The following is a 52,572-nucleotide window of genomic DNA, read 5'->3' on the forward strand; positions in this document are numbered from 1 at the left end:
CCTCAGTCAGTGGGGCGTTTAATTTTTTTTGCGCATGAGCAGCAACAGTCAATCCGGCCATCAAACTCAATTAGCAGAGACTTCCTGTCCTCTTCCTCAACCCCCCTCCGCCAGATTAAATCCATTGCATCGTACCTAAGGACTGCACACTTTGCCCTCCTTAAGGACGACACACATTTTCACCAGTGTAGTTGACTTACTGAAAAGCGGAGTTGAGGTAGTCTGTCAATGAGTTTTTAATGGGTGGAGATGAGTGCCACCAGTAGCACCAGACTGAGCCCCAGTCCGAATTTACTGCAGGTGAACGAGCCAAAGCGATATGGCTCTACGTTGTCACTGGAGGAGAAATGTGAACAGTCTTTCTTCCTCTTTTACTACTACAGGATGGAGGACGAGGCGGTCCTGGACCGGGGGGCGTCCTTACTAAAGCACATGTGTGATGAGGAGGAGGTAGAAGGTAAGGTCACCTGTTTCTGTACCCTTCTGCTTGTGTTATAGAAAACATATTTTTACTTTTTTTTACAATGCGCTCAAATATTCTGAGCTGACCTTTTTTTGTTTTTCCTTAACAACCTTTTTCTTAATTGTTGAAGTTCAAAGTGAGGCCGCTCATGAGAGAAACAGGAAGGGCAAGATTAAGCTTTTTCGAGGCTGCCAAATTTCACTCACTTCCTGCACATAGACTGACGGCTCACCTGTTTTTTTTTTGCGAGCTGGCTCGGGAAAGATGTAGAACGCTAAGCATGTGATCCTGTGTTTACCTCACTAATCCCTACAAAGACCAACATGAAAACAAAAGAGAAAGGACAACAACCAACCAGTATTCTTAAATATCTTTTTATTCTATTAGTTTTAATCTTGTTTTTGAGTGTGTATTTGTATGTTTTATTGACTTACCATTTCCTTAAACTATATCATAAATGTTCTAATAAAAGATTTTTAAAATCGCACTCCCCATGCTGCTTGTGGTACATAGGCTACTTTAAGTAGCTGAGGGACAAGGTTAGGTTTAAATGGCGATGACATCAGTGTGCACCACACATCGCAAGTTTCTTGGTTTATGTCCAGTAGATTAAAGAGGCAGGCATCAGGCCAGTTTAACCATCCAAGAGTCTGATGTTTGCTTTCATTGTTTTGGCCAATAAATCCAAAGTGCTCCAAAAACCCAGACCCCTTTTTTATCTGACTGAACCTAAAACTGATTTTGAACCTTGCAAATTGGACATTACAAATTCCCTGTTTCCAAAAATATCTATAAAGGTGCTTGCCTAAAAGTCATTACTACTCCATTAAGAAATTTGAACTTTGTGAACTTTGTGAACAAGAGATCATGTTTTATGGCAAGCAACTACTGTTTTTTCACATTTCTGTACAACAAATATCCATTACACTCTTGAAACATGAGTTAGGTTATTATAGCAGTCAAAATGAAGTCAGCATTATTTACTTTAGAAATTAGTGACCAGTTATAAGGAGCAAACTTTCTTAAATCTTAATCAACATGTTAAGTGTTAATCAGACAAAAACAAAAATGCATTGTATGTATTTTGATAAACTTTTTAAACAACCTTCAGAAGTCAACCAATTAATTTTATTCTAACATTACTGAAGTAAATAAGGATATCCAAGGCTAATAATTTTAAATCTCTAAAGTTAAGAGATTTAGCCAGATTTAGGTTTGCTGAATGTGGCTAACATTAGCTGCGCTAACATTGCCAGCTAAGGTAAATATCCATCAGTCTGTGCTGGATATATATTGATCCGGCTGGTGTTTTCACGCCAGTTATGTACAACCTGATACAGCTTACCTACAACTTATCTCCATTTTCTAGATCTAAATAGGCTGCTCTGAAGAGATGCCATTCATCCACTGTGCCTGTTTACATCAGGGTAGTAGAACGTTAAGGCACTATCACAGTTGCCATTGAATCTAGCTGTAGTGCTGGCCAGTTGCAGCTGATAATAAGACATACATTTAGTAACTAGGTTGTACACATGATTACTCAACAGTGGAATTTGCCCAGCAGCTTCCCTCATGCTGGAGAGGTCAACATTTTGTCAGGTGTCACCTCAGCTTGAACCCTGCTTCAACCTCTTTAACTTCCTGTGCACAACCAGCATCTCAGCTGTGTCTGCGTGTGTCCTTGTCTGCTCGCTAAATCTCTTTTTTGAGTCCCCACTGAGGTCACAATCCTCCCCGCTGCTTGCTCACTGCCAACAGCTTGATTTAAAGACAGTCTGAAGTCTCACTGATAAAAGAGCAACAAGGGATGTGTCGGCTTGACATTTCTCACACTGTTCAAGATAAAAGTCAAGGATCTGTTGTCCGAATGCCAATTAATCTTTCTCTGACACGGATTAGTCTTTGGCTTCTTCCTGAGCAAAACATTTGCAAAACTCTATAAAACTAAAAGTTGAATTACCAGACCCCCTGGTTTCAATTAACTATACATTTTTAAAGCAGTGTTTTATTAGCATGCCGTCAGCACTGTGTGGCGTTTTGCCACTCTCCCCACTGTTCTGGGCAGGTCCCAGCGGCCACAGTTACTGGGGAAACTGGCGGTGGCGTTGCCTCTCCTCAGAAATCTTGCGAGCTAAACAAATCGCCAGGCAAACACAAGAATTGCATGTCATTCAGAGTGTGCTTGCAAGCAGCTCCAAAAGAACTTCTTCTTCTTCCAAAAAAAGGAGAGGAAGTCGTTGTACAATGCTGCTCGGGCAGCGTGCAAATCTTCCTTTCCAGTTCCTTGACTTGACCATTTTTTATTCCTTCACCTTCATCACTCTCTTCTCATTCTCTCGTCTTTTGGCTGTTTGTCGTTCAACTTGTGCAAACGTCTTCACACTCTGTTTTATTGCTCATCTATCACCTCTAATAGCTTTGTGGTCCTTATTTCTACTGTCTGTACTCTTTGTTTTCGCTATCCAGCCATCTGCTTCTTGGTCCTGTGATACCCACATGCTGCATTGCAAACCCTACTGCTTTCAATGGTCAACTCCTCTCATAAATTCACTCCATTTATTTGGGTTTTGTCCTGTAACTAGGAGGACTTTGTTACAGATAAAGGGAGCGAAACTATTCATATTACAAAATAAGTGTTTTAGCGTTAAAATTCACAAAACACGAACACTAATAGTCAGATAGTATATGTAGTAGAGAATAGTAGATTCTGTGCCTGTTAATTACAAAACCTGTGTGGTTGCACAGGACCTTTTGCTACAATGAGAGGCGAAGTTGGCTCATTCTGTTATAAGGATTACTTAGTTTCCTTGATCTGTTTCTTGCAGAGCAGATAAATTCTGTTTTTATTGTTCTCTGTTCTGGCTTGCAATGCAGGCAAGGTTAAAGCTGTATATGATTGATGTTGTGTTTTTATATTTGACTGTAAACAGGGACCAGGTACCTTCTTTGTTGAACCTAAAAGCCTTGCGAGCAGCAGCTCTGCTGTGGGCAATGTGGGTCTGTCTCTTCTCATGCAGAGTTTCTCCTCTTTTGAAAGAGTTGTGTCGTGTGGAGAGTTAACCTGTCAGACTAACTGAATGAAGGAATGAAGAGAATTTGATCTGACAGGATAAACTCATGTAGAGATAAGGCGATCTATCTATGTAATATAGTCCTGGCGCATTTTAAGCAAATAAAAAGTTCTGTCTTATATGTTATTTGTATTTTAAGAGAGCTGTTTTGTAGTTTTGGTAGAGAGTTCGATCAATTAAACAACAGGCTAATATCTGTTATCCTGTTTTGAACAACATGTTTGTGGGATGTATAGGATTAACCTCGTTCTGTAAAAAAGCATCAGTGTTTTCACAGAATGACACTATACCTGGGCGGTGGAGTTGGCTGTGGCAGGCTGTGGGGGGAGGGGAGTACAAGCTTAAGTAGCATTTAAATATCAGTTAGTATAATATATTTGTATTAGAACCTTTTAAATGTGCTCTATTCCCAAATTACACTTTGTCCATTTGAGTTTTAGTCACAAACAACTTCAGTCTGCTCATTTGACTTCCTTTCCCCTTATTCTTTAACCTCATACACACACACACACACCTACAATTTTCTTACAACAAGCATCATGTCCTGCTTTGCTATATTTTGTAGCTTTGCTTGTTTGTGTGTGCATCTGCACTTTTGACATCGTTCATAAGCAGAAAGCTTATAGACGCGTCAATGATTACTTGCCATTTGGAGTGTTCCACTCGATATTCTGTTATCACATCAGATGATCCTCATACGATGAGGCTTATTGATGATGAGGCGTATCACAACAATAATCCTAAACTAAGACTGCATGACAGAATGGGAAGCAAGCAGCTGCATTAAAATATTTAAACAAAGGCATCAGAAGCTCTAGTTTGACATGAGCGTTGCACATCAATTGGTGTCTTAGTGGGAGGGACTGATGTACAGTGTACCCCTCCCTCTCTGTTTTGAGATGACTCTTCTGGCAATTTAAAAATACACAAAAAAAGTTAATATGTTCGGGTGGCCGTAAATATAGGCTCCTTGGGCGGCCTGCCCAGGTGTCATCTATGTGTTGGAAACATTAAATGGAGAATTTTTCAGAGAGAGGTACAAAGTAAAATCTTCCTTCTAATCTGAAGTTTTCCATATGATGCTCCAAGTTAGCATGGTGTGCTGAACCGTTGGTGTCAGTGAATTTAGATGAACCCTTAAAGAACAAGGCATTGTGGTACAAGTGAATAATGAATGCTGTTGTGCTTCAAGAGAGATCATTGTTTCAGACATTTCCTTCGAGTCATGCGCAGTGCTTGGCTCAGCGTTACCCGTCGTCTTTCAAAGGCAACGTTTCAACTGATTGTATGGAGTCTTTTGTTTCAGATGGACTTTTGATGTTAACTGTGAAAGGTTGCAATTATTTGTCCCAGGAAAGACAAACTGTTGGTATTTTCAACACCAATTAATTACATAAGTATCCCTGTATCAGCAGGTTTCAGGAGAGTACATTTTAAAAATATACTTTCTTTTCCAACAATATCAACACAACACCAAAGAATATGTGAATACATTCCCCCTAGGATCAAACAAGTACCATACCCTCCTTTGAAATGAATCAAGTATCAACATAGAAATGCAGATGTAAAATGCAATATCCTCAACAAAATTGCCACTACATATTCCTTACTAAAGTAAAGACATTATATTACAAGTTTTTTTAGGCCATTATAGCTTAGTCTTGTGGCCGGTTAAAAATATTTTGCCTAGTAAAATGTGTTGGCCTGCCAGCCATAGGTAGGGCCATAGACTAGTTTTATATCCTGTCTGCTTGTCATTATTGACCCTAAACTATCCGCGGCTACATGTTAAACTGCACGTCCTGTTGGTATTGTGCCATCATCATAACAGAGATATACAGTCATGCAAGCAGTCACGATTTCTTCTCGGCTATGGCCTACTTCTTTTTCTGTCCAAATATTTGTTTTGACAGTGAACTGCAACCTCAAGATTTCTACTCTGTTCCAGTGCCTTGAGAACTCTTAGAATGTTCCTTGTTTAAGTGAATGACATGGGGCCAAGATGAGGCTATTTTGAGTATAAATAATAAACTTTCAATTGTGCACTTCCTGATAGGGATTTTGTGTTTTGATTGCTAGTTTTTAGAAGTCCTCTGCATCATGGCAGCCTGAAATTTTAGGACGTTTAAAAAGACAAAAGGAGAATTCACCCACTGTTTGTTTTTGCTTTCACAGGCCATCACACCGTCTACATCGGTGTCCATGTGCCCAAGAGCTATCGGCGTCGGAGGCGTCACCGTCGGAGAACCGGCCACAAGGACAGAAAAGAGAAGTTGACAGAGAACACTTCTGACAAGTCGGACGCGGAAAACAACGATGAGGCCAGCAACAGCATCCTCAAACCTCTCAGTAAGCTCTGATGGACTCCTTGTCAAGGCTGATTAGTGGTCATGTCTGTCTTTGCTGAAGGCTGCTCTCTTTTTCTGAAAAAAATAGTCCCAGTTACTCCCTGTGACCCCAAAGATTTGCTGATTCTACTTAGTGGCCAGAAATAACCATACTTGATTGAGTCTGTTTGGACAGAGCAGGGTGAATTTTCATTGGAAGTACATGCTACTCAGATATAATTGTACCAGTGCTGATATGAGCCTCTTGGGTTCAGAGTGTAAGTGCATGCCTTCCTGTGCCTTTGTCCTTGGATGTAGACATAAGTGTATCTCTCTTTGTGTGCCTGTAGATGTGTGAGCATTTATGTTCTTGGTTTGCCGAAAGCTTCTTCAATCCCCTGACGTGCAAAGAACCATTTGCCCTCAGGCAATGCCGCTGCAGTATGCCAGAGCTCGGACAAAGATCTGTAGTCGGTTAAAGAGAACTGCAGAATGAAACCGAGGAGGGATAGGTTAAACTGGACGACTGGAACTTAGAATGTTTGTCATAATCAAGTTAAAGTTTTAATTTGAAGAGCACTGTAAAATTATTATAATGTCGTGATTTGTTTTACATTAATATAACCTCTAGATTGTCTGTGGTGTTAAATATCACACAGCTTGTGGAGATTTATACATTGCATGAATTTTCCACTCTTTTTAATAAAATAATTATTAAGGTTTGGGCTCCTCCAAGGGCCCTCAAGAGATAAAGTTAAGTTGCTCAAATATTAGCATTTACCACATACCACTACTCTCTGCTGCTAAAGCAGTGCAAATGTCAAAGCGATGCCCCTTACTAATGCTATCACAAGGAAATCAAATGAGGTATTTGACATGCCCATACTTAAAAACAAGTAAAGGGTGACAAGCCTTACAATAAAACGTTTTAAGTCTTGAGGAAAAGAAGAACACATAGGGCAGACTCCTGATATCCTGAGCACAAAGGTCTACATGTGACATAGTCTCTGTTACAAGAGCTTATAATGTCATTCCCTCCTCTAATGAGCTTTCACCCCTGATATTCGAGAGAATTATGTCATTTTACACACACCATCTTGCACATGAAGTGACAAAAAGCCCCGAAATACACCAGAGCTGGATCTTACAATCTGAACACATCACTAGATGTAGGATTTTCTTGAGGACATAAATCCAATCAGCGAATAGATTACAGCCAGCCCATCTGGTAGTAGCTGCTGACTGTGATGATGCATACAGTATTTAGTAAAAATTATGTTGTATGTTTCCTGATTGCAGTCAGAAGTATTGAGTCAGCCTAAGGTTTGAATGTGCGTATTAACCTTTCAAAGTGGTTAAATGTTGATACTGAGTCAGACATTTTTTTTGTAGTCTGAGAGAGGAAAAACAGTGGATTCTTAACAATGTATGTTCAGTTGTCAGAAGTTAATAATTCCCCTAAAATGTGAACTTTTCTATCATAGCCGTATTCCACTTTCAATTTGTTTCAAGTTATTTAAGAGGCCAAAAGTAGGGCTTCATTGTATTAAGCAGAAACATCTCTTTGATTTATAATGTGCTATATTCAGAGGTTCTTTTTAAATGTTTACGTAAAACATTTATCCAGGACACCAACTGAATATGAAGGAAATACAAGACACAACATTAAAAAAATAGGAACATTTCAAAAGTACAATATGTCATCTACCACATTTTGCCAACCTCTTCTTATGCATCAAGCAACCTTTTTCAGATTAATTTTAAAGCCCCTTTGTGGATCCTGTCTAGATGTGTAACAGACATGAGGAAACATTACATAACTCTGTTGTTAACAACAGCATTTCTTATTCTCAATTCACAGAAAATCTGACTTTGTTACCAGAAGAACTCCAGTACTGACGTTTATAAAGTCAATACTGTTGTATTTGCAGGGTCATATGGGTGAAAAACCTAAGTGCTGTTTGTGTTATGTAAAAATCTGTCATGGACTTGACAATTGGCAATGGCATAACACAGACACAACACTGTAGATTTGGTATTGCAGTCCATGCTTCATTTACATTATTTTATATAAACAAACATTAGTACATTCTGTTTTCCATTTGATTAGAACCATTAAGCAACCGTTTTGTTCATGTGTTAAACGATTCAAGGAGATTATGTTTGTAATTGAGAGGCTTTTACTCTTTGCAATCATGATTAATGTGCACTCAGCAACAACCTTGACAAGAAAACAGAAAGCATCACTTAACTCTTAATGAATGTTCATGTACAAAACAAGTCTTAATGAACAGCAACAAGACTACTGCACTAGTATGAGTTATTTGTTTATTAGGATTTGTATTGGAATGATGTCATACAAAGCTTTTGATCCATCTAAGTTTTAATTGTGATCCATTTTAGCTGTTTCCATTGTAGTGACTTTTTAGAACAATACTACTCAAATCTGCAGGCATTCGTCAGGCATGCAAAAAGTGACAGGCATGCAGTATACCTAATGTCCCACTGTTATCCACTGACCTCTTCTGTGTCACCCTCTGTGGGAGACATGGACGCCTCCCAGGGAAAGGCCTATGTCTGTAGTCTGACTGAAATCATCTTGTTTGGTCAGATGGACACTGCAGGAAAGACAAGTCCATCCTCCTCGCTACACGTGTGTCCACTGCTATGGCCATTTGACCTCGGCTCATTTTGATGAGAATGTTTTTCTTCCAAACAATCCACATTTTAGCTGGCTCAAATGTCTTCTCAAAGTGGATTATAAGGATTACTTAGAAACTTGGTTCAAATACAAATGGGATTGATTACTCAAAGTCAGATGGGTGAACTGAAAGTGCTATTGTGTTTTTTATTTTATGATTTGTTTGAACAACTAAATGTCTCTTCTTCAATCATTAATACCCACTTTTTGCTAAATTTAAAGTACAGTATTACTAAACATGACTTTTTTCAATTGCTTCCTGATTATGCGATATTTTGCAGAAAATCAGCGACATGAAAACATTAACATTTTAGGAAAATAGCTAGTCATAACAGCCTTTTTTATTTTTATGAAGATTTTAACACACTGGTATTTTTAACAGTTTTTGTTTTAAATTCCCCATGTAAAAGAACTTTTACTGTATTTAACTGCTGTGTTGTGATATATATCTAACTAAAACAGGAAAGAAGCAATCACAAGGTAGAAGGCAGGACAGAATGTTGGGATGAATTTGATTGGCTTGTTAACTTGAACTGAGCTCTGAATTTGATTACTAAATGCCCCTGAGTGAATGATGAGTTTTTAAACATTTGAAACGAAAATGCAGTTATTAAGGTTTGGTTTTCACAGCAATAATGCATGCAATGCTTAACAGAGAAACAAAACTGATTGCTGTCATATGGGGCCCCCTGCGGGAGGTATCCTACTGTCAATGCAAAATTTGCACATTTTAGTCTACTGCTTTGGTTTAAGTTTGTGAGCCCTAAGGGGCCCCCTTCCCAAGCAGTCACCTGTCTTGCTTCTTGACAAGCAGCACCTCTGATTGGGTCATATACCCTGTCATTAAAATCTTACCCTACAACATGTTCCTTAGGGAACATGTAAAGGCAAGCTTCAATCTTTAAAGTAATGTTTTACCTACTTTCTTTGTATCTACATCAGTTTGGTAAAGGATAACTTTTACTGGGACTTTATGACTTCAGTGGACATGAGTTTGTTGCCATCATCGCTTTTGACTACTATGTACAGTGCTGTACTCTGTAAAATGTACAGCATGTGTGGGTAGTTAATATTTACTTTGCCCTGTGTCGCATGACAACTTTAAATACTCGATGTAAATATCCTTATTTGAAGAAATTGAAGTGTCCACCTTCCTGTGATTCTCGATCTGGTTGAGTATAATGTTTGTCATTGGTGTTTAAGGAGGGGTTTCTCTTTGAAGAATGGATAAAAGATTAAAAACTGCTTAAACGTTTTGTTACCTGAACAGAGACTGTTTCTTACATCTTTTTGTCACCTTGTCACCCAGTTTGCAATCAAGTCAATACTGACCTCACCTCAGTGTGTCTGTGCTTTAATTTTTTATCAGATCCACTGATTAGGGTTACATCACTGCAGTGGAGATTTCTACTGATTCTGACACAAACGTCTTATGTACCCCTCAATCTAAAATCTTTAATCCCTGATTGATATATCTAACTTTAATCAATGAACACATTCTTTCTAGATTTTGATCTTAAAACATCTGTCACTACTCAACCCTGTTCCTCACCTTTGGTTGATCTTAAGCTGAGAATAAATAAAAAGACTTTGAAAACTTGAAATACTCGCACCTTTCAAATCCATTAAAAGATGAGGGGAAATGTGATCAGTTGGCGGTAATTAAAATGATTTAAAACGTCCCCTTTTTTCATTAGATTTAGATTTGCCCTCTTGTGATGGTTTGCAGTGGAGTAAATGCTATATAGCACAGACAACATGCACATCAACACACCTGCAGAAAGCAATCAACTTCAGGTCCTATCCCCTCAGCAGGTATTTGTTCGATTCTCTTCAAAACCCTCCTTGGCTATCACAACAAAATACCAGAGCTAGATGTCCTGGGTATAAACACTGCTTTGAATGAATCCCCCTCTGGGTGTTACTCTGCATTCAGCCAGGCCCCTGTTCTCTGCTTGTGTGCTCGCTGCCCTGCATACTGAATGTCCGACTTAGTGGCATGGAAAACATTTCCTGTATTCCTCGGTGATCCCTTCTTTTTTTTGAATGAGGTGACGGGGGGGGGGCACATTATCATTGCACGTACAGTCACAAACAATGACAATGCTATTAGATCCCATGTAGCCTTTTACTGTACACAGCTCTTCAAAAAGGTCAGGGGAGAGTGAAGGTATTTGTGTAGGATGCATGTCAAGAGTGGGACTAAACAGGCCTTTAGTAGCAGCCACACTAAGCTTTCTGCCGGGCAGTGGGCATTCTTCCTCCATCCCCTATCCCATGAGCCTCTGCTGCTGGGACAAAGTCTTCTTTGTATGCCCATGGCTCTTGGCTAGAGCACACAGAGCTTTGAAATTGTGTTTGAACGATGGGATTTTCATTTCTATCCCTCCTTTTCGTGCCTGCTCTCACCCCTCTTTGCTTTCACTCTGCACTGAGTCTCGACCCTCAACACCCTTCTCACCCTTCTCACCCCCCAGATTTATCTTAGCAACTACTCAAATGGGACAGTATTGCATTGACACCAACACTGCTTGTTACCAGCTTCAGTTTTATTTGATAACATGGGTAGGAATAATTAATTTATTATGCAGACTTTGAAAACACCTTCAGATAAAGACTTTACAGTTTTAAATAGGAGTGAATCATTTGTCAGTACATTTTCCTTTTTTAAATTTTAAATCTGAAAGGGTGACTTAAATACTGTCAAGGTCAACATATTTTTAATGTCTCATGTCCAAATGTACATGTTTTACCATACCTTACAATAAGCGCTAGGCTATCCAGCACACCATGATCACAAATCTAAAGTGTTCAATACCAATGATGCTGCCAAAGAGCAGGTAAGTGATGTGAAACAGACGATGGATCCTGTTTTTTTAATGTCAATTCAGAATTAGTTGCAGTTCGGGAAAGTGATGCTGTATGTGTCAATCAGTAGTTGTAGGCCGTTGTTGCACTTATTTTAACACTGGGTGGTGTAATGTGGGGTCGGTCATTTATCTTGGCTGCATCCTGAATACATCAGATGAAGCTTTCCCTTACCTGGTGGATTGTATAATCCACAGTACCCTGTAACGCTTGCCTTTAATGAACATGGGACGGGCTTAATGTCTTGCTCCTCCATATTTAGTACAGGCAACACATAATGAGAGCTTGATAATGTTAGCAGCACGATAGAGGATTCAGGACCGAAACGTCACGAAACATACAGTACGTAAGAAAGTATGATTTGAAAATTTGTTTTTGGAAGTTTTAAATCAATTCAGAATCTTAGACCTGAAAATAAATGAATGCAAAGCAGTTTTGAACCTAAGTCTTTCCATACCTCTACTACTTTAACAATAAAGTATAATCAGGAATAGATCTTTTTTAGTACTGCATTACTGAATAGTCAAGCACAGGTGATGGTAAATTACAATTCACTGTTTGTGTATTGAATGTTGAACACTTACTTAAGAAACTACAAGATAGTGCAAGGGTTGTCGCCATATTTTTAAAGACAATTAGATCAATATCAATTATTTATGTCAGAATTATAAAACGGGAACAGCATCAAAGGGCTTTCCTTTACCTTTGCTGTCATCCAGTTGTGAAAATGCAACTGCACTCCCAATTCGCCAAGTTTTCTCATTGCACACTCAACAGATCGCTGGCTAAAACAATTGGGCGAGGTCCCAATTATATATGAAAGTTCTAGGCACTAAAATAATGACAAAAAAGTACTTACAGCTTAGCTTATTTTAAAGGGAAAATTACGATGACAAAATATTTCATGAACGCATAAAATGTCATAGTGTCTCTGCACGTTTAAGGCTTTGACACTCACTTTGCATTGTTTGCACATGATTTAGCCAATATTGCTATTTCAAGCTTGTTTTAAGTGTTTACTGTAATCATAGTGGATCTCAGTGTATGCGTGTCAGCTAAATGTGTGAAATGCACATGTAAATTATTTCACCTGAGGTGTTATTAAACAGGCTGCTGTGACTTAAGCTAGTTGCAGCTTGTGTTAACCTGAGAGTGTGTATGTGTGAGTGCCAGCAGACAGTTTATCGGGGGGATAAACTGTCTGCTGGCACTCAGTAATCTTACAGCTGCTTGTCTGGCTAGTACCGGCTGTTTTTTTTTATTGTCCTGAAGAACACGCAAAGACGACAAACGGCCCGTCTCCAGCTTATGTACTGTTTAGTCACTTTCATCTGACTGACTAAAATACTGAATCATTCAGTGTGGCGCGGTGGTATTATACTTAGTTTTGTGTGGATGTACATGTATATGTCATATATAGAGGCCAGTAAAAGACCTCTAAGGCTAGCTTAGGAAAAGTGCATTCCTCTGTGATGCAGCGATATTATTAGGCCCTTTATTTGAGAACAGAATAAAGCTTCTTGGTTACCTTTTCACCAGTTGGGAACCAATGAGAAAAAGGCCAGCGACGAACAGAACATTAGGGACTTTGTTGTCATCCTTTGTGCCATTGCTACCCAGTGCGAATTGACTGACTTCCACTAATGCAGACGCAAACTCACACAAACAGATGTATGCTAATAAAAAGGTGGATGGACAGACACTGCTGTTAACTTTGCTTCACCTATTTGGGAGGACAAAATCCCACCTTTGAAATTCCAATTTATGCATACAATTACAAATACAAAACGTTCATTGCTTTTCCAAACTGTAATCCTAAACAGAGGTGTTCTCTTTTAACAATAATCACTTTAGGGCACTGGAATCTAACTGCACAAGCTGTCCTTCATTTCTATCTTAACATAATATTGTTACCATGTACAGTAAGTGTTTACTAAATTAAGTTTGAAGAAACAATATGTAACTTTTCCGCCTATAAATAGTAGTTTTAAAAGTTCATTTAGTTGTACAATAACTTTTGACATGGAGAATTCTGTCTTTCCCTTTTCCACAGAGCAGCATGACTGCCCTATGTTATTTTTGCAGTTCATCTCACAGTAAATGCAATGCCTTTGAGGCAATAGTTTACACAGAAGCCTTCAGTTATTAAAAGAAGCCAGTTTGCCTGTCCCAGTACTGTGTGATGCAATGGCTGAGACCGAAAGGATGAAAAGGGTGACAGATGAAGCTAAGAAGAGAAGGAGGGAGAGTGACAGAGTGTGAATAAGAAACAGAGTGTACATTTCTGCAGATTGCGATGTAAGCTTAGGCTGTATTGTTATTGGCATCGAGATTGTCTCATGTTAGGAGCTTTAACAGGTACAGAGAATCCTCTAACCCAAGTTATGTCTCAGGTTTACGTTCAGATAAATCAATAAATACAGCCATTGGAGGTTTTAATTACTTGAGATGCTATGGTGACTTGGTTGACATTGTTCATTACTTTTGATTTGACAGCACCAAAGGTATTTCCCAGTAGTAGATTTACTTTACATATTATTTAAGACATTTACAAACATCCTTCTATATGTTTAACTTGTTTTATTAAATCACTAGGTTAGACTTAGCTTATATTGGGAAGGAGTTTACGTTCCAACAGGTGTAGTTTCCTGCCTTTAAATGTAGATGTACCTTCATAAAGTCCTGAATCACACTATACTTTTCCAGCTATTATTAGTCAAGGTGTCTGCTGTAAAAGGGTCTGCTTGCATAATTGTAATTAAGCAGTATTTGCTTTTCAGAAAAATGTTATCAAATTTGAAATTAAGTGGAGTCACGTTGACAAGGTAAACAACTCTAGCTCTTACCTATGCTCTTTAAAAGAACATACATTTAATTCAGCATGTACAAAAGAGTTGAGCTGCATGCAAATATTACAACGTTGTGGATTAATAGATTGAGCCAACGTGATCATTTCATTCATTTTTGCACTTTCAAGGAACACGCAGTAGCTCTATTGTTGCACCATGTAATGGTCTTGTGTGGTCATTTGCTGATGACATAATTATCTTTGTTTACCGTTTTCTACACGCATGAGCCTGCTCTCATGAAAGGAGGCAGTGATTGTGGGCTATCATGCAGAGTTCAAACGTTGTATCCACTCGTTGGAACTAGCTTTATTACCAGCATGTTTGAAAAACATTGAAAATATTAATGCATGTATCTGTCCTGTTGAGATTCTGTTTGTGTTGCTCTCTAAATATTCAAACGAGAAGACAAGGGGAAGGAAAGCCAAGCCTTGCCTGGAGAATAGGCCAGTTTGTGAACCATTTCCTAATTGTTAATGAGGGCCTCCAGGGCAGCTTGCCAAACCAAGAGGGCCAATGGCAAGGGCCTGTTTGAACAGGGGGGCAGAGAGGGAAAAGGGGCTAGCTGTGGGGACACTGTCACTGAGGGGGACCCCTAAACCCCATTAGCCCCCTCCTACCTGGTTCACAAAGTGCTGGAGCAAGCAGCTGAGTGTGACTGTCACTTCTACCCGAGACCTTAATGAGGGTCTAGCAGCGTCTTTGGGATACTGGTGAGCTTCTGTCACTTACGACTGCTATCCAAGGAGCAAAACCCGGGACAGCTGATTGTGAGGGGGCTCACTTAGTTGGTAAAGATGTCAAACAATAACAATAACCAAGAGGAGAAGGAGGAAAAGGAAGAAGACACGGAGGAGAACGAAGAGGAGGTCATAGTGAAAATACCTCCGCCTCCCCCTCCTCCTGAGTTCAACGAAAAGGGTTCACCTGAGGAGAGGACGCCGGTGCCCAGACCCTTGCCCAACGGGCACAATTTTCAGCTTGTGAACCAAAGTATTTTTACTCTCTCCTCAGTCTCACCGGCAGCTGAGAGGATCCGCTTCATCCTTGGGGAGGAAGATGATGGCCCGGCACCCCCACAACTCTTCACTGAGTTGGATGAGCTCCTTTCGGTGGACGGACAGGAGATGGAGTGGAAAGAAACAGCCAGGTAAGGGCTTAGTCTAATTCTTTTGGATCACTCTCAGCAGGAGTCCTGTATATATATCTTTCGGTTTTAAAGTAGTTGATTTCTAAACCTCCTCCCTTAACTTTCACTCAGTAAGTTAGTAAAATGTTATACATGTTGACTTTTAGAAATCCTCTACACTGCAAAAATCTTTGAGTCAATTTTACTTTTTAGGATAGAATAAACTTGTTTTGATGCTTTAGATAACTGAAAACCATAAAGTCAAAGTGAAAGTCAAATAATTGTACAGACATTTGTAAGTCTCAATTAACATGAGAAAGCTTGCTGTGTGCTTTGAATTTAGAGAAGCACAAAGGCAAGCACACGTCTTGTATGGCCCACTAGTGGGTTTGGACGGGATAGCGACGGGATGATTGTTTATGCATCATTTGCGTGGATCAGTGAAGCTCTCTTGAGTAGGAAGCTGGTTGTCTGGGCCGCTGTTTGAGGCACCAAATGAGTTGATTGTTTATCTTAACCTCTGACAAACTGTACTTCCGATAGACGTTACATTTTTTCAGAACCTTTACTTAAGAATGCTTTCATTTCTGTCTCTCTGTATGCTCTAAAACTAATGTTACGTTTGTTTAAATTCCATGTTAAAATGATTTAGCAATTGTGTGCAATATTATTCACAAATAATACATCTTTCTAGATTGAGAAGTTGAAGGGTCAGCTCTAGCATGAGGCTTTTATTGAATCACTTATTCAAAATATCGCTTTCATCACATATCAGTCAAAAATCAGATTATTTTAGGAGAGGATTGTGTTGTTTTACACGGTGGATTGGGGAATTATGTTTCTGATCTTGTCAGGTTTACTGGGAAAAAAGCACCTTCTGTATAACAAAGAAAAAAACCGCCACTCTATGGGATGGTTTTTAAGGTACAGAATTTATTGTCCCTACTCCAGATTATTATAGCCAGCATACAGGGAAATACTAAGACGATTTGTTCACTAAATTGGATCGATTTGTGATCAGATTTCCATGACATCAAAAGTTTCAACCCCTAAGGAAAGAATGCATAAAGTAGCACTTGACAATTAAAACAACAAAGAATTTTTAAATGTGCATACCAACGGTTAAAGTCTAAAAGACAACTTCAGTTTCAACCCATATCATAGTGTTTAAATACTTATTATTTGCTGACATAAGTGAAATTAAATTAATCTTGCATCTTTGATCCTCAAAATCATAACTCTTCAAATAGCTGCAGACATTCAGATATTGTCCGATTTGTTTTACCAAGTGCACTCAGGGACTCCCGATGAAAAAAATAAAAAAAGATCTTAGAGGTGCTGGATAGTACTGGCTGATGGCCAAGTACAATGCTGGCAGCCAAACTGGCCAAAAAACCCCAACAAAAACTGCTGCTATTGAATCAACTCAGTACTAGTTGAGTTCCTCATGTCTATGGCTCTGAGGGAGGGAGGAGGGTAAGTGATTAAAAGAATACATTAATGAAAAGAGGAAAGTCATCAGGGTGTCAGAGTACACTTTATTTTGGGTTGTGTATCATACAGTTGCCAAGTGAACTGCTAGAGTTTTGATGGAACTGCAAACATTACATTTATTTTGTTCTTTTTAAAATCAGACCCTAAAATAGGGTCTCTGCTTTAAGAACCCATTTATGAATATATTTGCCAAGACAGTTGCACCTGACTGCTTCAGACAGAAAATGCAACATTTCGTATTTTGAAACAAACAAAATAACAAGGAGAATGTACTTGCATCAAAGTCACTGAGAGATATTTATATTGTGTCAACTGAGACCAGCTCTTTAAAATTAAAATAAAAGTGAATATTTTAACTGAACACGATGCATACATTATGTGCACTGAAATCATCCAGGCATATTTCCTTTGGAAGGATGGAGAGTTTTCGTGGAGGGTTGGAGCTGGCATAAAATCTGCCAAAATATTAAAATGTTTTATTATTGCCCGTAACATTTCTTTTTTCATCCTCCCAGATGGATCAAGTTTGAGGAGAAGGTGGAGAAAGGAGGTGAACGCTGGAGTAAACCCCACGTGGCCACACTGTCCTTACATAGCCTTTTTGAACTGCGCACGTGCATTGAGAAAGGCACCATCATGCTAGACATGGAGGCGTCCACTCTGCCTCAGGTTGTTGGTAAGTCGGCATGTCACTTACCAACTTATTTCTGGAACAAAATACATTGCATTACTGTTTCAACTGATTTGGATTTCCTAGTTTGTTATTAGAGAAACAAATGCACTTCAATACACGCTCACATTGCAATCAGAAAGTCCTTAGAAAGTGTACCGTGCAGTGAAAAGACATGCTTTTTTAATTGGTTTTTCCCTACACCATAAATATTTCAACTAAGCAAGTCAATTTTGTTGTGTTTGTTTAATACAATGACATTGATAAAGGTCAGCATCTTCCTGCCTGTACAAAAACCTCTTATGTCAGTTTTGGATGTGTTATGTGATGTACAGTGTACAAAGGGGCTAGTCTGTGGTGTTGCGTGCAGGTTACTGTACTCATACTCATCACACAAAGGGGTCAAAGGCTTTTGTTTTAAGAGGAATAAAAGGCCACTGCTTTACGAGGTCCACCCTGAACTGTACTTTATAAGAGAGTGAGGGATGCAAATAATAGTTTGTAAATGGTCCTACAAAAACTTCCTAATTTGAGGCCAGCCAAACATCGTTTCTGTTTGTATGAGGGAGACTCACCACTCCGAGTGACTAATGTGAAGTAATTGACTGTGCTGCATGGAGCGTACAGGAGGAACGGAGCTGGGCCTCTTGCTTTGAGGCTTGGTGACTTGATGGATAGGACATTAACAGCACTAACCCCCCACAAGCGGAGGAACTCCCTCAGGGCCGCTATCTATCAGCATTCAGTCTTCTGACCTTCTTTTTAGTGATAGTCAAGACCTTTTTGATTGAGCTGTTTAATGATGCCAGTTTCGTGCTCTTTATTACACCCTGGGAAGAGCGAATTAAGTCCTAACAAGAATCAAGAGGCAAGTTTTGTGTATATTCACTCTTCCAGTGTTTTCTGTGTTGACGAGCTAATTTCTTCTTCTGTTAAGTCTAGCTTCTATCCGTTGAGGCTTAAAGCTAAAGTAAAAGTCTATCTCCCGCCGAAAGATTTAGAGAGGTTGATCCATGCTTTTATAGTGTCTCGACTTGATTACTGTAATTCTTTGTACATGGGCTTGGATAAGTCATCAGTCCAGTATCTGTTATAGTAAGCAGTACCCCTCGCTTCCTGACTGGAAAGAAAAAAAGAGACCACATAACACCTGTGTTGTTCTCCCTCCACTAGCTTCCTGTTTGTTCCTGGATTGATTAAAACATTTTGTTGTTGACTTTTAAACCTCTTAAGGGATTGGCACCGCCTTAGTTGGCGGAACCTCGCCATGTTCATACTTCAGCTAGAATTCTTAGGTCAACCAATCAGCAGCTCCTGGATGTGACTAAAACTACTAGTCTCATAACCAGGGGCTACGAGCCTTCATGTGGCTGTGTCGAAACGGGAACATGGAACCACTTCAAGTCTTATCTGACATTTCTGGTACCTTTTGTCATCTTGAGTTTTTATTTTTTATTTTTAGTGCTGTTAAAGACTCTTTTTTGTGGTCTTCCTTGAGATGAGAAAATGATTAACAGATGTGACCATTGTTATGGTGAAGGTTGTTTGTTGTTACTCTGAAAAGCACTTTGGTCAACTTTGATTGTTGTTAACTAAAGCTTATTTTGATTTTTTTTTAAAAAGGAAAATGTATTCAACAATAGACTAAAACAGATTAAATAATACTAACATTTTTAACTTTTAATCTAAACAAATGTATTATTAAATTCAAAAACTCTAATATAATCTATAAAACATCAGTTTTACACACAAAAGTGTTGTTAACTGGGACCGTTAATCAAATGCATGTCCAGTTTAATTAGTAAAACTAGAAAATAAAAACAATTTTTGAGACTTTCTTTGGATACATTTCTGGATGATTAATGACTGAAATAATTTATCCTCATCCTGTCCTCTCCTTCTCTGCATCTTCAGAGTTGATCACTGACAACCAGATTGAGATTGGCCAGCTGAAACCAGAGCTGAAGGACAAAGTAATGTACACGTTGCTCCGGAAACATCGTCATCAGACCAAGAAGTCGAACCTGCGCTCTCTGGCGGACATTGGCAAGACGGTCTCCAGTGCAAGTAGGCTGTTTTCCAACCAGGAAAACGGTAATACTGATGCCAGTTTGGTGCAGTCTCTTCTTTTTTTTTAACACTTTGTGAAGAAAAAAAATCAGCTCTTTAACTTCATAAGAAATGTACGTCTCTTCACTTGAAATTCTGGATCAAATATACAGTAGATTTTCTTTATAACTTCAACATGAGGCCTAGGGTTTATCATGAGTCCTGACGCCTTTGAAAGAAAGTCTAAGTGTGCGATAAAGTATGCACTGCTGCTGTCCTCTCCATGTAACCATTAATGTAGCACACACAAGCCCTAAATAAGTATTTTATTGTGATTAACAGACTCCAAAAACATCTTTCTAACTGGAGACTTAACAAAAGCCCCTTATACTGAATTATGAAGCCTTCATGTTAATCCTACTAAACCTGTTATTGAAGTAGTAAACTAAAGCTTTTAGATGTTTTATGCTAATTCATTAAAAAAATATGGTATGCTCACTCTAACAACACTTTGTATGCATTCACTGCTGGCAACTGGCCTAACTACACAGCTGAGATACTTTTCAAAATGGTCCTCTTCTAAACATTTTAAAACAAAACATGATGTCATGTCCTTGGCCATTGGAATTAATACAAACACTTCCAAGAATTGTAATACTGAAAGATTAAGATTAGTACTTACACACATGGTGTGCTGTCACTTTGCTGCAACAAGAGTTATCTCAGACAAGAAAAATGCAGAATACTGAACATACACCATGTTTATACAACATCATGTCTGTAGTAACCTTTCAAACATTTAGTTTCCAACATGAGCAAAGTGACAGCCCTAACACAGACTGATATCTATACCTAACTGATAGTTACACATTGGAGTTGTGTTGAATATGTTATTCATCTGTTAAGAGCCATGAGTCATTGGACAGTGAATTTTGTATTACTTAATACAGATTTTATGAAACTGGGTCTATGGCTATCAAAATAAAAGCTCTTGATGTTTATGATCTGCAGTCTTGTAGTGTTAAAAAAAATCCTGTTCCAATTATAAGTCTGAGCCTCTTGTCAGGATAAAGAAGCTTAATTAATTATCTTCATAAAGATAAAGTACACAAACTAGTGTATTACTATGTATTTTGACTCCTGCCAGCACGTCCCTGTTCAATGACTCATGGTTTTCTGATTTAACAATGCCATTTCTCATACCTCACATTTTCTCTGTTTAGCTTTTAAGAATACTGATCATCTCTCACAAAACCCTTGACTGTGTTCTACTAACAATTCTATTCCTTTGGATCAGTAGGCTTATCTTCATACTCTCCTGTCAACTCTCTCTTCTGCTTCTTTTCCCTGCTTTTTTCGTGCTTCTCTGGATTGGATCTGATTGAACCTTCTGCTGCTACTAAAAGCTCGCAGTCCCCTTGACAACTCAGTGACCTGCCTGTCAGGTCGTATGTCAATGGAGGACTTGCAAAGTCAAAGGAGTACCAGCATGGACTGGCTTAGTAAGTTCACTGGACCCAGTTCATGTACAAACTGCAGACTAAGGATCAGTAGAAATTCACTGCTTGTGTTCGTCCTAAAAACACGGTTTTATATGTTCTTTTGTTATTGACTTAACTAAGGCATATAAGTACCAAGAAGGTGGTGTTTTTGAGCTTTTAAAACCCATGCTCTGCAAAATGTACCAAGACATCAAAATGATTTTTCAAATTGAATTCTTAATTTCCCTCAGATGCTTCCGTTACTTTTTGGCACATATCCAATACAAATGCTACTTGTGTTTGGTCCAACGATTAGACAACTTCTGACTGGAACTTGAAAACTGCAGTTTGAACAAGAAACTATAAAAACATTGTTTTAGCATTTGAACACATCAGTCTGTCAGACTAAATGTATCAAGTAGAGTAGAACAAATGTGTGTGCATCTTTTGTCGCAAATAGCTTGTTCATTCCTTTTTTTGAGCTCAAAACCTTGAAACTTGATTTGGTGTATACTTTCAACCTGAAAACTCTTTAGAATAATGTATCTACTGCATAGACGTTCCACAACTTTATTATTTTCCACTGGCTGCATCATACTGACATGCATGTTATTACCCAGAATGCTCAGGGTGTAGCTGTATGAACCCGAACCACAGCGGCATCAGAATTTGCTCCCATTGAGATTTGCATCTCTCTGGACACAGCCTCTTATCTCGGACAGCTGCAGCACTAAAGTAAGGTCACGTTCTTGCTGTCATCTCTCTGCTGCTGAAGTTGACGAAGTGGAACTAGACGTCAGCAAAGTGTCAATCAGAGTGTGCCGTCCACCTGCTTCACATGAGGAAAGCACTTAGAGAAAGAGTCAGATGGGAAAGATGGACACTTATGATCAGGCATTCTCAATGGTGAAGCTTTTTAATGTATATTTTAATGACTAAGAATTGACACTCAAAATTGATATAGTTTTTTGTAATGTAAGTCAGTACAAGCGAAACAATATAAGAGAGTAATGTGTAATGAAAGATAATGTAACTAGTCCAATCAGTAACCGCCCTGTCATTTTTGGTCAATATGTGGAGTTTGTAAAGCTCTACCAGAAATGTTTTGCCCTAAATATTTAGTATACACTTTAATTGTACTGAGAGATGCTGTAGTTCTGTATCTGCAATATTGTTTTACATTTGAGGATAGCTGTTCCTTATATTAGCTTCAGAAAACAGGGCTGCTTTAAATTATAATTACTGTTTTTAGACTGGCTGGTTTGGTTGAATGAAGCAGCAACAGACTTAAGGTTTTAAGCTTCCAACACATTGTTTGTAGATGCAATATCTGTATCTTTTAACCAGCATAAACTGATTGAAAGATCATTTTAAATTCACTTAAAATAATAGTGTAGTGGTGTGACATTTTTCCTCTTGTGCAGTCCTGTGTCGACGGTGAGCAATCTCTGCTGGTGATTGTCTTTTGGATCACATGAATGATTTGCTTGATAATTCTTTTGGGTGCTGCATGTGGAGCAAACTGTCTGGGCCACTGTCTTTCCTTGGGTCTCTGCCATCCCCTGTTTTTCATCCAGTTCTTAGTTTTTGGTGTTAAGGTGACGCTGCTCTAACTTTTCAGAGTTGATGTGTTTGAACAGATAGTCCTACCACAACTCACAAGAACCTGACCTCTAGCAGCATGAACGACATTTCTGATAAACCAGAAAAAGACCAGGTAAGTTAAATTGAATACTTCTATGATTTTGTTGTCTTGCTGTTGTTGTATTTTTTTTCCCATATTTACAGCAATATTAAAAAATGCATTTTCCCTGTCTTAACATCCAATTTATAATGAGAGTGGGAAATCAGAGTGGGAAAAAAACAAACCAAAACCAAAGCTTTTGAGAATTGTGACAATTGTGGTTGTTATAGACATTAATTACACAGCTGGTTTAAATACTTGTTTCCAATTGGTCAGTTACTTATAGTAACAGTCTGCATTCCCTTGATAGATCACCGTTGTTCAGAAGAACACACTGATACTAAGAAAAGCAGGCGGTTACTTGGGACACAGATTTTAAAGAAGTCCAGTTAATTTGACGTCAGTGTGTTTACTGTGGGAAAGGAGAAAGGATCGGATAGATGTAAAAACTATACGCTATGAGAGAGAAACACAAACTAAAAATGGCACATTGAAGTTAACACAAAACGTAATGTGCTATGGGATATGGTGGATTTAATGGACTGGTAAATAGAAAAAAAGTCAACAAAATTGCTGAAGTAAAGTGAGCCTACAGTACTTATGCAAAACATTGGTCAGGCCAGTCGCTGCATGCTGGAATATAATGTCAATTCAGGGATTTATGGTACAGGTGCTTTGAGTGCCAAAGAAGGGAGAATACAAGCCCTATATTTTAGAAACTGTCTATTAGATATAAAAAAAATAATTTAAAAAAACAGTGATGAATGGGAAACAAGACACTGTAATGCACATTATATGATATCCATGATTGCCTTTGCTCTCTTGTATTTGTAAAAATCACACCTATCCATAATGCTTCTATAGTAGGTAAGAATGTTTCAGAAAGTATATCACAGCTTAGCTTTATGCCCAGCTGAATGACAGTGGAGCAGATAAAATATTGTCATTTCTTCAGTTTATCACATAGCATAATGTTTTATAGATTTTAGTAGTTACTGTACTATTAAAACACCTGTGCTGTGGTAAGAACTTCAAAATGTTCAGCTTTGATTGTGATTTCTTCACTTGTCAATTCCTAAAATCGCATTTCATTTTAGGCTCTGAGTGGATTTGTGACTTTAGAAAAATTGGATCAGCAGTAAATGAAATGAGTTTTTGAGATCACGTTCTTCTGCAGGAAGTTGAAATGTCTGCATGTGACAAGAAAAGGATGTTTCCCCTTATTGATATTTAGATGAGTTGCTATTTGTTGTCAAAGTAAAGGATTCATATTGTTTAAGTAGATATTTAGATTACCACTGTTCATAGAAGCTTCTTATTAATTGAGTTTCATGCCAGACTGGGCCTCTGGCAGAAGAGAATTAGGTCAGACTGACCCAGTAAGACTTCCTGTGGGACAAACAGAGTAAAGAGGTAACTGGACAGGAAACAAATCTCCTAAACTAAAAGTCTTTTACACCCACTCAGCCTATAAATACCATTTATAAGTTCCCTGCGTGGGCCTGCATGCAGTGATCATCTCCACGTCTGTAGTAGCACAGTAATAGTTTCCAGTACATTTTAGTTCCAATGCTTCAAGTTTTTCAACATTCATTTTTTAAAATTATTTCACCCTCTTTTAATTAGTGAAGTAAATGTAATTTGATTTATATTGCTGAAAGTGTTTTACTTAAAACAAAATCAACAGAAAACAATCAGAACAGACAAGGACCAGTTGTCAGTAAAACTATACTTTACCTTATTGGTCCTGATGAAGCTGCTAATAACAGATTGGAGTTACAGTATCTCAGCTCTTCTAAAACATAGTCTTAAGATTGACATGAAAGTAGGGCTGCACAATAAATAGCAACTATATCGTTATCACAACATCTACAAGTATAACTCATCGCAAAAGTCTCAATTGATTGCAATAAATCTTTTAAATCATTTAATGGAAACCCTTTTACCTATTGGATGGAGGCCTGACAATAATAGCCCCATTTTTACAGCTTTTTGAAACAGTCGTATTAGGCTCAGACCAGCTATCAACTGCTCTGATAGCTGAGAAAGACACAGTACAAGCCTGTATTGATCAATAGAACCACGTTTGATCAGCAACCTCCTCTTCCTCGACAGCGTTCAATCAGTCAAGTGCTTTAAGTTCAGGTTTGTTGTCTCAACCACAAGGTGCCAGATTCATTCAATGAGTGACATAAATGAGTTTCTGTCTCATAGTTCACAACCAAACTGGACAGGTTCGATTGTCTTCCAGTTTAAGGGGGCAGTCTAGTCTAGTGTGGATTAGCAGTAAACAGTCATGGTTTGCATTTTAAACCCAGCTTTAACCTCACCACTTAATCATTTACAGACAAACCAAATGCTAACATGGCTTAACAGCCTTTGATTGGATCTGTATGAATCTTGCCAGCTGAAGGTCACCAGTTTATAGGATTTCAGTCTTTAAAGGTTGAGGGCAGGGATCTTGCCATTGCATGATCTGGGGATGTCAACATGACAAGTGATCCACAGACGGTCTGTCTGCATTTTGCTCTTTCTTTCCCTCACTCGCTGTCGGTCCTAAAGTAGAAGGATAAAAAAGACAATAACAAAAAGTAGGGCAACTTTATGTTTTAATCATTTAATTTGTGCTTATTTGTATTAAATGATTTTAATGTATTGAATCAAAGTTACAAAACTGCTCTCACATCATGTATTTTTAAGAAATCTATTTTACAGAACATGTTGTTTAGTAACGGCCTCACTCAGACCTGGGGAAATGTCAGTGCCTAATCAATTTAAATCCTGATTGATAATGCCAGATTTAACCTCATCCAATCTCCTTTCTTTTGACTTGTTGCCCAGTTTAGTTTCTATTTCTTCATTTGATCATCAGGAGATTTATCTTTTGCAGTTTCTGTAGTTTATGGATCTTATTAATTAACTGTGTCAGACAGGGTTTCACATTTCTCTACAAACAAATGTCCTTAAAAAAACAGTGTTTCTTGATCTCCCTTAATTATTAACCGTATTTCAGTGAACACCCCCTGATAACAAATGGCAGTAATAATCACATTTACCTGGTCAAATGATAAAAATGTTGAAGCGCAGTCTATGAAGATCACAAAACACCATTGTCCTGTGAGGATAAACTGTGTAACCTGTGGCGCTCAGCAGGCATCGAAAGGCCTTATACATTCAACTCCTGATCAGTTTGACAGAAAGAAAAACAGCCTCATTTTCATACCATGGGAGATTCTTGGTTGGTATTTAGGCTGAATGGGATTGTCTTTTTTGATGTAGGTTTGTCTAATTGAATGTGCACTATAATGACTGGCTTACTGGTGTGAACATAAAATTACGTGTCTCCAACTATTCTTCTCTTTTGTGCTTTTAGCTGCGGAACAAGTTTATGAAGAAGTTGCCAAGAGACGCTGAGGCCTCCAATGTACTGGTGGGGGAGGTGGACTTCTTAGACTCGCCGTTTGTGGCGTTTGTTCGTTTGCAGCAAGCTGTGATGCTGGGAGCCTTAACAGAGGTTCCTGTTCCAACAAGGTAGCTGAGATTCATGTCTGAACTCCTAAACTTCTACAGAGAAAGTTAAAGGTGTTATGTGTGTTTGTGCATGTGTGGTGAAAGTGAAATCCATTATAAAATCAGACATACATATGATGTTTTTCCTGTGTTCGTTCCAGATTATTGTGAAAAAAAGGAAAGTAAAGATTTTAAAACGTTCCAAAATGTAATTAACGTCACAAACTTTAAAAAAGGATTTATTTCAGCTTATCATAACAAAAGATCTAAATCTTCTTCAGGGCTTATGTAAAACACCAGACTTGTTTCGGAAGATACTGCTTTGTTGTATCGTCTACCTCTGATGTTGTTTTGACCATTAAGAGCCATTAAGACATTTTATTTTATTTTGGGGGAAACTTTCCAAGAATTTATGATGGACTTCGCACGTTGCATATAAAAACTTCTTAAAGGAATTTCTTGGATATGAAAACATATACAATATTGTCCTATTATGGCCATACAATAGATAAACAGCTGTTAAGATTGTATGATTTTATTGTAGATTGGAAAGTACTTATAGAATGGATGTCTGGTATATGCTGCAGACTCTTGCTCACAGATTGACAGTAAATCTAAGTGTTTTCATCAATATCTCCTCTGTTTAGAAAGGTGTGAATAACAGGAGTTTTCTTGCAGGACACGTCATACAGCTCCCTCCATCCCTAAATGTTACTTTTTATCCATAAGTTATGAGTCATTTCCCTGGCAGTACATGACCATGAACTTGGAGGCGGAGGGTGGGCTGTTTTTGTTTTCTTACTTGGTTATAATATTAAAGAGCTGTCTTTGTCAGAATCCCCAACTTAAAATACAGTTGTTGTTTGTTCTTGTTGTTACATTGCAGATGTATATTCATCTTCATTTTCATTATTTACAGTAGGAACAAATTTGCTCTTTTTACAGATTTTTATTCATCTTGCTCGGACCCAAAGGCAAAGCAAAGTCATACCACGAGATCGGCAGAGCCATCGCGACACTGATGTCAGACGAGGTCAGAATGCCAATACCACACCTCATCTTTGTTACTGTCTCATGAAAAAGTGATGTCAGAGTGCAATGGCTGCCCCTACTGGAAGCGTCCCTGAGCTGGAGGGGGTTTGGTGCCTCGCTCATGGTGGTGCTCTCCAGCTACCAGAACAACTTCCATATTTTGGTCGACATCGGGACTTGAAACGACAACCCTCCAGTTCCCAACCTAAGTCCCTATGAAGCAATAATTGATTTTTGCTCACAAAATAATGATGTCAATACATAGTGAATTTTCCTGCTGTATTTATAATGGTGACTTTCATGTCATTTTTTCCAGACCAAATGTATAGTTAACCAGAATTTTCAAATTTACTAAGAGTCAAACTGTAGGCCAATAATAAAGTTAAACAGTTGTAACTCTTGTGTGAAGTGTGTATAGAACCTCCTTCTCTTTTCCACTTGATTGTCATATTTGATATCACAGATGGCTGCCTGGTGACACCACATGCTTCGACAGGTCTCTTCACACTTGACTGCCTCGACCCCTAACTCTGTGTGCTTGTGTTCAAGGTCTTTCATGACATTGCGTATAAAGCCAAGGACAGACAAGACCTGCTAGCTGGTATCGATGAGTTCCTGGATGAAGTGATCGTGCTTCCTCCTGGAGAATGGGACCCGGCCATCAGGATAGAGCCTCCAAAATCACTCCCCTCCTCTGACAAAAGGTCTCTTTAGCTTTTGAGTGTGTGCTTTGCTGCTATATTTGAGCTTAAAACCCCCCCCAAACAATGTTGATAACAAGCTACCTTTAGTGTCACTTTGGAGAGAACTAGAAATTGAGAAGGATGTAATATCCAGTGCTCTTACAAAAATCTTAATCCATTTGGGGTACGTGGGGATCTTTGTATTTGACTCCCCTCTCATTTTCGTTGAATAAGAATTAGACTACAGGTTTAAGAATGAGAAAAAACAACTTCTCTTTCTGTGAACACTGTTTTCAGAAATGTCAAATTATTTCTAAAAGCCCAAAGAGGATTGTAAAGTGACTGTAGCCTAGAGGTGTAAACACTTGAGAGATTTCACTGTTATGATCTAATCTGAACCCACAACTGCTGCGCACAAGTCTTCTGGTTATTTATTAAATCCATTTCGACATGCACACAGAGGAAAGACCGCAGTAAAGAAGACATGCATGGTTTAGCAGAGACAAATTCAGGCACCTCCACATATGTACTGCATAACAAGAGTTATATTAAAAACAGTGTTATATAGTGTGGTGTAAAGCTTTAGAGGCACCATAAATGTAACTGTAGTATCAATTACAGGATCCAACAATGAAAAGAGACACTTAGTGGTTACAGTATCAATACAAGAGGAGATTTAAGAACAACAAACAGAAAGCACCTCCACCCTGCATCAAACATTTAAGATGCCACATGTTTTAAATGCTGTGTGTGCAGTCACTGCATTACAGCAAAAGCTGCAAAATCACTGAAGTGTGTCAATACTTAAAGCACAGTATTGAATTATTGAACAGCAGCAATGGATTTGATTTAAAGACACAGTTTAACTCTGTAAAGTCAAAGCATGTGTGTTTATTTCATGCAGCTCACTCAGACTTATCAAAAAAAAAAAAAAAAACAATCGTCAAATGGACAAAACAATCAAAAAGGCAACACACAACCCTTCAAGTTTTGTTTTCATCTCTCCAGGCAGTGGATGTTTATTGTGTTCCAATAAATGACCTGCTTTAAAAAAAACTTTTGATGCAATCATTTGTTAATATATGGGGTTAGGAGCCTAGAAAGCTGATACAAAAGTGTGTTTTTTTCCAGGAAAAACATGTATTCAGGAGGGGACTCTCAGATGAACGGAGACATGCCTCATGATGGAGGGCATGGAGGAGGAGGAGGAGGAGGAGGAGGACACGCTGTAGGGGATGAACTTAAGAAGAGCGGAAGGTATCAAACTATTGATAAAATCAACGTTTTATTGATTGATTTATTATAATAATTTCACATTTTTATGTGTTGAATAGTACTTATCATTGATAACTGTGTCAAACAACAAAAGAGGGTTGCATGACCTATAAAGCTCTGTAAAGCAGAGCCAAAATGTAACTTATCTCTTATGTAAACTCCACACACTACAGTACAAATTGAGACATGAAAGTAAACTTATTCTTACATTACTATAGAACTGCGCACTGAACCAACATTACTCAAGGATTGACTGCAGCATTACAAACACATAAAACGTGCTTTCGATGTTTTGTTTGGTGTTCCAAAAAACGACCCACATGTTGTGTTTCTGTTTTCAGGTTCTGTGGGGGTCTATTACTTGACATAAAAAGAAAAGCGCCTTTCTTTGTCAGTGACTTCACCGATGCATTTCACATTCAGGCCTTGTCAGCCATTTTGTTTATTTACCTGGGAACTGTGACAAATGCCATCACCTTTGGAGGTCTGCTGGGAGATGCAACAGAAAACATGCAGGTCAGACTGATGTGATCCTTAAGTTTAGGATCAACGTTTGTAGAATTAAAACATAGTTTAAATTTGTTTTTATTCCTTAACTCTTTCCCTTCATATGTGCAGGGTGTGCTGGAGAGTTTTCTGGGAACGGCAGTTGCAGGTGGGGTTTTCTGTTTGCTGGCTGGCCAACCTCTCACTATCCTCAGCAGTACCGGTCCTGTTCTGGTGTTTGAACGGCTGCTCTTTAATTTTAGCAGGTACTCCTCCCTTTTTTTCCAAAGTTAAAGATAAACACACAGTATGTAATTCTGCTGCCAGCGGACTGTCCGTCAAAACATAAACAAAAGATGACCTTAGGGCTGACTTTTCCCCCCTCAAATTGCAGTTTTATTCCTGTTTGTTTTTGCTAAATATTCCAGCCTCAGCTTTCTTCTCTATGTTAAAATATACTCCATGTATCAAATCTATGAAATTAATTTATTTTATTTTATTTTTTCCCTGCAGAGAAAACAACTTTGACTACTTGGAGTTCCGGCTGTGGATTGGTCTGTGGTCGGCGTTCTTATGCCTCGTGCTTGTGGCCACTGATGCCAGTTTCCTGGTTCAGTATTTCACACGGTTCACTGAGGAGGGCTTCTCCTGCCTCATCAGCTTCATCTTCATCTATGATGCCTTCAAGAAGATGCTGAAACTAGCTCACCATTACCCTATTAACTCCGAATTTAAGATGGAGTATGTCACACAGTATGACTGCCTATGTATGGCCCCGACTGTCCTTGGTGAGATATGGTTTAACTTTGAAGTCTAGATACTGTTATCCTGGCTTTGAGACAACAGTGTATTTAATCTCTCAATATGTGAGACATATTGCTATAAATTTTTCCACGTGTTAATAACATTTTCTCTCTAAAAATAACCAAGTAAACCAGTCTTAACAGTTGTAGTGGATCAGCATCTCACTCCACTAATTGAGGGTGATCTACAAACAAAGCATTAATCACCAGCACATTTTAATGACGGAATTAAAAAATCCGAATCCCCTTGGAATGCTAAATCTAATTTTTAACCAGTCTCTCAGGAACAGAAACATACAAATAGCAATAATAAGAATTCCAGATACTAATGAATTGATAATATAGAAAAAAAATCCAACAGCACAAAAATATCCATATAGTTAATCGGGCTCTCCCACAATTCTTAACAATATATACTACATTTATCAATAAAGAAGAAAGCCAATCATTCCAAAGCAACAGACTGATGTGACCGTGGTTTCAGTCTGTGTCTTGACGTTTCAGTATCACACATTCTTTGTTACAGGGGATAGGATATGCGGAGGGGGCAACCTGAATTACTGGTGATGAGGATTTTCTCTGTGCCACTCTCAGACTGGTTTTATTTAATGCACAGCTACATTAGAGAGACAAACAGAAAACCCCCATCGATGTGGATAAGATTAGCTTATACCGTAGACTATATAAGCCCATATTGGTAACTATAATTACGATGGGGTAGGAACATGCATGGCAGATATACTGAGAAAGCGTAAAGCTATTAGCATTTACCTCACAATGGGACTGACTCTTAACTGAGCATAGGCTACTAAAAGTTCAGGCAGAACATAAAGCTGAGTGTCAGATGTCTCAACATCACTATAACTTGTGCTTAGGAGACGTTTTGTTTTGTCTTTGCAGAGAATAGTTCAACAATCATTGGCAATCCTTTGGAAGGTACTTCAGTCTGGTACTGGAACAACACTGATCTGGTGAGTCAATTCTGTGTGTATTGCTCTACAGAATGCAAAAATATTTGCGCATGATGTAGTAGTTCCTTTATATTCTACATGTTGTGTCAACCACGGCTCTATCATACTTAAAGGCAGGGATGGTACATTTAGAAAAAGTAGCATGATTTTGAAAGTAGCATTTGCTCAGAGCTCCGTCTGCATCTACCACCTCCCCTCGGTGCTTCCTCAAAAGCCATAGCCCTCACTTATATACAAAAACAGCATTGGTCCAGAAGCAGACCTCTGCATAAATCTGGAGAAAATTACTAAGCCTGCCTTTAAGTATGGTGTTATGGTGTATACATTATGGGTTTACTTCAACATGTGTTCAAACTGAAGGACTTTGTTCTGACAACCTTCAAAAGACCTCAGTTACACTATAAAGAAGCAAAATGAATCATCTGATAAGCTCAATGTTCTCAGCTTGAGGTTAATCTGACACTCTGTGTTTCCGCTCTGAATTTATAACAGCCTGTTGCAGTTGTCTCTCAGCTCTTCCTGCCTCTTTGGTGCAGACAGTTGTTACATTCAAATCCTCAAATCCTTCTGCTGAAGCCCCCCTCTTGTACCTGCAGAGCTTTGTGTGACACTCATGTGTCTCGATAGCTGTCTCAGACTGTCATTGTTTCTGTGCAGCCAATGAATGCTACGTGGTCGTCCCTCACAAAGACGGAGTGCTTAAAGTACAAAGGGGAGCTGGTGGGCAAGTCCTGTGACTTTGTCCCGGACATCACCCTCATGTCCTTCATCCTGTTCTTTGGTACTTACACCTGCTCCATGTGTCTGAAGAAGTTCAAGAGCAGCCCGTTCTTCCCCACAACTGTAAGTCACTACCAACCACACAGAGCTGATCTAATCAGGCAGGTTCATCTGTTATGAAAATGAATGTGATGTTCAATTGTTGGAACAGCCAGTTACAGAGAGGTGTTTTTGTTCTCTCCCACCAGGTCAGGAAACTCATCAGTGATTTTGCCATCATTCTGGCCATCCTCATCTTCTGTGGAGTTGATATTCTTGTAGGAGTAGATACTCCAAAACTCATTGTGCCAACTGAATTCAAGGTGAGGCCCTCCCTTTTACAGTCTATATCAAACACACTAGTTATTCATTTTAATCATGCTTTTGAAGTCTTTAAAATATTATATTGACGCTTCTGTCTTTCTCCCATACAGCCAACAAGTCCTAACAGGGGCTGGTTTGTGCCCCCTTTCGGAGGAAACCCCTGGTGGGTATACATTGCCTCTGCGCTTCCTGCCCTATTGGTCACCATCCTGGTCTTCATGGACCAACAGATTACTGCCGTGATCGTCAACAGGAAGGAGCACAAGCTGAAGGTAAACATTTCTTTTTAAACAGCCAGAAATGTGTAATATGTCTGCTTGAAAATGCTGAACTAACTGTTCTTTTTACTGGAGCTAATTGTCTTTATTTTAATGAGGCAGTGAAGTGTTGGGAGTCAAATTGAATTCTCCTGGTACAAGCGGGAAATTTACAATAATTGGCTTTTCTCAGGGGAACAATAAAATGCAGTGTAATTTTTTTTTAACATAGCTTGCATAATAAGTGGCTTTGTCATTTCTTTAATCTGTGTAAAATATATATAAGTTATTTTTAGATTTTTACAAAAAACACATTTTCCTTACATGATAAGATTCTAACTTCTTCTTCTCTTGCTCACTTTGTATCTCACCTGTTCTATGTGAAGTGAGGATTTTCAAGTGTTCCCCACAACAAACCACAGCTTGTACAGAACACCATCTACCTTCACACTGTAGTTAAATATCCTTGTCATTCTTCTCATAGGAGTGAGAGATGTTTCATGGCAGTGAGTGAACACAGCTCAGTTCAAAAAGTAACTATTAGATGCTCAGAGAGCCGCCGCTGAATTTGAGAGATAATTTCTTTGATATCAGCTCTTTGACATGGATCAACACATCATTAGCAGCAGAAGAGAAAATTATGGGGTGCGAGAGAGCCTAGTCATTATATCGCGTGTGAGGATATAGACAGGATTGCAGTCGAGCTCAGGCTCGACTGCAATCCTCAGCATTTTGCCTCATTCCTCACTCTCTCACACAATTTCTTCTCCACTTTCCTCTGCATGATGTCATAACAAGCCAATAAGTGTTTCTGCTGGTGTTTTTATCTACACTCAACATGAACCACGCAGAAGACTCTTGCATTATTATTAGGTATTGGTCTGTAACAAAGCTCTTCAAACTGCCACAGCCTGACAATGCACATCTTTTGACCTTGTGTGTGTTTGTGTCTGTATCAGAAAGGGGCAGGTTACCACCTGGATCTGTTCTGGGTGGCAGTGCTGCTGGTGGTGTGCTCCTTTATGGGTCTGCCGTGGTACGTGGCTGCCACAGTTATCTCAATCGCTCACATCGACAGTCTGAAGATGGAAACTGAAACTTCGGCTCCCGGAGAACAACCCAAGTTCCTGGGTGTGAGGTAAGACCTGGACAATGTTTTGGAGAGTGTACGTGATTAACTATACTGTCAAGACAAACATTTTAAAAAGGCTTAATTACATCCACACTAAAATCCACATCATAGACAATCATGCTGATGTCAGCAACAAGTTGTCAAATATTTCTAAAGTGATGTCAGGGGAGTGTAAGTGGTGACCCAGATATTCATTTACATTAAATAAATCAGAGAAGCAATTATAGGAAAAAAAAAACAAGAGATATATGACACAAATAAACAAGCCATTAGAAAGAAGATATGCCCGTGCACTTCCTGAAATGCTACAAGCAAAGTTTTTATTCCATCAAAATCACATCACTTTGACCAGAGGTCTTCTAAATTGTCACCTGAAGAAGACCTCTGGTTGAAACTCCATGATTTTGATGCATCAAAAACCTTTTGTGGCATTTGAGCAAGTGTGTGGGCACATCATCTTCCTATCTGCTATTTGTTCACTGACCTCCACCTATGTGACATGCAAATAACGCCCCCTTGTTCCACTTAACTTTTTCGGCAGAGAAAAAATACACATGTCCATATGTCAATTGCTGAAACAACAATTATTCAATTCCCCTTTATCCCACGGGCAGAATTTCCACAAGGAACTTCACAGACATGTTTTGGGAAGCTCTGAGCCTTTACAGTATTCAAACTCATTGTTGAAAGTGAAAATAATATGTAACCTTTAAGCTAAAATGGTCTTTGTTGCTGTCTTAATAAAAATCAAACCGTATTATAAAACATGTTAGTGTGCGTGTTCTGGGTTTTGTCCTGGGCGTAGAGCTGTTTCTGTTTGTCTCACAAGTGTTTTTGGTGATGTCCGTCATCGGCTCCTGATGGGTCAGCTGTAAGCTGAACAAACAAACTCTTGTCTTGCATGTCATTGAAACATCTGCACTGGCTGTTATCTCTCTTCAAGTGTTGGATCCAAATGTCGGGCTTGTTTTTGCGTTGTCCTATCTGAATTTCCTTTGACAAAATATTTATATCAAAGTTGTCACAAAAATTATTCAGACTGTTGGGGACTTAGTTATCCAAACCTTATAATTACTCAAAACGGTTTTCAGGAGCGATACATCACTTTTTGTACTTCTTATTATTCTTTTTTTTCAGGGAGCAGAGGGTTACTGGTGTGGTCGTGTTCATCCTAACAGGACTGTCTGTGTTTATGTCTCCCATTTTAAAGGTAATTCAGAAATGTTCTCTGTCTGTAGTTTGTTCCTTCGCCTTCTAGCTGAATCTTTACAAGACAGATGAAATATGGGAGGTATTTAAGGGAAACACTGAAACCTTTGAAATAAATCAAAATGGACTATTTTCACACCATCAGGTTTAAGCTGTGCAGACTAGGTGTTATTTATTTAACAGTAACTTCACAAACCTGTAAATCATCTGTTTGGTTACAGGCCATGTGTAAGAAGGTCAGAGGTCAATAGAATGTACAATGTAAACTTGGACTTCCAGTGGGAGTAAAATGTAAAATGATCACAGATCGTTCACCTTCTATAGATGATCAAGAGGAAACTCATTGTTTTAATATAAAGGTGGTCTTTCCAAAACAGTTGTCATGGAACTTAATCATCTTATTATCTGATCAATTTTGCACATTAAAATTAATATGATAATTGAGCACCAAATTAACTATTAATAAATCAGCTTGAAGCACCTAAACACTGAGCGAGAATGGCTGTATAATGCATTTTTAAAGGTTTACCTAATATGGTATGCATCTATTGCTCTGTGAAAGGTACAGTATCTTACTGAAGCAATGCTTTTCTTTCCATGTGTTACCCAGTTTATCCCCATGCCTGTGCTATATGGAGTATTCCTTTATATGGGAGTCGCTTCACTCAATGGAGTGCAGGTAAATTCTGCATTTACAATATATTTTGATTGTTAACTTTGATCCTTTTATTTTTTAATTCTCCAACTGGTCCCACCTGACTGACGCACTGGTACAATACAAACATACCTGTGCATCCTGTCATATGAATTTAAACCTTTTTTGTGTCTGTAGTTTATGGATCGTCTTAAGCTGCTTCTGATGCCAGCCAAGCATCAGCCGGACCTGATTTACCTACGACACGTCCCTCTTAGGAAGGTCCACCTCTTCACTTTCATCCAGATTCTTTGTTTGGCTCTGCTCTGGATCCTCAAGTCCACTGTGGCTGCTATTATATTCCCCGTCATGGTAAGAAGCTTTTTAATGCAAGACTGGGTAAATTTATGTTGGTCCTGAAAGCTGAGAATGTCCAATCAGGCAACTAAAACAACTTCACTTTCTACTCCAAAGGATGAGAGAAGAAAGTTAGGACAGATGACTTTATGCTCTCGAAGCTAAAAGCAGCTCACTCCAGTCAGCTTGACCTGATCAGATTGAATTATGGCGACACAAAAACACTGACATTTTAATTAAGCTTATCAATTGTATATGTCAGTAATAAGAAAGTGGTAACTGTTTTGGTGTTTTTTAAACTAATGCAGAGGGTCGATAATCTAGCACAATGTTAAAAGTATGTCATGAGATTTCCTGGACCTACACATGTATTCAATGATGCATTGTTTTAAATTTGTGAAATTATTCCTGTATTATATTCTTTAATTATTAGGTCTCGTCTCAAGACAAACTTTTAATTGTATTGTTTCCTCAAATTAAAAGGTAACCAGTGTCCTACTCTGTATATATAAAGTCTTTTTATTTACTATTTCAGATATCAGAACTGTCTAAGTAGTTACATTGTTATTATCCTTTTATATACTGTACATATACACGTTTATTTAGGGTATTTATTGTTGGCAGTACAACTTTCCCTGAACAGAATGTGCATATCTAAGATTCTCAAACAGCTAAAGCAGTTCATTAAAATGTTTTTGCTCCATTATCGATTTAAAACAGTCTGTTCTTAATGTTGTTGTACTTAATGTAAATGTGTTATGCCTTCACGTGAAGGGCTTTACAGAGCCGATTGATAATATTCCTCTCTGATTGCATCTGTCCGACGAATAAATTCACCTCTACCTGTAGATCCTTGCTCTAGTAGCTGTCAGGAAAGCGATGGACTACATGTTCACCCAGCATGACCTCAGCTTCCTTGATGACGTCATCCCAGAGAAGGACAAGAAGAAGAAGGAGGACGAAAAGAAGAAGAAGAAAAAAAGAGGAAGCATAGACAGCGATGCTGAAGACGTAAGTAGTTTTTGTTTACAGTTTCTACCCCAACATGTCTCAGAAAATGCTGCAAAAGCTTGTTTCTTCTATGATGCTCCTATAGATTACTTTACATTACAGAACATCCCTGTTCGTCCAGCTGTCAACCCCAATGTCAATGTTACTTTCTTACCTTGTATTTTAATCAAAATTCCCAGATGTTTTTACTTTCAATTAAAGTGATTAAATATGTTGATACAATTATTTGTCGTATTTTCAGAAGAATCAACATGATTTTGTTGTGCTCATTTTTAACAGGAACCGCTGTCATTTTGATGAATGAGCATGTTGTCAGAAGTTTAGACTTTAGATGTCTTCAGACTGATTATACACAAAGTCAATGAGACAATGTTTCCTTGTGAGCAAGATGTCCTTCTTCAACTCTTGGGTGAATCTAAGCTCCTGTGAAAAGTAATGGTCTAATATATGATTTTAATTTAAGGTGTAGTTGTAGCCAGGTCATAGCAGGTGTATCCTACAACGTCAAGTCAACTGTTTTTTTCCCTCATATGGATATGTTTTGAAACCAGTCCACACGTTTGGACACGCACTGTTACTCACAGCATCAGCAGCATGTTAGCAATGTTTACAATGCAAACTACAAGTTTGAAATGTTTGCTATGTCTTTAAATGTTTAAACAGTTGTCATTTAGTTCTACAGTTTAAACTGATCATATGTTTAAAGTGTTGTGAAACGGTTGCTGATTGTGGTTTGGATATAAAACGAAGACTCGATGTTAGGTTTTGGTTTGAACAGATGTGACCAAATGAAAGTCCTATATTTATCAATGACTCTGTGGCTTTTAATTAAACAGGAAACCATTACTAAAATGAAGCAACACAAACAAGTCACTTTGGATCAAGGGTTCAAGGATTATCAAGTGGATGTGTTTCTTAAATTGTATGACAGCTCGCTGATTCATAAGAAATATTCTTTGTCACTGGATGTTTCCCTTAAAGAAAGAGAAATGTACCTGCTGATGACAAATAAAAGGTGATCTCAGGTTCAGTGATGTGAATGCAGAAGTGGGTTTGTGGATGCTAAGTGAGCTACAACCTACAGAGGTGCTGTCTTAGGAAGTGTGTTTCTCTCTCAACAGTCTGACTATCCTTACAATGAAAATGTTCCCAGCATTAAAATCCCCATGGACATGATGGAGCAGGAACCCTTTTTAGGTGATAAGGCCTCTGACAGTGAGTAGACCCGAAACCTCCGGCCGCACATGAGGAAAGAAATGTCTTCCAGTTGAACCTGCCTAATTCCTGCTTCCTCATCCAGCCTCTCTGATGAATTCTTCTTTTTCTAACAGTCGTCGCCTGCTTGTCTTTCACTCACTGCATGATGTTTACTTCCTTTTTGCTCTTCGCCTCTCTATTTCATGTTTTCCAAAACCTGCATGAAATTAACCTGCCTTTTCTTCTTTTTCCTTGGATTACGATGTTGTGCGATAAGAAAACATGCTATCTCTCTTTTCGCTTTTGATTTCTCTCTGGACCTTTTATCCCCATCCCAACATCCAACTAAATGTAATGTTGAGATAACAGGTTTATTTTCAAGGGTTTGACATTTTGACTGAAAAGTTGGTCTAATGGAAGCGTGTATGTTTAGGTTATGGTTTAAGAAAAAAGCAAAATGAGTTTAGTTTCCTTTCTCCCCTAGCATGGGACACTCGGGCTCAAACTCTGGTTTATATACTTTATATACTAATGTCTTTTATTTTTAAGTGGTGAGCTGGCATGCAGTACTGTACATGATCTCTAGATGCTCAGACATGATTGGCAGCTTGTCTATCCATTCATCCAAACCCATACAGCTTCTAAACTCATGGGCTGGTTTCTCCTTCTCTCTGGTCAAACGTGTTTGTCAGTAACATTTAGCTGTTAGTCTGAATGATTTTAAACTTTGCACACTCATGGCTATTTGTGTGTTTTTCTCTCATAGGAGAGAAGTCCCCTTCATTCCTTGAACGACACACATCGTGCTGAGCAGCTGCGCTACTACCAGGCTAACTGCTTGTCCAGGTGAGGTTTGAGTGTGCTTGTGTTAGACTTCAGAAGCAAAGACTCATGGCATTCAACAGGCTAAATTCAACAGGAAAAATGGCACAAAGCTTAAAAATAATTGGAACTGATTTTCTTTTTGAATTCATTTATGACTCTGGCAGCAAAGGTTGCAAAAGGTCAGATGATGAGCTAACAAGGAAGAATTTAATGCAAGTCTGAACTTTAAAGGTCATTCTGACATATTATCTTATCTGAAGTATAGTCAAACCGCAGTTTTTTCCAAGGCTAGCAGATGTGCCTCATTTCATCTTTGATATCTACTTTCTTTGATCATGCTTCAATGTTAGGACTTAAAACCTGCTGTAGTCACTTGGTAAGAACAGAAACAATTTGTGAAAGTAATAATGTTGAATTTTTTTCATGTCTTGTTTCTGGTCTTATGGTTGTTATCCAATTTTAGCCACCAAAACTTTAAAAAAAACAAGCAGCCAAAACTTTATAAAAAAAATAGAACTCTCTGTGGGCTCTATTAGCAAGCCAGGGCTCCACATAATAAAAGGCTGGCCCAGACACCTAACTGAAAGACTCTGGGGCAAGCTTCATGTTCCACTAGTCTGACTGAGCCAGTTAACATACTGCCGTTCAAAATAATGAATAGAAACACATCATTTCGTAAGTGCCCACATGACCGAGTGTCATAGTATAAAGGAAGCTATCTCTAACGACCTCACTGCCGTCACTTCGGCGAGTGCACTCAATACACATCATACACATACTTTTAGCCAAATACTTGGCAAAAAATATATAAATTAAAGAAAAAAAAATCCCATGACATCAAGATTTGGGGAAGCGTGACAGAGAGTGAAAACTGCAAAACCATCCTACTGATGAGATGATGGAGGAAGAAGTCAATGAATTAGAATAGTTTTGAAGTAACTTACTTTTGTATCACATGGGTTCATTTTCTTCATTTAAAGAGTTAATTCTGGACTATATATATGTGTGTGTATATATATATATATATATATGTATACACACACACACACACACACACACACACACACATACACACACATATATATATATGATTGGGCAAAGTTACAACAAAGGTCTCCCTGTTTAGATAAGGATTGTTTAAAATAGACCCCAAGTCCAACCCTACATTTTATTGTTATGATGAATGTAATCTTGTTTACATACATTCAGATGAGACCCACGTAGTACATCTAGCTACAACATAAATTACTGACTAGATCAAGACATGCTTGTGTTGCATAATACTTACGCACTGTGCTTGAGTGATTTAAGCTTTAGAGCAAACAATCAGTCTTTAAGAGGAAGAACAAGCCTTGTTTTTTAGGCATATATTTAGAAAGATGATTATGATGCTCAGGAAGAGATTATGTTCCTCAAATCACACCAATGACCTCCACCATCGACGACTATTATGCTCGGGTCAAATTTTGTTTCAGCCTTAGCCTATCTGCTGTATGACTCTCATGGCAGTGCAAACGAAAGAGGATTAGTGTTTGGGTCAATGTGTGAAGAACACACATCTGTGATGCCAAATAACAAACTAAAGGATTTCTTTTTCTAATTGGTTTCAAACTGTGAGATCAGACTGAAGGGTTGGCGTTTGTTCAAATTACTGCTGACGAACCAAAAGACAGACAGTTAATTAATGTGAACAGTTGAAAAAGGCTCCTCAAACTATGCTGAACACACTGAGCGCTCCTTACATTTCATCAACTTTTTTCAGTCAAACATTTCCCTTTGGTAAAAAAGTGACTTATATTGTTTTGAAAAAAGAACAACCTTGATCTCATCCTCCTGACGGGAAATCAATCAAACAAGATAGAAGATGAAATTAAAGAGTAATGGTTTAATGTGTAGTTTCCTGGACCTTGGGCTTTTCACTTGTATCATCACATGTCTATTAGAGTCAGTAACATCTGACGGGGCATGAAACACAGTGATGACATTACAAAGTAATCCTGTCTCCACTAAGACTGAAGCCAAATTGCTTTGAGCTTAAATGACCTCACAAGCCGACAAACAAAATGGTTGAATTTGTATGCCTCAAGAGTGCAAAACAAAAAAATATTACTAAGTGCATTCCACTATACACTATTTTCCTTCATATTAAATATCAAATTATGATATTAAAGCTACATTAAAGCTATATGTTGAATTCTAAATCTATGTCCAAATGGTGTCTCTCCTTTTGTTTCAGCCCTGAGATGAGTCCACTGAAGTCTGTGCCTCAGATTAGAATAGACATGGACCCAGACGACGATAATTCATTCTACTGGAAGAGCCGAGGTTCAGAAACGTCTTTGTGAAGCGCCGGACCACAGCTTGAGCAGGTGTATCCTGCAGCAGCTGCAGGGCCACTCAGCCACATTAATATACAGTATATATTATTTTTTAACTCTGTCAATGATTTCACCCCTCTAATAATGAAACTATTTCAGCCATTTCCTTCCTCACAGTCCTCTCTTGTAGTTTTCTCACAGAGTTAACAGTTCTTATGTCTCTCAAACACAGTTAATGTAATGTCTTACTACCCTTCTATGCATCTCCTCTCAAACTCCACTGATCGACAGTAAAAGCTGCAGCTCTATCTGATCACGCACGGAACCCCGCTGCTCTTTTTATATCAATATATATAAATATAATCTATCTGAATTTTTATATCAATGGATTTACTCTATTAACGTTTTCCTGTAGCAGGAAAATTATGTGTTTTTTTATAGCTCTACCTCTTTGTTTTAGAATAAATTCTTATTATGACGAAAGCAACATGTTGATTCACTGTATTATACCTAGTTAAAGAAAGGTGTGCATAGATCTTTGGAGTAAATAACATTGAATTAATAATGCATATGTGTGTGTGCAGAAAAAGGTAAATATTTTTATGATCACTTTTTGATGCAGTTTTGTTTGCTACACTTTCTCTTTCTAATTGAACTTTTCTTTGATCTTCTTCAAACTTTTGTTACTTCTTTAATCACTTTATCTTTTTTTTTTTTTAAAGATTACATCTTGTGTATGTTGGTTACTTTTTCTTGTGTCTTTTATGTTGTTGTTTTTTGTGGGTAGAAGAAAGTAAAGCAATACATAATCATCTGATATTTTCAGCCAAACTTTAACTTTAGTAATGCATATCATATGTTTGCTTTTTGCTGCACAAACTACTTTACCTAAGTGGCTTATAAGACATCGATCCAGACTGAAACTCTTATGGTAACACGATAAAATAAGAAGGGAACCCATCCCGTGTGAACTCCAGGTTGTCAGACAGTTTCAGTCCACAGCAGGGGCATTTCTTCAGTCTCAGCTGCGGGTTCAATGATCCTAAAAGAACCTGTTACAATAGGTTTAAAAATAAATCTCCACATTTTAAATATGAAACTTACAGAACTTTTTTGTACTCTGAATTCTTAGTCTCTATAGGCGTTTTTCCTCTCCATACAGGCTGAGGCATAAGCCTTGTTTTAGAGCAACTTAACTAGTTATGGGGGAAAAGTGTGCTAAAACGCACTGAAGCTAATATGAGTACAGGACAGTTATAGATGTGCTTTCTACTTAAAAATGTCCATTCTCATACTTAAACAGTTGTTGTCTGTTGTTGTAACGCAGATATGAGGGAAATATTGTTCTTTTGTCTCTACTTCATCTGCTTTACACTTTAGAAACACAAAAACAGGTCACAGGATTCATGGCAAACCTGTTTTCCAACTAAATGTTGAAAAAGTCTGGCAAATGTTGTAAAAACTCTGTTGATCATTCAAAAAGACTCCGGCCTCTCAGATATGGTGACTTGACTTCTGTTGGCCAGTAGTTACTACAAAACTGTGAGCCAGAGTTGATGTTTATCACTTCATTTAACTCCATTTGATCTGTAAAGGCACACTGAAGCACTTTCTTGTTTTTTGTTTTCCTAGTGTAAATGTGTCGTCACAGATTTTATTTGAAGCTGGAATCCTGTCTGTTTTCATCACCAGTATAGAAATCAAATGTTTGATAAACGAGCCACCTTCCTCCTCTGAAAATCATGTACATAAAGGGCAAAGGAACGTCAGCTCAAACCGAAATACTCCAACTTTTTTTTTGTATCATCGCGTTCATTGTGTTACTGTTTTGTTGGTCAGTTTGTTTCAGATTATCAACGAAAGCTCAACTGCTGTGATTTATACTCCACATCAGTCAAAAGCAGAGAGGGGAGAAAAGTGGGACTTAAGGTACAAGAGATTTCATGTGTGGAATTGTTCAGTTTAAGTTGTGTCACTCTGTGTAAACGTGAAAAAAAAATCTGCAATATTAATGGAAACACTGGTTAATTTTAGAGAACAAAATACTGATTTCAATATTATTTTGTCTTTTTGTTTTTTTTGTGATTCTTAGAACAGGTGAAATGGTTTATTTTAGAATTTATATTTTTCAAATGAAATGTATATTGAAAATAAACACTATGATCAAGCAGTGACGTTAGCGCGTTTTTTGTTTGGAGTAAGAAAATATTCAATATTTTATTAAACATAATGTAAAACATTTGGCCATATTTGTGAATTGTGAGATTTTAATTGACATTTTAAATCTGTTTATTTGACAGAAGACGCTCTTTATTCTCATGTTTGTCTTTAGCGTATTTAACACTTACATACAATGTGATAGAACTTGTTCTGAGCAAATTGTTGGCTGTGAATAAAGATAAACAGCTAGAAGTGAAAATGTACTACATACCAAAAAGCCTGATGCTTAATTACAAGCTTTTAAATCATCATACGGTTGTTTTTGTGAGGTAATAAAACAGATCAGTTTAGTAGGAAACAGAATGGAGTTTGAATTGTGAAGCATCTTAAATTTATTGCTCCATTTACTGTCAAGCTTGATGCACAAAATACAATTTTTTTTTCAAATTTAAAAATAAAATAGTAAACATTTTTATCGATTCAAAAATTAATAAAGATTACAATTAATTAGACCAAGATGAGAAGCGGGAGCTCAGGGGAAGAAAATGAACATAAAGCAAACGTGAATTTTTGTATTGGTTGGGTTAACTTTGTAAAAACAACACATCTGCCTTCCTTGCTGTGGGAGTAGATCGAAAGAAAGATTACATATTTAATTTACCTAATGAATGTTAACTAAAACATGTTATAAAAATTTAAAGTTTACAAAGCACAAATGTTATTCTACAAATGTCAAAGTTAATATATATCTATATCTATCTATCTATCTATCTATCTATCTATCTATCTATCTATCTATCTATCTATCTATCTATCTATCTATCTCTATATATATATATATATATATATATATATATATATATATATATATATATATATTGCGCTACCTCACTAACTAAAGTGAACTGCTTTGTTAATATAACTGATGCAGCAGCTCCCTCTAGTGTCTGCTCAGCAGATAAGCAGCCGTCAAACATTTCTTCAGACTCTCTGTACCCCTAAATAAACCTCTTGTGCACGTTTATGTGCAGCTTCACTAAGCCAACTTAGAGGTATATTTCTCTGTTTTGAAGTAAATTCTTTGTAGAAAAAATGGCTATTGGATTCACAATTTAAATTTCTCTCTTTTTGGAGGGGTTTACATCATGTTGGTTGAATTATTGCAAATTTTATTATTATTGTTGATAGAAGCTGTTTACGTATTTATTGATAATACAATGTCTCTACAGCTGGTTTTTAATAAGTGCAACCTTTAATCATTTCAAGAAAATCACTTTATTTATCGTGGAATTGCATCTTAAACCAAATATAGGCAAACTGAAGTAAATATCCCAAACGTGTGATCAGACCTCAAAAATAAAACTGACAAATCAACCAAGTGGTAGATTTGTTCATATTTCCCCCCCTGGCCCAGATCAGAAATACAGCCGGTAACTAGCAGATCACAGAGATCAGCAAATTACAAAATTATTTCAAAAGCTACATTTCTTGCAAAGATAATTACCTGAATACAAAATCACATCACACACTGTTTACTTCCACTAGATGACTTACAATAGCTGCACAGAGACATACAGTGAGTGTGTGTGTGTGTATGTGCGTCTCAACTACATAAAGCTTGGGGATCGGGTTACTTTAATCATAGGTGACAATAATGACTGGACAGACGAAAATAACATAAAAGGCAAGATGCAAAATAAAGTGTATCCTCTGATAGGAAGAATTATTATAAACCTTTCATATGAGCTTGTAGTGAATCTGTGGTGTGTCTTCTCAGAGTGAATGCAGCAGCGATAATGCAGCTCAGTGAAAGACTAAGACATTGTGTTCATTTTCTGACGTCATGTGACATCATAGCTGTGGGAGCTGCGAGAGCAAAGACCTATAGAGAGCAAACTGTCACATGGTGCTTTTGTTTTCCTCACAGTACTGCTTAAAGGTTTTTTTTCTGCGAGTTGATGGGATTTGGTATTTCAAACTCTGTGCTTCAAGTTTTCTTACTTACACAGTGATGAGAAAAAGTCATGAAACATAAAGAAAAAGGGGCCTCAAAGTCAGCATCTTCAGCACTGCAGTCACTCTTCGTTTTTCACTCCTTCCAGGATTCCACAGGCTTTTATGGGGTTAATTGTTCAAACCCGTTGTTTTAATTGCACTGCAATATGCAATGATTTAAACTATTTTGTATGATATGTCTAGAGTTCAAGGATACTGCAATTATAGTGTTTGAGGAGAAAATTGTTCTTTGAAAATTCACTAAGAACCTATGACAAAAGGAGTTAAACAAAAAATGCTTTTTTTCAAGAGTAAGAATTACTTTGGAACGGTCGTTCTCAAAGCAGAAGTTTCTTATAGCTCGAAAATTAAAATTGCAAGAACAAAATGATAACAGTTTCAAGTGTATAGAGAACACTAATAAAAGTCAATAAGTCAATAAATTCATGCTGAAAGGAATGTATAGATTATTTATAATTTTTTGGCTGTTGTATTTGTTAATTCATATTCTACTTGGTATAAAAAGGTCGATGAAAACATCTGGGAAAGAGCCTCCAGTTTGTGTGTTTTATTAAAACATCTACATTTTGTGGATTGTCAAGAGCAGCAGACTCAACAAAAAGCATAATGGGATGTCTAAGTGGACAGATCAATGTTTTTACAACAAAAGATATGAATAATTTATTGATTAATAATAACTACAAGACATTAGGTGAAAAAAGTATTATCACGAATTCACAATATAGACGTTCTGAAACCCTTAAAATCTATAACAAACTATCTTCCATGATGCTTACACAACATTGTTTATACCAATAATAAGTTGGCCTATACATTTCTCCTGATTTGATTTAGAGAAACACAGATTTTTAGGGGAAATGTAGCTGATATCTCACTGAGGAATTTAACAGTCAAAGTAGATGTAGACCGGAATATAAAACCTTAAGTACTTAAAATACTGTAATGTAGTACGCATGCAACTAAGCAAACAGAAGAAATTCAAAATGTTAAACATTTTGAACATAAAAATCAACTTTGCAGAAGATGACAGTCAGATAGTTCATGATGTAGTCCCTGAGTAATCTGGTCACAGATATCTCCATCAGTGACTGTTTGTCAAGCCCAGAGTTGAGAATGACATACGTGAAAGGTGCCACAGGTTGGACTCAAACCCTGGCCATCCACTTGGGGTGCGTGCAACAACCAATAGGCTACTAGCTTCCCACTTAACTTCAAGATAAAGAAATCACGTGTGAGAGAGGCATAATCTCCAATGACCCACTTGAAATGCCACAAGGAAAGAAAGTCATGCAGGTATAAGTTATCATGATGGAAGTAACAACAGAATTCACACACAAGGGCCACATGTAGACATGTTTTCTGACAGTCTGCTCAAAAAGGAAACAACAAATTCAGTTTTTTTCTTTTAACAGCACAGTAAACTGGAGAAATAGACATTACAGGGGAGGAGACAGAAAGTGGTCCCATCATATTCTGTCTGAAATAAATTGAACCGGCTGAGAACAGTGTGCTGTGTAGGTTTCACACAGTCACACACCGACAGCTGGTCCATACTGGACTGTACCTGAAAGGAAATGATGAAAGAAAATGAAAATATAATTTCAATTAACAATACAAATAACAAGTTCTTGGAACGCATATTTAGGTGATAATCCTAAAAATAGTAATTGATACAATAGCTTCAGTGAAAAGAACTTAACACAATTATTAAATGAATCATTACATTTATCTGTAATTTCTTTACAGAATAGCAGCTGGTCTATTTATTTTGATTAAAAGATAAGCTACGATAAGATTGCTTAGAATTAATTAAAATTCAATGAGCTTCTTGATGAAAGACTTGATAAATGGTCAATTTAAAAATTGTTGGAGATTAATTTACAGATTCATCTTTTGAAACTAATTGTTTTAATACCTTTAGGAACACGTCTAATGATGCCAATATCCTATGACGTTTAAATTTAATCATGTGTTCTAAATGGTAAATAGACTTGAGCTTGTCTAGCGCCTTTCTAGTCTTCTGACTACTCAAAGCACTTTTACACTGCATGTCACACTCATTCATATAATGATGGCAGAAGTTTCTATAATGAGACCATCGGAAGTAGCTAATCTCATTAATATGGATTCATACATATGTATGAATGAGGGAGCAATTATGGGTTAAAATAACTTGCCCACATTGGGCATGTGGAAAGAGCCGGAGATTGAAGGCTCAATCTTCCGGTCCAGACACGACGACTCTACTGAGCCACAGCTGCTGCACAAAGTTTTCGTAAGAATCACTAAACATCAACCAAAACGCCAATCAAAAGTCTTAAACAGATATGATGGAGTCTGTGGGGAGAGATATCTTTCTTTATCGATTGAACTCTAACCCTAATGATTTCTTGTATGGGTAGAGTTAAAAACAATGTTGGTTTACCACAGATGATTGATGTGATGTATCTAAGCAACCTCACAGGGAAGATGATCAGTGTGAAGACAAATACTGTACTGTATCAGATCACATATTCTATATGGAAAAACTCCTAAGCTAATAGTTGAACGTCAGCCTTTCATGAGAAATATGATTAATGTGCTACGGTACTTATATGATATTTCATTTCAAAACCAATGGAAGTTGAGCAGTTTTAATATAATACTTGAGGAAAAACAATTAAACCTATAAAAGGGTGAAACAGTTCTAAAATAATCTGAATTGATTTGTGATGGGATCAAACTTTTTTTTTATGCTCGATCCAAATCAAGAAGGATTAAGTTATTGAATATCACCAAATAATCCAGTCATTATTTTTATCAGGATAAAACCTTTAGTTTGTTTTCAAAACCTTTGGGTAGGATTGAGATTTCTTGGCTCCAACCCATCAGGATTAACCTGATCCTAGCAGAGGGATTAAGCATTTCGTCTTCATAAAATAGTTCACCAAAAGCTGTGCAAAATGTTGGAAATTTGAATATTTCTTTCAAAGGAGAGAAACTTTTAGTTTGATGGATTTGAGCAGTCTCTAATTTAAAAAGGTGAGCTTACAAATCAGAATCATCCTTCATATCTATTTAAACTCCTTTTAACATGCATAGCCCACTCTCTTTGTTTTGGAAAGAAAGAGAAAAGAGAGGTTTTTCTGGCATAACCTGAACACCTTCTAAATGTTTTCCAGAGCAGGGTCATTTCAAGACCCTTGAGAAGACTGCTTGTTTCTCCTGCTTTGATGTGTTCACAATGACTCCGCTTACACCAACTCAAATGCAGAGATAAGAGGAACAAAATGACGTTGACTATATGCAGAGAGAGTTGAGATTCTTACACAAACTTAGTTTAGCTTAGTTAGTCTAACTTCACCAGCAGCTACAAATTAAGTGCAGAAGAAATGTTTTCCGGATGGTTCAGTTATAATGATTCATGCTGTCTTCAAAGCAGCTCTGTTTTTGTTTTTATATTATCTTCCTCATCCTTGGCTCTCCACCTATGACTCAGTAAACAACCTGCACCACACGATCTGCAGTTCCATTTATTAAAAGAAACACCATCCACCTGAGTGAACTGAAAAGGATTCTCTGATTACAGAACAAGAGGACAAAGAACAGGAGATTTTTAATGAACCCTGATTACTTCATGAACATAATGACTTTCCTTTTGTATCCCCCATTTCCATCCTGAAGGAAGATTTTCGAGTGTTTAAAAAAATCAAAAATAACATCTTATTTTATCTTAATCATTATGCCAAAATTCATTTTGTATATTTACTTATGTCACTGATTTTTTAGTTATAACTTGTTGTTTGTTGATCCGATGAGCTAATTTCCATTTCTCATGATGCTGCAAATCTGTTTTACATGAAAAAGTGATTGTGCAACAGTGGAAATAAAGATGATACATTTAATTGATTGTTAATTAGCTGCATTTGTTGTCCTAAATGACCAATTAGAGCATCTCATACTGTATCATGCCCCTTATCGACAGGAATACATTATCAATGACCAAGACAATGACCATGACCATTTTCTTTATTTAAAAAAAATAAAAAAAATAAAAATAAATATATATATATATATATCAAAGGCTAGTAATGGTGACATGTGAGAAGGATGACCCACAAATGCACAACACAACAACAAAAGAGCCGTTGGAGCAAAAAGGACCAAAAACTGCTCCTCCACTTACAAATATGATGTATAATGTATTGGCCTTTTCTTGAGGACTATTAAATAATCAATTCCATAAACAAGAGCTCAGTCATATAATAACTCATAAAGTGAGTCACTTACCACAAGATGTTATATTCATAAAAAGAAAAGCAGCACATTGTCATTTGTGGAGCTGAATGCAGAAATGTGTCTTTTATTTAGATTAAGACAAATGAGTCTAAAACAGGTTTATCCGCTAATTGTTTGGCTTGTGCAGCCCCCAGAACACAAACAAATACAAGCAGAAAGTAACTACATTAGTCATCTTATTCATGGGAACCAATACACAAACTGTCTTATAACCCAGACTTAAAGCAACATAACTCTTTATAACTGCAGAGAAAAGGTGAAGACTTCAGTCTCTTCACCGATGACCAATGATGAGCAAATATTAAAAGCAAATGTAAAAGATAAAGAGGTTTTCATCTTACTGAAATGATGAGGAATCATCATCAAAGCCTTCATGCATGTTATTGTATAAGATTTTGGCAGAATCATGTCAGACTGAGTCAGAAGAAGAGTTTTGGCTTATTTTAGAAAACGCATAAGCAATGCAAGCATACTGAACAAACAGATTGACAAAAATAAGCAGATTATGACACAGACAGATGTGTACACACTGTGGTACAGCCAACACAAATCCGTGTGTGCCAAACCCTTTCCATTCTTATTGTTTATGAGCGTGTCTGTGTGTGTTTGAATGGCAAGTGTGTCTCATGACCCATCAACGTTTGTCTGTCAATGTCTCAGTTTGACCTGTGAGAGGGTAATTGTTGTGGTCTGCCAGTGACACTCGCTGTTTTTCTGGGCCAAGACTTGATATTCTGTGCACAGCTTTGTTTACACCTGACAATCATCCTAAGAAGCAAGAAAGAAGTTGGAGTTGTAGGTGTTTCCTGCAGACGGTTAATGCCAACTGAAATGGTTATGACACCAACAAATCTGGTGCTTGTCCAGTAATCAGATAACTCCGGGTTAGACGTGCCTTTCACATGTGACTGATTTGTGGATAATTCTGATGGTTGAAATATGCAGTCTTTCCCGCCCTAAACGTGAACACAATCAGAATCACCAACATGCATTTCATAAAACTTTCTATGCTCAAGTTCAGTCATTATTTTGTTTTGAAACAGAGGTTGTTGTTTTTTTTGTAGATTTAAAGCACATGCAGTAGGTGTTTCTTTTTTAATGATAATAGGAGTCTTTTCAGAACATTAGTGCAACTGAAGTGCAATTTTTATAATGAATTTTATTTCAATTTCTGAAAGTTGAAAGATTAAACGCTTGTTGTTAAGGGTTTCATTAATACATTGTTTTGAGCAGTGACATGAATTTATTGGCTGTGCAACTATTACGAAGTGTCATGCCTGCTAAAATGAAGGTATGTTTTGTCACTGTCACCATAAAGTGGATAAGTGCAGGTGTCTGTAAATAATATTTTTATGAGTAATGAAAATATATATTTTTTGTTGTGCTTTCTTGACTGATAATTGAGTAGAAAATTAAGACGAGTATGGCCCATTCTTTTGTCATACGTAAACCAACCACCTATCCTGTAAATACAACTTTGTTAGCCACCACAAAAAACTATTTTTTCCTCCTCCTAATAAGCTGGGTTTTACTTACTTCAAAGATTAATGTCAGCCAGAGCGCAGCGTTCCTAGCATCAAATCCTTTCACCTCTTCTATAGACGAGCTCAGGCCAACAACCCGCCACATCTGGACTTAAGCTGCTAATTATCTAAAAGCTGGATTTCGATGAAAAGTGACTCAACTAATCAGTTTAGAGCACCTCTGCCTCTGAGAAATGTTACATAACTTCTCCTGTGCTATATTCAGGTAAGCATCACATTTCAGTCTGATGGAGCACAGATGTTTGATCTGCATGAACAGACAGAGAGCGGATGTTTTTTACAGTTAGTGTACTGAACCTTTTCTCTACTCCTGATCCCTCGGTCTCCAACACGTAGCATGTATCGCAGCTCCGAAGCATGAAATGAGGCCTTTCTTTTCTCCGTTTATGCGTGTCATAGCTGCAACTGTGTGGATGAACAGATACAATTATTCAGCTTGTCCAGGGAACCAGAAGGGTTCTGAGAGGATATAAGGGAGAGAGGAAAAACACACAAACAATTTTAAAACTCAGACGCTGTCTGCTGTTATTGGAGACCAGTGTCAAAACAGCAAAACAATCAAACGAAATGCCCTGCTTCTTGTGAGCTTATATAGTAGTTTCATCCTCCTCCTCCACTCACTGTTTACTCTTTATGTTCTGCTTTTCCTATTGAACTGTGCTCACAAAGTGGCCGCAAAGGTACTTGAATTTCCCTCGGGATCAATAAAGTATCTAGCTAGTAGCTACGGTCTCGCTCGCTTGTCAAAACCGTTGAATAGATCGATGAAGCATAACACACGTGGCCTCAAAATCAATGGACCGCGCTGTAGTTTGCTTGTAGCATAATGTTAGGTTTTTACTCGACGGCATTAACGCTTGAAACTTTAAGTGGTGTTCATCTGTAAAGATTATACAGCTAAACAAAACAGCTATGCATCAGAAACATGTCTTTGACACAGAGCTTATTTTCTGCAATGATCCAAAATCCTATTCCAAATTCCCATAGGTGAATTGTCATTCAAACCCA

General features: G+C 37.7%; 1 protein-coding gene across 3 annotated transcripts; it reads left to right on the plus strand.

The window, feature by feature from the left end:
- Positions 1–234: 234 nt before the first annotated feature.
- On the plus strand, positions 235–43,736 carry slc4a4a (solute carrier family 4 member 4a). 3 transcript variants are annotated; one of them, XM_079351103.1, is made up of 25 exons: positions 235–457; positions 5,710–5,883; positions 15,291–15,426; positions 17,415–17,575; positions 19,484–19,663; positions 22,740–22,816; positions 26,157–26,314; positions 27,239–27,326; positions 27,875–28,029; positions 29,140–29,265; positions 29,625–29,799; positions 29,902–30,035; positions 30,283–30,557; positions 31,473–31,543; positions 32,201–32,386; positions 32,512–32,625; positions 32,737–32,898; positions 33,843–34,021; positions 35,153–35,225; positions 35,835–35,903; positions 36,057–36,230; positions 37,065–37,226; positions 38,348–38,441; positions 39,190–39,269; positions 41,485–43,736. In XM_079351103.1, the coding sequence occupies exons 1-24, from the start codon at positions 250–252 to the stop codon at positions 39,231–39,233; spliced, it is 3,375 nt and encodes a 1,124-aa protein (XP_079207229.1). In that variant the 5' UTR covers positions 235–249; the 3' UTR covers positions 39,234–39,269; positions 41,485–43,736. The 3 variants fall into 3 exon arrangements, with proteins under 3 accessions (XP_079207229.1, XP_079207231.1, XP_079207230.1); XM_079351105.1 differs by having other exon boundaries at positions 19,484–19,636; XM_079351104.1 differs by lacking the exon at positions 38,348–38,441.
- Positions 43,737–52,572: the final 8,836 nt, after the last annotated feature.

Source organism: Symphodus melops, assembly GCF_947650265.1.
Source record: "Symphodus melops genome assembly, chromosome: 1".
NCBI classification, from domain to species: domain Eukaryota; kingdom Metazoa; phylum Chordata; class Actinopteri; order Labriformes; family Labridae; genus Symphodus; species Symphodus melops.

Coding starts and splice junctions, on each gene's coding strand:
- slc4a4a (XM_079351104.1), top strand. CDS start 250: ATGAGTGCCACCAGTAGCACCAGACTGAGCCCCAGTCCGAATTTACTG. Junction 5,884..15,290: donor CAGCATCCTCAAACCTCTCA/GTAAGCTCTGAT, acceptor CTCTCTCCTCAG/TCTCACCGGCAGCTGAGAGG. Junction 39,270..41,484: donor CAGGCTAACTGCTTGTCCAG/GTGAGGTTTGAG, acceptor CTTTTGTTTCAG/CCCTGAGATGAGTCCACTGA.